The 71,762-nt window shown below is 40.1% G+C and overlaps 4 protein-coding genes across 8 annotated transcripts; 2 read left to right on the top strand and 2 right to left on the bottom strand.

The window, feature by feature from the left end:
* The first annotated feature begins 37,976 nt into the window (after window positions 1-37,976).
* On the top strand, window positions 37,977-40,735 carry LOC104248028 (pentatricopeptide repeat-containing protein At3g22690). Its single transcript, XM_009804207.2, has one exon. The coding sequence runs from the start codon at window positions 38,117-38,119 to the stop codon at window positions 40,628-40,630; it is 2,514 nt and encodes an 837-aa protein (XP_009802509.1). The 5' UTR covers window positions 37,977-38,116; the 3' UTR covers window positions 40,631-40,735.
* A 399-nt stretch (window positions 40,736-41,134) lies between these two features.
* On the bottom strand, window positions 41,135-47,345 carry LOC104248026 (protein RDM1-like). Of its 4 annotated transcripts, none has more exons than XM_070159501.1 (4): window positions 47,216-47,345; window positions 45,257-45,366; window positions 44,853-45,107; window positions 41,135-41,666 (listed from the first exon to the last, which is right to left on the bottom strand). In XM_070159501.1, exons 2-4 carry the CDS (start codon window positions 45,321-45,323, stop codon window positions 41,284-41,286), a joined length of 705 nt encoding a protein of 234 aa, XP_070015602.1. In that variant the 5' UTR covers window positions 45,324-45,366; window positions 47,216-47,345; the 3' UTR covers window positions 41,135-41,283. The 4 variants fall into 4 exon arrangements, with proteins under 4 accessions (XP_070015602.1, XP_070015610.1, XP_070015607.1 ...); XM_070159509.1 differs by having other exon boundaries at window positions 44,958-45,107; XM_070159506.1 differs by having other exon boundaries at window positions 45,326-45,366.
* A 1,869-nt stretch (window positions 47,346-49,214) lies between these two features.
* On the top strand, window positions 49,215-52,014 carry LOC104248025 (pentatricopeptide repeat-containing protein At3g22670, mitochondrial). 2 transcript variants are annotated; one of them, XM_009804200.2, is made up of 2 exons: window positions 49,215-49,283; window positions 50,053-52,014. In XM_009804200.2, exon 2 carries the CDS (start codon window positions 50,063-50,065, stop codon window positions 51,782-51,784), a length of 1,722 nt encoding a protein of 573 aa, XP_009802502.1. In that variant the 5' UTR covers window positions 49,215-49,283; window positions 50,053-50,062; the 3' UTR covers window positions 51,785-52,014. The 2 variants fall into 2 exon arrangements, with proteins under 2 accessions (XP_009802502.1, XP_009802503.1); XM_009804201.2 differs by lacking the exon at window positions 49,215-49,283 and adding an exon at window positions 49,347-49,433.
* An 87-nt stretch (window positions 52,015-52,101) lies between these two features.
* On the bottom strand, window positions 52,102-69,143 carry LOC104248024 (ATP-dependent RNA helicase SUV3, mitochondrial). The gene is made up of 16 exons (XM_070160841.1): window positions 68,897-69,143; window positions 66,559-66,682; window positions 66,202-66,323; window positions 65,918-66,108; window positions 57,816-57,956; window positions 56,972-57,094; window positions 56,344-56,421; window positions 55,771-55,939; window positions 54,984-55,096; window positions 54,716-54,796; window positions 54,345-54,410; window positions 54,133-54,197; window positions 53,813-53,858; window positions 53,610-53,726; window positions 52,554-52,645; window positions 52,102-52,471 (listed from the first exon to the last, which is right to left on the bottom strand). The coding sequence occupies exons 1-16, from the start codon at window positions 68,964-68,966 to the stop codon at window positions 52,351-52,353; spliced, it is 1,719 nt and encodes a 572-aa protein (XP_070016942.1). The 5' UTR covers window positions 68,967-69,143; the 3' UTR covers window positions 52,102-52,350.
* Window positions 69,144-71,762: the final 2,619 nt, after the last annotated feature.

Raw genomic sequence — 71,762 nt, 5'->3', positions numbered from 1 at the left:
TCAATCCCGGCCTCAGCGATAATTCGAAGGGAAGGAATTTCAACTTCTGCTGGTATTACTGCTTCGGTTCCGTATACCAACAAATAAGGAGTCGCACCTATTGAAGTACGAACAGTAGTGCGGTATCCTAACAACGCAAATGGTAGCTTTTCATGCCATTGTCTGGATCCTTCAATCATTTTCCTCAATATCTTCTTTATATTTTTGTTGGCTGCCTCAACTGCTCCATTCGCCTTGGGCCGATACGGAGTGGAATTACGGTGTGTAATCTTAAACTGTTCACATACTTCTCTCATCAAGTTGCTGTTAAGATTAGCACCATTGTCCGTGATTATTATATTTGGGATCCCAAATCTACAAATGATATGGGAATGGACGAAATCCACCACTGCCTTCTTGGTTACAGACTTAAAAGTTTTGGCTTCAACCCACTTAGTGAAATAATCGATGGCTACCAGAATGAACCTGTGACCGTTCGAAGCTGCCGGCTCGATAGGCCCAATGACATCCATGCCCCATGCTACAAATGGCCATGGTGCGGACATTGTGTGCAATTCCATTGGTGGAGAATGAATCAGATCTCCGTGTATCTGACACTGATGGCATTTTCGTACGAAACTGATACAATCATGCTCCATAGTGAGCCAATAATATCCCGCTCGCAGAATCTTCTTTGCCAACACATATCCGCTCATATGGGGCCCACAGACTCCAGCATGTACCTCTGTCATCACTATCGTGGCTTGACCTGCATCAATACATCTCAGCAATCCCAGATCTGGGGTTCTTTTGTACAACATTCCTCCACTGAGGAAAAATCCATTTGCCAGTCGTCGAATGGCCCTCTTTTGATCTCCGGTTGCCTGCTCCGGGTATATCCCCATCCTGAGGTATTCCTTGATATCATAAAACCATGGCTCGCCATCCATTTCTTCTTCTATTATGTTGCAGTAGGCATGCTGATCACGAACCTGAATATACAATGGGTCAACATGGATTTTGTCTGGATGGTGCAACATCGATGCTAAAGTGGCCAAAGCATCGGCAACCTCATTATGAACTCTCGGGATGTGTCTGAACTCCACTGATCGAAATCGCTTGCTCAAATCGTGCAAACATTGTCGGTATGGTATAAGCTTCAAATCCCGTGTTTCCCATTCACCCTGGATCTGATGTACTAGGAGGTCCGAGTCTCCCAAGACCAAGACGTCCTGAACATCCATGTCTGCAGCCAATCGTAGGCCCAAAATACATGCCTCATATTCAGCCATGTTGTTAGTACAATAGAAACGTAGCTGAGCTGTAACAGGATAGTGATGTCCTGTTTCTGAAATAAGTACTGCTCCTACTCCAACTCCTTTTGCATTAGCAGCCCCATCAAAGAAAAGCTTCCACCCTGGCTCCTCATTCAGTTCTAACTCCTCTATATGTATCACTTCTTCATCAGGAAAATACGTCCTCAAAGGCTCGTATTCTTCATCAATAGGATTCTCAGCTAAGTGATCGGCCAATGCTTGAGCTTTCATGGCCGTCCTCGTCACATAGACAATGTCGAACTCTGTGAGTAATATCTGCCATTTTGCCAATCTTCCTGTGGGCATAGGCTTCTGGAAAATATACTTTAATGGATCCAGACGTGAAATAAGGTATGTAGTATATGACGACAGATAATGCTTAAACTTCTGTGCTACCCAAGTTAGAGCACAACATGTTTTCTCAAGTTGAGTGTACTTATTCTCATAGACTGTAAACTTCTTGCTGAGATAATAAATGGCTTGCTCTTTTCTTCCTGTGATGTCGTGTTGACCCAACACGCAACCAAACGAATGATCCAGGACCGTTAGATAAAGGATTAATGGCCTCCCCGACTCAGGTGGAACCAATACAGGTGGATTAGATAAATAACCTTTGATCTGGTCAAATGCCTCCTGACATTCTGCCGTCCATTCTATCGCGGCATCTTTCCTCAACAATCGAAAGATGGGTTCACAAGTTGTTGTGAGCTGAGCGATGAATCTGCTGATATAGTTCAACCTTCCCAACAGACTCATTACTTCTGTTTTGTTCCTCGGTGGCGGCAATTCCTGGATGGATTTGATCTTTGACGGATCCAACTCAATGCCTCGCCGACTGACGATAAATCCTAACAGCTTTCCAGATGGAACACCAAATGCACATTTGGCTGGGTTGAGCTTAATGTCGTACCTTCGAAGTCTTTGGAAAAACTTCCTAAGGTCTGCTACGTGGTCTTCCTGACGCTTGGATTTGATGATCACATCATCTACGTACACTTCGATCTCTTTATGTATCATATCATGGAACACAGTAGTCATTGCTCTCATGTACGTTGCCCCAGCGTTCTTCAAACCGAATGGCATTACCCGATAACAATAAGTCCCCCATGGCGTAATGAAAGCTGTTTTCTCTGCATCTTCTTCATCCATCAAAATCTGATGATACCCAGCGTAGCAATCCACAAAGGAGCCGATTTCTTTCCCGGCGCAATTGTCGATCAAGATATGGATATTGGGCAATGGAAAGTTATCCTTTGGGCTTGCCCTGTTCAGATTACGGTAGTCGACGCATACCCTGATCTTCCCATCTTTCTTTGGTACTGGCACTACATTAGCCAACCAATCAGGATATCGAGAGACCCGAATAACCTTTGCTTGCAGCTGCTTGGTTACTTCTTCTTTAATCTTCACACTCATATCTGTTTTGAACTTCCTCAGTTTCTGCTTGACAGGAAGACAGGCCGGGTCAATGGGCAATTTGTGAACCACTAGCTTGGTGCTTAAACCCGGCATGTCGTCATATGACCATGCAAAAATATCTTTAAACTCAATGAGTGCTTTGATTAATTCTTCCCTGATGCCAGGCTCAATGTGGATGCTGATTTTGGTTTCTCGGACATTATCCGCATCCCCTAGATTTACAGCCTCGGTGTCATTCAGATTAGGCTTGGGTTTCTCTTCAAATTGGCATAGTTCTCGGTTTATTTCCTCGAAGGCTTTATCCTCATCATATTCAGACTCATAATCGATCTCTTGTATCATTAAATCAGAGTCAGATTGATTTATTAGACTAGGTCGAAGATCCGTCGTGCATGCCATGTCATTAGAACCAGTAAAAAGAGAACTGTTCAGAAAGAGAAAAGAATAAAACAAAATTAAAATGAGACAAGAAAAGAGTTTTATTAAAATGCGGGATAACAGGGTTCACACTTTTACAAGATAAAATGAGATTTGGATTACACCCTGAATAATCCGAAAAATAAAAAAGCAAAAATCAAAGCCTACTACCAGGACTCTCCCCGAGTAGGAAGAGGAGTAACCGTCCAATTGTTGGTTTTGGCTTCAGGCCCCATAAACTGTATGTCTGTTCCACTGGAACCCTCTCCGACTTCTACCATATTGACATTAGTGAACAATCTTTCGAAACTCTGATTCAGATCCCCGTCAATCCCAATCAATCGCCCGAGAACTTTCGGGACTGGTGACCCCTTGGCGCTTGCTCTAACAAAAGATCTTGAGAGACGTGGCACAGGTTTGGGAAGAAACCAAACTTTCTTCTTCATTTTCCGAGCTCGTTTTACATCTGCCGCAGTCGGTTTGAACCCCAACCCAAAGGTCTCCAAATTCTTGGGCAAGGAAACAGGTTGAACAATTCCCTGAAGTTCAGCTCCCAAGCCTTTTCCTGGCATAAACCCATTACCTAGCATTTCTGAAACCATCATAACCGTTGCGGAAGCTATCCTAGGATGCTGAATGATTTCACCCTCGGGGATCTTGTTTGCCGACACTGCATCAAAAATCTGGTAGACCCAGGGACCTTTGTCATCATTAGTCTCTATGAAGGGTACAATGGCGCCTCCTACGGTGCACGCAGTGTCCTCGCCGTGCAATACGACCTCTTGTCTATCCCACTCGAACTTGACCATCTGATGCAAGGTGGATGGCACTGCTTTGGCTGCATGGATCCACGGACGTCCCAACAGAAAGTTATAAGATACCGTAGCATCTAATACCTGGAATTCCATGGTAAACTGGACTGGACCGATGGTCAACTCAAGTATAATATCCCCCATGGTGGCTGTTCCATTTCCGTCAAATCCTCGGACGCAAATGCTATTCTTTTGGATTCTTCCGTGGTCGATCTTCAATTGGTTCAGGGTGGATAATGGACAAATATTGGCACTTGAGCCGTTATCCACTAATGCCCGAGTAACTGCCGAATCTTCACATTTGACAGTTAGGTAGAGAGCTTTATTATGCTCCGTGCCCTCCACTGGCAGATCATCATCTGAAAATGTTACCCTGTTCACCTCGAAAATTTTGTTGGCAATCGTTTCCAGGTGATTTACAGAAATCTCATTGGGCACATGAGCTTCATTCAGTATCTTCATCAGGGCCCGACGATGTTCATCCGAATGGATTAATAATGATAGCAGTGAGATCTGGGCCGGTGTTTTCTTCAACTGTTCGACCACGGAGTAATCCTGCACTTTCATCTTCTTTAAGAAATCCTCAGCTTCTTCTTCTGACACAGGTTTCTTTATTGCAGCTGGATTGGGTCTTCTCAACTCCGCCGGAGCAAAACACCGTCCTGATCGAGTCAGTCCCTGCGCCTCACAACTATTCTCCTCCACTTGTTGTCCCTTGTACATCACCACTGCCTTCTCATACTTCCAAGGCACAGCCTTGCTATCAATCATTGGTGTTTGGACTACTGGTTTTATGATGACCGGTTCCCTGCAGACCCCTTTCACAACAACCACGGGTGTAGATGATGCTCCCGTTATTACCAACTTGGCTGGTTCTGGTTTCCTTGTAGCGGCAGATGGATTCTTCCCCAATATCACCACTGGCTTGACATCTTCCCCCTTCAACTGTACCCCTTGCTTCCTCATTGATCGATTTTTCTTTTGGAGTGGCACGGATCATCATCACTGTCTGTGGGGGTTTCTTCGTCTCCCCTCCTTCGTGCACAAGCTCGATCATGTGGGCTTCAGGGTGCTTTGGCAATGGGTTCTGGTTAATGTTGGGTGCCTCCGGTGCCTGTACCTCGATCTTGTTGGTATCAATAAGATCTTGTATTGCATGTTTCAGCCTCCAACATTTCTCGGTATCATGTCCGGGAGCTCCCGAACAATATTCACATCTTACCGAGTGATCCATATTTTGGGGTAAGGGATTTGGTAATCTAGGCTCAACAGGATTTAATAAACCCAACTGCCTCAATTTGTGGAACAAGGCAATATAAGTTTCCCCCAACTCAGTAAAAGTTCTTTGCCTCTGCAATCTTTCATTTCTGGCGGCCGGATTTCCCCTGAAACCCATCCCTGGAGGGTTCCTGTAGGCTCTTGGTGGTGGATAGGTGTTTTGTGGTGGTGGGTATGTGTTATGTGGAGGTGGGTATGTACTGTGGGGAACCGGCGCGCGCCATTGTGGGCGAACCGGAGGTTGGGTGTATGTCTGGGCTTGATGGACGGTGAAATGTTGTTCTTGTGGTTGGTAGTAGGGTTGTGGAGGGTAATTTGGAATGTGTGGGTAGTTTAGACGATGGGGTCTGGGTTGGTAATGAGGGGAAGGACCTCTAGATCTGGACCAATTGTCGGCCTCTAATGTCGTGACCTCCTCTCTCCTTTTCTTCCCTAGCGCACCTCCCGTGCCGCTCTGAATGGCCTGAGTTGTTGCCTTAATTGCCGAATAACTCAGGATTTTATTGGACTTAAGTCCCTCTTCTATCATACCTCCCATTTTCACAACTTCATTAAATGATTTGCCAACTGACGTCACCAAGTGACCAAAGTAAGTTGGCTCGAGAGTTTGTAAGAAGTAATCCACCATTTCTCCTTCTCTCATTGGGGGATCAACTCTGGCTGCCTGTTCTCTCCATCGGAACCCAAATTCCCGGAAGCTCTCTCCGGGTTTCTTCTCGAGCTTTAGCAATGTGAGACGGTCTGGGACTATCTCAAGGTTGTATTGGAAATGTCCTGCGAAAGCCTGTGCCAAGTCATCCCAGGTGTACCACCTGCTCGGATCTTGTCTTGTATACCACTCTAACGCCGACCCGCTCAAACTCTGGCCAAAGTAAGCTATTAATAGCTCATCTTTGCCCCCTGCTCCCCTCATTTTGCTACAAAAACCTCGTAGATGTGCCATAGGATCACCATGCCCTTCGTATAAATCGAACTTGGGCATTTTGAACCCTGCTGGTAATTGAACGTCAGGGAAAGGGCATAGATCCTTGTAAGCCACGCTGACCTGGTTACCTAACCCGTGTATGTTCCTGAAGGATTGCTCCAGGCTTTTAAATTTCCGCATCACCTCGTCCTGCTCTGGGCTCTTAGCCGGCTTTTCAATCTCCGCCGGGACCTCAAAGTGGGGATTATAGGTATGTGGCTCGGGTGCTTTGAATGTGAGTTCAGGGGGGTAGTATTGTGTATCGTGAGCCTGAAACAGTGGCTCACTAGATGATCTGTGCAATGGGGCTGGGGGAGGTGCCACAAAGACGGGAACATTTGGTGGAGGAGGGTTTTGAGTGGGTGGTGGAGCTTGGGAATCATAAGCCTCTCTTCCCTGATAATAGTGATGGCTTGGGAAACTTGTTGAAGGACCGGGAGAAGGGTATTCCGGCGTGTGTGTTGGTTGGAGGGTAGGAGTAACGGGTAGTTCTTGCCCCTTCTGGGCTCTAGCTAAGGCTATCTGCATTTCATTCATTTCTAGCCTCATTTTTTCCATTTTCTCCAGGGCTTCCTTCAGCATCTGATTGGCCGTTTTTTCTGACTCAACGCTGTTGTCTGACCCAGTCATGCTTTCTGGTATAGGACCTTTTGATCTTGTCTGATAATGGTACGGTGCCAGTACGCTCTAACAACTAACTGATATTGATTGGAAAAACAACAAACTTGTCAGTGTTAGAGTCTTAACAGATATTGTAATTGCACGTTAGGGGAATGCAATGCTCCTAGGCAGTTAATCATTTCTAACATGCTTTTGCTCCGACCGTATGCATCATCCCGGCTTATTTTTGCTCTGACAAATATATATTCTTCCTTTTTTTTCTTTTTTTTTCTTTTTAATTACGGTCGAATCCTATAGAGATTGCCTACGTATCGTGACCCCGCACGAATCAGACCAAGCGTAGTTCGTGCCATAAGACCAAATATTTTTTTTTATTACTCAAAAATAATGCTATTACAAGCCATCACAGAAAAAACAAAAAATACAGACTTTATATATATATATATATATATATATATATATTTTTTTTTTTTTTTTTTTGAGAATGTTTGAAGAAAAGGAAAAAAACATATGGGTAGACAACAGACTCGAAAAACAAACAAGTGCAAGATTGAACTAGGGATACATTAAAGCTTTGAATTTTGGTGCCCGCGAGGCATCATTCGGCCTTTCCGCGGGCTTGGGGGCCAGGCTTCTTTGCAAGCTTTTTAGTTCCTCCATGATCTGATGGACATAGCCCATGATTGAGGCAAATAGGACATCACGAGGCATCTCTTCACATGTTAGGCACTTTGTGGTGATATAGCGCCCTATATCATTGATCCTACCCCTGATTCTATCCCTCTCTATGCACAGTTGTTCTATCCGTTGATTCTTTAGTCCCAATATTCGAGTATTGTCAATGAGCTGCTCTTGGAACCTCTCCATTTGTTCTTCCATCCGGGCTATCGACTCATGGTAGTGTTCTCTATATGTTCTAGCATCCTGGGCTTGTTTGAGGACCCGATTATTGAGAATGGTGTTTATCTCTCTCAATGTCGCAACACTCATTTCGTAGTCCCTTTTTACTTGCCATAGGTGCTCTCTCCGTGATGTTGTAACTGTAGCCCATCTGACCCGCATTCTTGTTATACAAGCCTGGGATCTCTCCAAGTCTTCTCGGCTTTGGCTGACTTGATTTCTCAATTCCGCTATCAACCTTTCATCAGATAGACGTTTCTGTCGGTCGCTATCACTCTTACTGACTCGGCGAATTCGGGCTTTCAGTGCCTGGTTTTCTTTGGCTAATTTGTTCTTCTCACCCTGCTCTGAGGCTACTTGAACGTTGTTTTCAAACATAAGCCTTTCAATTTGTCGCTTCAGCTGCCCGATTTCAACCCGGTAGCCTTCCTCTCTCACTAACCAGCCCCACTGTTCCTGCGAATCATCCGTAAATTGTTGGACGTGAGCTCTTTTGGCAGGCCTCTGACGAATCTGGAACCTTTTCCCGAACCAAACATCGTATTTTGGGTCTACCTCACCCTTAGCCAGCTCTCGAACCATAGTCTTGGGTTCAAGGAATCTACATTCGTGCCACAACTTTCTAATTTTTCCTTCGGGGAACACGACTCCTGGACTCAACTCAATGGCGTGCTTGCTTAGATCCTCATCAGTGGGAATTACCTGAAATCTTCCTAGTTGGCGCAGTACCCGATGAGGAGCATATGGTTGGATGCTACGAAGTCCCATTAAAAGAACATGACATTCCTCGGCCGCCATGTATATTACCTCAGTATCATTCAACCACCCAAATGCCCATTCAACTTGGTCGGCTGTTGTTGACCTCAATTGTGCAAGCCATGCTTCGACGCCTTCGGGAAATATGACGCCTGTCATTCGTTTCTCAAAGCCGCTAATGCAGTTTTTCTCAGTCAACCCGTGGTTCATGTATCCCACTCGGTGATGGAGGTGTTCTTGCATCCACAGCTGGAGTAACAGATTGCATCCCTGAAAGAACTTGCCTCCTTCTCGGCATATAGTTAAAGCTCGGTAGATTTCAGACAAAATCAAAGGAACCACAGTACTGTCGGTTCTTTTGATTGCAACATCGGCCATCCCTACAAGGCCTATCTCTATTTTTTTATCTTTGCGGGGACAGACCACAACTCCCAGAAATGCTGTGATAAATGCCAAAGTACGTCTTGCTTCCCACTTGATTCTGTTCCCAGTGTGAATTAATCCGAGGTTTGGTTCTTCCAAACCCTGAGGAATTCCGTACCGTTGATACAAGAATTGGAGAGTACAACATCCCTTCGACAAATCATCATTCTGTACCTTCCGACTAATGCTTAGCAAATCCAAGAACGCGTGCGGAGATACTGGTCTTGGTGAAAGTAAATACTGCCCTCTTAGTTTCCCATTCAACCCCGCATATCCGGCGACTTCCTCTAGTGTAGGTGAAAGTTCAAAGTCAGCAAAACGAAACACGTTGCGTGTTGGATCCCAGAACGGTATTAGAGCCTCGATGATATCTGTCCTTGGCTTGATATTCAACAGATCGACAAAACCTCCCAAAACTCTTTCCACTATCTTTATACTATCCTTTCCCATATCATTCCACCACATGTGGAGTTGCGAAGGGACCTCGCTACACACTGAGAATGGTTCATTTTGACTTGTGCTCATCCTGCACATTTATTATAGTGATTAAAGAAGGAAAAACTTTTATTTGACTTAAAAACTATCTATATTCTAAAGAAATATTTTTTGGATTTTAATAATTTTTTTTTCTTGAAAAAAAAAAAAACTTTTAAGGAGAAAGGAAATATTTTTGAACCAATATTCTGAATTTATGAAAGAAATACTACAGAAAAAAAATATTTTTGAATTTTATTTTGAATATCTTTTAAACAAATAATTGGGATTTTGAGATTAAAAGGAAATATATTTTTTTTTTTAAAAAAAAATTGAGGTCTAAAAGAAAAACTTTCTAAAGAAGTGAGTAATGTTAAATATTTTTGGATTTTTTTTTTTGAATATGGTGAGCCGAAACCACAGAGGTTTGTCTCTGATCTCACATCCGGTGAGAATCATACCCGCGTAGTTCAGGCTATAAACTAACTAATTTTTTTTTTTTTTTTTTTTTTTTGAAAACAAACAAATTTTCCTTTTCCTTTTATATCAAAAAAAACTATTTTCCTTTTTCATTTTTTTTTTATAAAGCAAATTAAAATAAAAGACTTATTCCTACACACTTTCTGCTTTCTAGGCAAACCAACAATTCTAAAAGTAAAAATATATATATGTTTTTTTTAAAAAAATTCGGCAGTACTTCGACAGTACTTGGACACTGATTTTTTTCTAAATTAATCAAATAACTTTTCACTTGCTATTTTTATTTTAATTTATTTTTTACACTCCCGAGACTCAGAAGCCGGTCAACATGCAAGACCGAGCAAATAAATGCACATAAAACAAATAAGATGCATCAGGATGGTCATTTTCATTTTTGGTGCACCTGTCCTAGACAGACCCAACCCCTGTGTTGAGCCTCCAAAGTCAGATGCACGTGATGCAAACAAACGTTCCTACTAGGGATCCGACATGTGGTTTTGTTATACTAGGTTCAGAACCTGGGTGTTTGTTCTAGACCTGGCTTACCCGAGCGGACAGCTCGAGCCGAGGGGGGGTAGCGTACCGGGAATACAGAAGCTTCACCGGCTTAGCAACTTGTCCGAACCTCGTTCTAAATTGGGATTTGACACTATACAGAAAAGAAGTCGTACGAAGTACACCCTTCTTCATGATTTAGAAGACTCAGAGAGGAGATGGGTTTCGGCACAGTTTATACACAGTTCACGTAATATCAAAGCGGTAAAAGCAGCATTTAGCACATTAGGCTCAATCATGTAAAAATCAGATAAAACCAAATATAACAATTTATATGAGCTCGAATTTCTAACCCTGAACCACTGGTTCTGGGTTAAGTCCCCAGCAGAGTCGCCAGAGCTGTCACACCTCCTTTTTCCGGCACCGCGAGGTGCGTAGGGAGTTTTTTCCAATTAAAGGACAGTCGAAACGGGATTGGTTTAATTATTTCAGAGTCGCCACTTGAGAGATTTAGGGTGTCCCAAGTCACCAATTTTAATCCCGAATCGAGGAAAAGAATGACTCTATATTACAGTCTGCGTACCAGAAATCCGGATAAGGAATTCTGTTAACCCGGGAGAAGGTGTTAGGCATTCCCGAGTTCCGTGGTTCTAGCACGGTCGCTCAACTGTTATATTCGGCTTATTTATCTGATTTTTAATACAATTATGAACCATGTGCAATTTTTATCTTTTACCGCTTTATTATTATAATTATTATTTTTTTTAGGAATGTGAACATCGCTTAAAACATATCTTTGGATTGTGTCACATGAAATGCACCCACAATACGAAACATATTTTATTTGATGTTTTAGGATTTAGATTTGGGTCGCATGAAATGCGCATCCGAGTTTAAGAAGGTAAAATTAATTAAATCGCGCCTAAAGAGTCTAACGCGTCATTATCTTTGGGGAAGGAAGTGAAATTCACTAAACAATCCATCCCAAATTCTAAGTAATTTTTTTTTAATAATTAAATAAATAAATGAGATTGGAGAATCCTATAAATTTTGTATTATTTACATCTATTTATTTTTAGCGATATCCTTTAATAATATCCTTTAATGACTACATTTTTATTATTACTAAGTTTTTATACATATAAAATCAATATCTACATTCTTGAAAATGACATATTAAATAGAAGAGAAAAACAAATATTAACAGAAAGTAATAAAATTATAATCATAAATACAACATGGAATTATCGAAAAGTAAAAAAATAAAAAAATAATTATCCCATAGTTGGATTAAAATTCAAATTATTAGTAAGACTTAAGCTTATTGAAACTAATTATTTACAAATACTGAAAATTGAAAGAAATAAAAATAAAAACTTGAGTACTAAATCATATTTCTGAAAATTTAAACAATTTAACATTAACTAACTTTGTTTTAATTCATCATGTCCTAATACTTGTTTGCAAACTAATTCATGTTATAACTGAAATTGACTACATGATTCGGATTAACTTATCGTTGACGAAAAACCTTCTGAATAAGGAACTTAGTTAATTTTTGCCAAACTGATTCAATAACGCCATTTTTACGTTATTTCTTCTATTTTTTTTATTAAACAGTTTTAATTAATAATCAGGCTTAAATATATTTCCTAATAATCTGGTAAAGGCGTTATTTAATATGTCGCTATAATATGCCTAGTTATGCCGATGACAGTGATTTACAGAATAATAATACATGAATAACCTAAATACAATACAAAAATTAAATTAAACTAAATTAAAAATTTAACACTCCATTCTTCATTTCAGCTTACAAAATGCCAAAATTACAGTTGTGTACCTGATATTGTCAATATAAGAAGAAGAAAGTCAGCAACGTAATACGTAACACAGCAACAGCAACAATAACCAGCAATAACCAGTCAACGAAAATCCCAGTGACAGCTTTGAAAAATTCAAAATAAAATCCAGGAATGCCGAAAATAATGGACAGAAACCAAAGGAAATTTTCAGATTTCTGAAAGGCTAGTTAATCTTCAATCCTTAATTTCTACACCTGTATACCAGAATATTTCTCAGGTGTGTAATACTTTCTCTTCTAATTTTCAAATTTTTTTTTTTTCTTTCTTTGTATGTTTTTTTCTTTTCTTGAGAGTTTCAATTTTTTTTTTTTTCGGAATAAATGTTCAGCTTTTTTTTCAATCTCTTTTTTTTCTGTCCCCCTTTCTTATGTTCAAGACTTCACATATATATATCCCATCTCATAAATCAATTAAAATCAATCCCTTTCTCTACCAAACCCATTATCTTCCCACTCATCCCCATTACATTAAATAAATATATCACACCACCCCATTATATTTTGTCCCCCATGCTTTATTTAAAATAATGCAAGATTCCCCTTTAATTTAAATCTTGTCCCCCCTTTATATTAAATAATCATATCACAACCCACCCCATTTCATTTTGTCCCCCATGCTTCAAATAAACAATTTCAAAATGTACAATTCCTAAACTACCCCTTCCAACCTTACTGAAATTACCAAACTACCCCTGATCGTATTACAAATTTACCAAACTACCCATCAGCTATAACACATCATTTAATCAAACATAACCAAAATATAGTCAATATGATCAATTTCTAACAATGTTCAAACAACAATATGAACATGGATGAACATCATAACAACAATATCACATGAACATGATTTTAACAACATTTCAACAACAAATCATATGAACATAAATTGAACAACCAAGAACAACCAAAATTTGATTGAACAATATTTTTGGCAACAACAAACCTATTTTTCGGATTTAAACAACAACAACAATCAAACAAGTATATTTAGATTCTTAAATTCAATAATATTGAACTTAACATCAACTCTAACAACATTACAACAAACAATTCTTATATTAAACTTTAAACAAGATTATGAGAACAATTCAAGCAATAATCATAAATGGTAAACAAGAAATCAAACTATATAAAATTCGGATTCAAGATCATCCAAACAAAGTAGGAACATGAATGAATCTACTTTAACAACAATAACAAACAAGCTTTATTCAACTTCGAATTAAACTTAAACAAAACAAATAAACATATTCAAATTACTAATCTTCAAATAATCAATTAATCTTTTTTAAATTAAATCCAACAAAATTATAACAAATATGCATGATCCAAAAATTAAAACCAAAACATAACTTCACATTAAATCACTGAATTAAAAACGAACTTCAAACAAGATGAAACACGAATTAAATCTATATTAACAACAATCAACGGATTTAAACGATTTAAGCTAACACTTTTCTATATTAAAACTAAATCTTCTCAAACTGAAAAAATAATTTAATTGAATCTTCAATTCAAATCTATCAACAATATAATTAAACTAACCATTTTTATCTAAAAATAAATATGAAAAATGAAACAAACTTATACTAATTTCAAATCTGAAAATATCAAACAAATTATGGATGAAAATAAACTTAGAACAACTAACCGTAAATGACCAATGACGAACATCGAACGAACTCTAAACGAAACCAACGAAACTTGGACATAAACGGACTTGAAGACGACGAAGCAACAAGCATCAGTGAAAGATGAAGAAAACGCAGCAGCGACGAGCAAGCTCGTCCATGGTCAGCCGCGATGGAGCAGCTGCGAAGAAGAAAACGGGCAGCAGTGGCAGCAGCAGCGGCAACACGGCATCGGCAGCAGCAATCCGGCAGCGAAGGCAGCAACACGTCGCGGACAGCCATGGACGACGACATGGTCGACGTCGAAGCTCGTCCATGGCTGTGTTCGTTTGGTCATTTGATTGAAACAGAAGCAGCAGCATCGGCAGCAGCACGATGGAGGGAGTAGCTGCGACAACCGGCGACGAAGAGAAGACGCAGTCGCGACAGCAGCCATGGCAACGAGCGGAGCTGTAGCGGCGACAAGGCATCGACTGCGTAGTTGTCCAGGAACTAAAGCACGGCCATGGCAATCACTGAAGCAGCAGATGTGTCGAGAAAAGGGTGCAGCAACAGTAAAAAACGACGCGACACGGCGAGAAGGATGAAGTCGCGTTGGTGGTTTTTGAGGTCGTTCATGGTTTCTGAGGTTGTTCATGGGAGGGCAGCTTGGAGACGACATGTGTGTGTGTGCAGTGAGGAGGATGGAAGGGAAGCCATTGATGCTAGGGAGAAACTTGGAGAAGAAGAAGCAAAGGTGGGGGGGGGGCGGATGACTTAGGTCTTTTAGGGTTTTTTCTTTCTTTTTTTTTTTGTTTTGTTTTTGTTTTGTAAAAATGAAAGACAAATGGGGTTTGAGTCTTTTGGGTTATGGACTGGGTCGACCCAGTTCGAAATGGACTGGGTCGTAGGGAAGATTGGGCCATTTTTTGGGCTTGTGGCTTGAAATTGAAGAAGAGGCCTAATTCCGACTTTCTTTATATTTTTGCTTTCTTTTCTTCTTTTATTTCTCTAAAACTAAATTATAAAAATACTTAAACTATTATTAAGAATTAAATTAAGTTATAAAAGCGCAAATTAACTCCCAATAACAATTAACGCACAATTAAGTATTAATTAAGCATAAAATTGTATATTTGGACATTAAATGCTAAAAATGCAAACGATGCTTATTTTTGTAATTTTTAAATTTTTGTAAAACAAATTTAATTACTAACAACTATAGAATTAAATCCTACATGCAAAATGCGACATATTTTTGTATTTTTTTATTAATTTATCAAATAAACACGCACAGACAAATACAAATAATTATTCAAAATGTCACAAAATATCACAAAATGGCACACCAAGAAAAATCATTTTATTTTTGAATTTTTTGGGAGTAATTCTCATATAGAGCAAAAATCACGTGCTTACAACAATATACCATATACATCCCTGAACCGGAAGGCAACACAAGAACTGGTGTTGTAGTCAAAGTTGTCTTGAACTTTTGAAAGCTCGCCTCACAATCATCAGACCAATGGAAAGTAGCACCTTTCTGGGTCAATCTAGTCAGAGGTGATGCAATAGATGAAAAACCCTACATAAATCGTCTGTAATAACCTGTTAACCCTAGGAAACTCCTGATCTCGGTCAATGAAGTAGGACATGGCCAACTCTGAACTGCCTCAATCTTCTTGGGATCCACCTTAATACCCTCTCCTGACACAATATGCCCCAAGAATGCCACTGACTCTAGCCAAAACTCACACTTGGAGAACTTACCATACAACTTCAGCTCCCGCAAGGCCTGAAGCACTACTCTCAAATGATGCTCGTGCTCCCCCAGGCTACGTGAGTATATCAAGATGTCGTCAATGAAGACGATGACGAAGGAATCAATATAAGGTCTGAACATCCTATTTATCAGGTCCATAAATGTTGTTGGGGCATTAGTCAAGCCAAAGGACATCACCAGAAACTCATAATGACCATATCTTGTATGGAAAGCAGTCTTCGGAACATCTGAGTCCCGAATCCTCAACTGATGTTACCCTGATCTCAAGTCGATCTTAGAGAACACCCTAGCACCTTGCAACTGGTCAAACAAATCAATGCGCGGCAACAGGTACTTGTTCTTGATGGTAACGTTGTTCAACTAGCGGTAATCAATGCACATCCGCATGGTCTTATCCTTTTTCTTTACAAACAACACTGGTGCACCCCAAGGTGACACGCTTGGTCTAAAAAAAAACCTTGCTAACAACTCCTCAAGCTGCTCATTCAACTCTTTCAACTCCTTCGGAGCCATACGGTATGGCGGAATAGATATAGGTTGGGTACCTAGAGCCAAATCAATATAGAAATCAATATCGCGATCCGGTGGCATGCCAGGAAGATCAGAAGGAAACATATTGGCAAACTCCCAAACTACTGGAACTGAATCAATCATCAGAGACTCGGCGGTGGTGTCCCGAACATAGGCCAGATAAGCTAAACACCCCTTCTCGACCATATGCCGAGCCTTCAGGAAAGAGATAACCCGACTAGATGTATCAACCGTGGAACCCTTCCACTCCAACCCTGGCAACCCTGGTATTGCTAATGTAATATTCATGGCATGACAATCAAGGATGGCGTGGTATGGGGATAACTAATCCATGCCTAAGATGACCTCAAAGTCGATCATATCAAGTAACAAGAGATCTGATCTAGTCTCGAAACCACAGAATGTGACCACACAGGACCGGTAGATTCGATCCACAACCACAAAACTGCCCACATGAGTGGACACATGAACAGGAGTGCCCAAAGGCTCAAGAGGAATAACCAAAAAACGAGCAAATAGAGATGATACATATGAATAGGTAGACCTTAGATCAAATAATACCGAAGCATATCTACCGCAGACTGATATAATACCTATGATGACGGCATCTGAGGCCAATGCATCTGGCCTGGCCGGAAAAGCATAGAATCTGGCTAGAGCGTCGGCTGGCTGGCCTCCAACTGACTGAACAGTAGCTAGCTGACCTCTCCCTATCTATCCTTCACCTCTAGGACGGCCCCTACTAGTCTGTCCCCCACCTCTAGATGGTTGGGCAACCGGTGCTGAAATCATAGGCTGTTGACCCTGCTGTATTGCCTTGCCCCAAAACCTGGGGCAGTATCTCCTCATGTGACTAAGGTCACCACACTCAAACAACTTTGCATCACGGCGACCTGTTGCCCTAATGGCTGACCCTTGTGGCCTATAGACCCACTAGAAGAAGACTGGATAGTCGGTGGACGGTAGGAACTCTCCGGCATAAAACTAAAATAGGAACTTGAATAACCCTGGGGACCTGAATACCCACTAGAGGAACCCTAAATAGCTGGCGGCCGATAAGAACTCTCTGGCATGGCACTGAAATAGGGGCGCACCGGAGCACCCCGAGTAGGTGGTGGTGCTGAATATGGGGGTCTACCGGGCTGACCCCTCGCAAACTGACCTCTACCCCTAGCTGGTGAACGAATGTTAGCCCTAATGCCAGAATGCCATTATCAATGCATGGCAGGATAACTCAGAAAACCTCACATCATAGTCGGTCACAGACATCTGACCCTGCTCAAGCTGCTCAAACTGATACCGCAGCTCTTCCCTCTTAGAGGGTGGAATATACTTGTCCAAGAATAACTATGTGAAGTGGCCCTAAGTGATGGGAGGAGAACCTGCAGGCCTGCCAAGAACATAGGACTACCACCATTTACGAGCCCTGCCCTCTAGCTGAAAAGTAGTGAAGTCAACCCCATGCGACTCCAATATCCTCATGCTGTGCAATCTGTCCCTGCATCTATCAATGAATTCCTGGGCATCCTCATAACGCTCACCCCCGAAGACAGGAGGGTGAAGTCTAGTCCATCTATCCAACAACTTCTGCAGGTCACCATCTGCAGCTGGTCTGGGCTCGGGCATCACTGCAGTAACTGGCTAAGCCCCATCCGCGGGTAGTGAACCCGGAGTCTAATACACTGCAGCTGCATGACCAGGAACCTGAGCAATAGGGGTCTGTGCTCCCCCTCCTGCCTGTGATGTAGCTGGATCTGCTGGAAATAAACCAACCTAAGTCATGGTGTCCATGAACTGCAGCATACAGCCCATGACCTCCTAGAAACCCGATGTTGTCATAAAGTCTGCTGGGGTAGGCTTAGCTGCGGGCACCTCGCCTTGCTCCTCAATGATAGGATCTCCTGCAGGATCCGTCGGTGGTGCTATAGGTACATCTCTGTGACGCCCTCGTCCCCTACCTCGCGTCGGTGCCCTCCTTTGGCCTCGGCCTCTAGCAATGGGGGGAGTAGCTCATCCTGGGTCTAGAATATCAGTCGTGTGTGTCCTCACCATCTGTGAGAGAATAGAAGAGGGAAATTTAGCATACCAACCACTGCACGATAGGAAATGAATAAAGAGTAGTTTCCTAACACCCTATAGCCTCTCAAAGATAAATATACACGTCTCTGTACTGATCCGCAAGACTCTATTAGGTTTGCCCATGACTTGTGAGACCTACGTGAACCTAGTGCTCTAATACCATGTTGTCACGACCCAATTTCATTAAAGGTCATGATGGCACCCAACACCATTGTCAGGCAAGCCAATGCAAAAATATTAATAAGTTCTCATTTTACTTTACCAAATCAAGTACAACAATTTCTTAAGTTGAAGGTAAAACAAGTGATAATCAGTAACGTACCAAAAATAATTATACAATCCCCAAAAGAATAGTCTACTAATGTGTGTGCCAAGATCTGGTGTCACAAGTATGTGGGCATCTAGTAGAATATACAAAAGAGTAAATCTATCCTACTGTATGAAATAGAATAGACAGCCAAAAGTAAAGAGAGATTCCATCAAGCTGCTGAACGGCATAGGAAGGGGGCAGCTCACCGTGAAAGTCTCGAACTATGATCAGGAATGCGCACCAGACTGGTAGCTAGATGTACCTACCTCAGATTCTGTACAATTAAGTATAGAAGTGTAGTATGAGTACATAAATAATATGTACCCAGTAAGTATCACGTCTAATCTCGAAGAAGTAGAGACGAGAGGTCGACTTGATACTTACTAGGGTCAATAATATAATAAAGTTGTTTACCATGAAAATGGTAATAACAATTGAATTTGATTATGGGATTTTAAAAAATACGTGATCTATTTTTATGCTAGTTTGTTAATTAGTTGATGCTATGTATGTGAGACTTAGAAATGAAACAAGAGTTAAAGATAGGGGATAATCAAACCGATAGGACAATTATCGGGGCCTTGAACTTGTTGATTTGGGGGCCTTGAGGTCGATTTCGGAGCTCGGTAGGGAGTTATCAAGGGGGTCGAAGTATGGCTAAAAGTTGGAGTAAAATTAACGGAGGCTCTTTATGGCCAATGATAAGCAATAAATGAAAAACAAATATGAAGATAATAAATGAAAGCAGTAATATCAAGAGAATGTGTTAGAGAGCAAAGAGAATGTTTCTTGTATATTTCGTGTGGAGAAGCTGGAGCAACAACCTCCTACAAAGTGACAGGGATCCCCTTTATATAGGATAGGAATCTCCTCATAGTACAACAAGCATTAATTACAAAGATACGGAGATGTGACAACTAGGTGACACCCTGATTTGGGTCTTAGAGTAGTCCACTAGGCTCTGTCAGTCCTAGCCGTGCGCCTAGGGAGCTTCCCATTTCTACCATTACCGAGGTCGTCGTTATCCTGAGTTCGAGTGTTGACGACCCTTGAGGGAGGGTACTCGGTCTGTGTTCTCGAGCCTTCAAGGTGATCTTTAGAGATTCCTTAACAACGAGAAATTGGCCCCACCGATTTTGCCGTATACAGATAGTCCCCACATTTCTTAGAGAGGAGTGACAAGAAATGATTTTGACATCTGCCTCTTCAGGCTCCCTATGATGGTGTTATACTGATGGTATCAACTTGTGACGTAAGCCTTTGCGATAACCGGTATGTCTCATGGACTTGTCTTTTCAGTGTCATTCAATGCGCTGCTGATTCCCATTCTTAAGAGCGATAGTACTACCGTTGACTCGGTTTCCAATAACACATTGATTGCGCCCATCAATCTGTCTTTCAAAGGCATTGATGGCACTGTTGGCCACATTATCATCCTCTATAAATGGGTGCCTTTCAATACTATCTTTTTATCCAAGTGCTTTTCATCATCTTTCCATCCCTTTCTTCTCATTATCCTTCTCTATTTTCCTCTTTTTCATCTTCGCCCTCGGAGATATTGCTCTGTGGGATTGAGATGAGAACCTAGAGGAGGTGGCAGTCGAAGATATCACCATCGAGGATGCATGCTCGAGGAGACGGTGCTCGAAGATGCTGCTGCCAAGGATGCACCTTCAAGAGTAGGTTAGGCTCTGGGCTTTTACCATATGTGTACCCTTTCGCTTCTTTGTTTCTGTGTAAGGACCCTTCATGGGCTTTTGTAATCAAATGTTTATGAATATAAAGATGTTTCCTCAACTTTTGTCTTTGATGCTTGCTATATTCTTTTACATTTGTGGAGACCCTGAATGCATGACTCTGTCAGCTATTGCCAATACCAATCCCAGATGCGAGTGTTTTCTTGACCTTTGATTGACTAATATGACCTTCCACAGAACCCTTCGCCATCCCTTGGATCGAGCTTGGATTGGACCAATAAGCTCGGGTCATCGGGCCCCTCACTTCGAGTCGAATAGAAGTAACGCTTTGACCCTTGAAATCGTGATTTATCACTTAGCCTTTGCGGTAGCTTTTGAGGAGAAATTTGCTCAAAGGCCCGTGGACAGGGACTGCCTTTGAACTTTCGAGGGAAGTCCCCGAGCGGAGGTTTGTTCAAATTCGGACCACCTAGAAACTTGCTTTGAACTTAGTGTAGATAGCCTTAGGGTGTTGTAGATAGATCCTGGAAGAGTGTTTATCCGAGCTTAGACGATGCCCCGGGGCCTAACCCTTTTCTAATGGAGGTCCTCGAGGTTGGGTACCACCTCGGGACTAGCGATGACATTATTGGCTTCTTATAGCCTAACCTTTTCCTGATGGAGGTCTTCGAGGTCGGGTACCACCTCGAGACTAGCAAAGGTGTTATTGGCTTCCTGGAGCCTAACCTTTTTCTGATGGAGGTCCTCGAGGTCCGGTACCACCTCGGGACTAGGGATGACGTTATTGGCTTCTTAGAGTCTAACTTTTTTCTGATGGAGGTCCTCGAGGTCGGGTACCACCTCGGGACTACCAAAGGTATTATTGGCTTCCTGGAACCTAACCTTTTCCTGATGGAGGTCCTCGAGGTCAGGTACCACCTCGAGACTAGTGAAGGTGTTATTGGCTTCCTGGAGCCTAACCTTTTTATAATGGAGGTCCTCAAGGTCGGGTACCACCTTGGGACTGGCGAAGGCGTTATTGGCTTCGAGACAAGCGGGTCATCGCCATTTTTTCCATACATATATATATATATGGATGTTTCTACTCTTTTGGAGATCCCACCATTTTGAGTTGTTACCCTTCTTTTTATGTGTTAAGACTTTCATTGCTTTAGTAATAACGTACTTGCCCAGATTCCTACTTTTAGTTCTCTAATTTTGCCATAGTCATGACCGCTACATCGGGATCTGTTCGGTAGAGAGGGGAGAGTTCCGCCTCCGGCATTAAGGACCAACGAGAGCATAACTTGCAGATTGCTTCTTTGATAGGAGAAGGGAACCTTGAGTTAGTGAGAAAAGACTATGGATAGGGGGAGAAAGTAGTGTTACAGACATTTTCCCTGGATGAAGGCATCACGGATCGTGCCGATGGCGTTTTGAATATGTACACGTATCCTTTCATACTGGGCCCCCTTGATAGGGTTGAGCTCGATTTCTTTTTGAAGTATCGAGTTACCTTGGCGCAGATCCACCCATTGTTTTGGAAAACAGTATTGATTATGAGATTTTTTTGCGGAGAAGGCGGGGCTAGAACTTACGCTAAGTCATCTTGTTAGGCTGTACCGACCCTTTCACCATCAAGGTCTGCTAACCTTGCAATGTCAATCAACCACGCCCTTCATTGTTGATGATGAGAAAGATGGATGGATAGATGGGTAGATTCATTCGAGTGCAGACCATTGATATTATCCCCATGGAGCTTATGCCATTCCCTAAGGAATGGAATTATACACGTAAGTAGTGCATTCCATGCCTTCTCAGTTTTGTCTATGGCGAAAGCTAGTTTCATAATCGTGCCTTCTTTTCTTTTTCTGCAGTGTTTCATGGGCGCCGAGTGACGTTCCTGATTTTCCGGATTTGGTTTGGAAGTTGACGACCCACTCGACCTGCGATGAGGATAAGTGGCGAGCTTTGTCCCAGGGCAGATGGGAAGTAGAACATCATGGTGCGTGTTGTGCTATTTTTTCTTTGCCCTTCCTTCATATGGAGAAGATTTTTCCCTTTATGCGTATTAATCTTGTTGTTGTAGGCATTGGAGAACCTTCCGAGGTGGGTCATGCTCCTTTGGAGAGGGAAAAGGGTTTCTAGCTGCCGGGCTAAAGAACAACAACAATAAGCGAGAGGTGCTTTTACAGGGCGATGGCGCTCAAAGCAAGGAAAAATGGGACCTGGGCTTCAGAGCGGAAGCATCGTCTGCCGCGTCCGTGGTTCCTAGTTCTAGAAAGAGGGTTTCTCCGTTGTTGTCCCCTTCTTTTTCTATCAATAGTACTTTGGGAGACACTAGGAACTTGGGGTCACATACACCGAGCGATCGTGCCTCGACTAGAGAGTTGCTTGACTGGAGTCGACTCTTTCAGACCTAAGGGAACTAGATTGGCAGGTGTGCGCTTGGCCTTCGAGGAAGCCTGGCGGCTTCATTTTGCGGTGAGTTTTGGCACAGGCCTTTCGAGCTTCGTGCCTTCCCTTTCTTATTGGGTTTCATTTTGTAGGCCTTCGACAAGCTTAAGTCCGGGTTGCTTTGTAATGAAGCCAGGTTGTGGAAAGCTCTAGATGAGGAGAGATCCCTTAGTCTTATCTATGATGAAAAGGAGGTCAAGTTGGTATACTTGCGGTATGAGGCAGGCCGGAGTTCGGATTATGAGAACCATTTGAAGGAGCAGGTGATTTTCTATCCCGGGTGAGTGTACATTTCGCCTACTGGCTTTTGAGGCTAACGCTTTGTTTATTTCAGTTGCAGAAAAAGACGAAGGCCTGGAGCACCTTCGGGATGAAGTTGGCCGGGCCAAGCGTGAGCATGATGAGCTAAAAGCTCAGGCGGAGGCTCAGGCTTTAGAGGGGAAGGATGCTCTGGCTAAAGTTCCCGCTTTTGATGCTCAACTTAGCTTAGCTCGCGATAACGCTTTGGTTTAGACAGAAATGATTACAAAACTTGAGTCTGAGCTTTCGAAGGTCAGGGCTGAGATCATTGATGCCCGGGCTGAAGCTGTAATGTGCCAAACTAGGGCTGATCAGGATATGGCGATCTATTCAAAGGATGTTGTCGATGCCCAAGCTGAGCTGAGAAGGATTCTCGACCACGAAGAGAGGGTTGGAGAATATGCTCGTTGCAAGTCTCGGAGAAAGACCCTCTAGGAGATATGTGCTAGGGGTTTCGCCCTCTCAAAAGAGTTGGCGCGAGCGAGGGTAGACGAGCGTGATGCTCGGTTTAATTTTGCCCAATGCTAAAGAAAGCAAAGATGAGGCCGGCAGGTCGTAGCCCACAGGGGGCGTAGATTTTGCCATTTGTATGTACCATTTTCAAAACATGTTTGTAGATGGAGATTGCATTTTCTTTGCATATGTGTGTAAAAGAAAATAGTGCAGCTTTATTTCTTTTGTATCCCTTTCTGTCTTGAATTTGGCCAAGTGAACTGGTCTTTGAGTTGGTATGAATCCTTAGAGTCGTAACACGGCCCTGGGGCTCATTAGGCTGGCCCGTAGGCTCTTACACGCTTGGTTGATGTGACCTTTTATGTGGGCTGGCGATAGTGGCTCTTACGCCTTGGGCTGATGCGGCCTTTTAGTGTGGGTTGGTGACAATGGCTCTTACGCCTTACTCTTAGGCATATTTAGCTAACTATTTTGGGTTCCGTCTCTGAATCGGGTTATGACTCGAGCTCATTTGACCCTCAAGTTTTGTATTTATGCGGGTTGGCGACAATAGATCTTACGCCTTGGGTCGAAGAGACCTTTTATGTGTGTGGCCTTGAGGCTTATTAGGTTGGCGTTAATGGCTCTTACGTGTTTGGTCGATGCGACCACTTATGTGGGCTTTATTTTTCCCTCGATAAGGATTTTGAAATAATGTTTGCCTGACTCTTCGACGGCTTAATAAAAAACTTTGATTGTGAGTCGTTATATGGCGATGATCGAGCACCTTGGGAGGTTTGGCTCGGCGGCTGAGTATCTCGAAGCTGATGTTTAGGAGTTGATGCGGTCGAAGCTCTTTTACCTATATCGAGGGTAGCCTGTTTAACCAGTTCTTTTTGAAGTAGATTCGAAGTAATTGAAGGCTTGTGATTTTGTAGCGACGGTCGGGCATCCCCGAGTTGTATTAGTTTGGTTGGAACAACCATATGACCGGAGTCATTTGTGTTTGGCCGGAGCCTTTGAATCTAGAGTGAAATAGTTTTGGCATCTATATCGAGGGTATACCTTTTTAAGGGTCTTACAAGTTCGATATATAGTTGAAGCTTTGAGATCGGGTTTATGCCTTTAGTAAGATCTTACAAGTTTTTCATGTCATTGAGGTCTTATAGTTTTGGATACTTGTTACAAGTATTGTTCATGACTTGCTTGAGGTCTTACAAGTATTGTCACTTGGTACAAGTGTGGTTCGTGCCTTTCTTGAGGTCTTACAGATATAGTTGTTGCCTTATGTAGGTCTTACGGGACCGAGTCTGCCCGCTCGGGGTCTTATGGCCTCGGGTTGTTTATTAACGAATGGCGTTTGGCGACAGTCCCCGAATCATCAAGGGTTTTTGGCTCAGAAGCCGTTACTTGTAAACTTTGTATTGCCTCATTGAGGGCTTACGATTTCGGAGATTCTGACCCTGAGGTCGTGCGTTTTGTTTGAGATTTTGACGTTAGTCCTCGAGTATTCGGGTCACTTTCGACCTTGGAGATGTTTCGTGATTTTCATGTTGCCTCATTGAGGGATTACAAGCTTGTAGTCCCACCCGGAGGTCATTTAGGTGTTGAATTGTAGACGCCAGTCCTCAAGTGTTCGGGAAGTTTTCGGCGGAGAAGTCATTTTTGCAGAGGTGCCAAGCTTCTTTTGGAGTGTGGGATGCTTTGATAAGAGATATTTTTCAGTTACTTGGTACAAGTGTACATGTTTTCGCCGTCGGGGGTCCGGCTATACGGACACGGTTCGTTCGACCGTTTGGCCCGGTACATCATTCTCCTATTGGGACCCCATTTGGCGTTTCTTAGCCTTTCCAAGTGGATGACCTTCCGGGGGGATTCCCCCCAGTGTTCGAGGTTGATTTCAAAAGAAGCCTTGAATACTTGTTGGATCTTCCTTAGGTAGTATATAGAGGTCGCCTTGTTAAAAACCTTGACGGTAAAACCCTACTCGGGATGAAACCTGTTCGAAGGAAAAGAGTGTACGCATGCTTTTGAAACCTAAGGCCTTCGGGCTAGGAAGAGCTTCGGTTGTTTCGGTCGGATACCTGCATTCCGGTTAGTATAAAATGCAACTAAAAAAGGGAAACAGTCATACCTTAGTGCAAATGGCGCTTCGGATCTCGGTGTGGCTCAATCGCTTATTATGAGGACTTGGTACGGTCCTTCGTTTCGTTAAGTCAGGCATAGCCGAGAATGTAACTTGTCATCACTATTTTACTGTTTTCTTATCCTTTGGCTCCTTCAGTGGTGAAGGTATTGGCGCTGGTGCTACGTCATGCACCGCGAACATTTCCTTTGTCGTATGCTGCTCCCCGTAAACAGTTTTTATCCCATCCTTTGTCAGGAATTTCATCATTTGATGAAGGGTGCATGGTATTGCTCTCATGTAGTGTATCCACGGCTTTCTGAGCAAGGCGTTGTATCTCATGTCTCCATCGATGAAATGGAATTTGGCATTCTGGGTTGTGCCGACCACGTTGACTAGGAGGGTGATTTCTCCTTTCGTTGTTTCACTTGCCATGTTGAATCCATTGAGGACTCGAGTGGCGGGCATTATTTGGTCAAGCAGTCCGAGCTGCTCTACCACCCTTGACCTGATAATGTTAGCCGAGCTACTTAGATCTACAAGTACACATTTAATTTGAAATGTATTTACAAGTAAAGAGATTACCAGTGCGTCGTTGTGAGGCTGAGACAAGGTCTTGATGTCCTTGTCGCTGAATGTGAGAGCATCCTCGGGTATGTAACCCCGAGTTCACTTTTCCCTGACGATAGATATTTTTGTTTTTCTCATCACGGGCTCCTGTGGGGCATCGATGCCTCCCAAGATCATGTGGATGACATGTTATGGCTCACTCGTCTCGTTCTTCTTGGCCTCCTCTCTTTCTCGGAACTGATTTTTGGCTCGGTCGCTGAGGAATTACCAGAGGTGACCTTTGTTAAGTAGTCGGGCTACCTCTTCTCGGACTTGGTGGCAATCCTCGGTCCTGTGGCCATGTGTGTTGTGAAATTCACATACTAAGTTATGATTTCTTTGCGAAGGATCTAATTGCATAGGCCTGGGCCATCTGGCATCTCTGATTTTGCTGATGGCGAACACGATATTCGATACATCGACATTGAATTTGTACTCCGATAAGCAAGGTGCCTCTGTCGGTCCTGCATTCCTATCGAACCAGACTCTATTGATGAGTCCCCGAGGATTCCGTCCTCAGTCTATCCTTCGATTATTATGAGGTGGGTTGAGCCTTGGGGCGTTCCTTCTATCTTCGGTGTATGGTTGATATATTTCTTTGTTTGGCTTTGGCTCCTTTGCCAAGACCCTTCTTGGGTATACTGAGCCCGAGGGGGCTCATAGCTGGTCGTCTTCGACCTTGATCTTTGACTGGTATCAGTTGTGGACGTTCGACCAAGTCACAGCGGGATACTCGACCAAATTTTGTTTCAACTGTTTTGAAGCCAACGAGCTTCGTTCATTCACACCTTGAGGGAATGCCTGAACTGCCCAGTCATCGGAGACCGGTGGTAGTTCCATTTGTTCCATTTGGAAGCGAGATACAAACTCTCGTAGCATTTTGTTCTCCCTCTGTTTGATCTTGAACACGTCAGATTTCCTTGTTGCCACTTTGATGGCACGGGCATGTGCCCTTATGAATGAGTCTGCCAGCATGGCAAATGAGTCTATGGAGTTAGGAGATAGGTTGTGATACCATATCATGGCCCCTTTTGAGAGTGTTTCCCCGAACATCTTTAACAAGACGGACTCAATCTCGTCATCCTTTATGTCGTTGCCTTTCACTGCGTAAGTGTAAGAAGTGACGTTCTCATTGGGGTCTGAGGTCCCATTGTATTTTGGGAGTTCTGGCATTCTGAACTTCCTTGGAATGGGTTTCGAGGCCGCTTCCTCTAGGAACGGCCTTTGCACGAACTTCTTCGAATCCACACCTTTCAGGACCGGGGGCGCTCCTGGAATTTGGTCGACCCTGGAGTTGTAAGTCTCGACCTTTTTGTCGTTGGCTTCTATCATTTTCTCACCCGATTCGATCCTTCTGGTTAGGTCCTCGAGCATTTTTACGATCGCGGGATCGGTCATCGACCCATTCTTGCTCGATCTCTCTGGTGCCTATTCGGCCGGGGAAGCTGTCCCCGGTGCTACCGTGCTAGGAGTTTTCTGGTGACTTTGCAGCTGAGCAATAGCCAGCTGTTGTGCATGCAACATTTCAAAAATAACATGAAGGCTAACCTCCTATTCTTCCCTAGTTGGGGTTTTCTGAGCTTCTTGTTGATCCTCTTGGTGCACGCTCCTGTCAGTGTGGGAGCTTATGTCGATGCACTGGGCGCCGCGTGAGACCGCATCCACGAGGACTGGTTCTGGTGCATTCCCAGGGTTTTGTGTTGGCACACCAACACCTTGAACAGCCACACTGTTTTCCTCGTGGTCCTCAAGATTGTTGTTTTCACCTCCATTTACCGAGTTAGACATTTCGACCTGAAATCGAAGATCTTGGATAAGAAAAAGCGTGAAAGATAACTTGTGTTATGTAGTAAAATAGCAAAAAAATAATCACTATTATTTTTAGCCCCACGGTGGGCACCAAAGTGTTTACCGTAAAAATGGTAATAACAATTAAATTTGATAATGGGATTCTAAAAATACGTGATCTATTTTTATGCTAGTTTGTTAAGCATTTGATGCTATGTATGTGAGACTTAGAAACGAAACGAGAGTTAAAGATAGGGGATAATCAAATTGATAGGACAATTATCGGGGCCTCTAGCTTGTCGATTTGGGGGCCTCGAGGTCGATTCCGGAGCTCGGTAGGGAGCTATCAAGGGGGGTCGAAGTATGACTAATAGTTGGAGTAAAATTAACGGAGGCTCTTTATGGCCAATGATAAGCAATAAATGAAGAACAAATATGAAGATAATAAATGAAAGCAGTAATATCAAGAGAATGTGTTAGAGAGCAAAGAGAATGTTTCTTGTATAGTTCGTGTGGAGAAGCTGGAGAAAAAACCTCCTACAAAGTGACAAGGATCCCCTTTATATAGGAGGGGAATCCCATCATAGTACAACACGCATTAATTACAAAGATACAGAGATGTGACAACTAGATGACACCTTGATTCGGGTCTTAGAGTAGTCCACTAGGCTCTGTCAGTCCTAGTCGTGCGCCTAGGGAGCTTCATATTTCTACCATTACCGAGGTCGTCGTTATCCAGAGTTTGAGTGTCGACGACCCTCGAGAGAGGGTACTCGATCCGTGGTCTAGAGTCTTCGAGGTGATCTTCTGAGATGCCTTAACAACGAGAAATTGGCCCCTCCGATTTTTCCGTATACAAAAGTTTTATGCTGAGCATGGATGTCACAGATAATATCAATTTATAGCAGGAAGTGATAAGTCATGCCTAGATAGTATCATAGTTAGCCATTTACAATTTAGAGCATTTAACAAATTAAGCCATGAATAAGATTTCACATAAATATCATGCGCACGTTATGCTGAGGTCGACGGCCCGGTCTAACAGAAAAGAAATTGTGCACTGCTAGAGGGTCGAATGGCATGAACCATAGATGCATCTATTTCTACCGAGGTGATCGGCCACAAATATCAATTATCATCAAGAAGGAGCATAAAGGCGCATTTATATTCAAATAATTCATACAAGTGTTCAAACAAGTGCATACGTTCACATAGGTTCATTTCCAAATTTTTAGCATATCTTAAGTGATCTCATTAGCATGAAAGGATATAAACATTTACAAATTTATCATGATACGGGTCCTAAACTACGCAGACAATTAACATAGTAGTAGTTACGTACGGACTCTCGTCACCTAGTGCGTACGTAGCCCCCACATTTAGTGGCAATTTATTCAATTATTATACCTATGTGGACAATTCCCTCTTACAAGGTTAGAAAGGAGACTTACCTCACTCCAAAGCGTACTTCCAATACCAAGAATGTGCTTAAACCCTCAATTTGGAGCCGAACGATCCAAAACTAATTAAACGAGGTAGGAACTAGTCAATACAAGCTCACAAGTTCGCATTCTAACTATTAAAGTAATTTCCCAACCCCAAACACAAGTTTCCTAAAATTCGACCCTGGGCTCACGCGCTCAGATTCTGAAATTTTTCGAAGAAAGTTGTTCTTCATAACCTAAGGATCAATAATATATGATTTCTACTTCATTTCATAACAAATTTCGTGGTTAAATCTAACTTTTATTAAAACCCTAGGTTTTGCTCTAATCCCATGATTTTCCTTAAATCTTTGTGTGTTAATCTACCCGAGGTTCAAGTATTAAATTAGAAATAAATAAGATGAACTTATCTCAAGATGCTAGGTGAAAGTCCTCTCTCAAGAGCTCCAAAATCTCCCAATAAATGAGTGAAAATGAGCAAAAGCGGCCTAGAGCCCGTAATAAATGAAGGTCACTACTTCAGTGATTTCCACATCTGCGGTCCTGGGCCGCACCTGCGCCCACTGCATCTACTGAAAGGTGTCTACTTCTGCGGAAATTCAGCTGGGCCACTGGGCTGCTTTTGCGGGAAGCAACCGCTTCTACGATTTCGCTTCTACGGAAGCTTAGCCGCTTTTGCGGCTTCTGGTTTGGCCTGCCTTGGCCGCTTCTGCGAGGGGACGACCGCTCCTGTGGTGTCGCACCTGCGGCTGACCAACCGCAGGTGCGGTTATGACAGGAACCTGGAGCTTCAGATCCTTCCCAAGTTTTCCAACTTCACTCGAGCCTGGCCTGATTGACGCTCGGGGCCCCCGCGCCCCGCCCGAACATACCGACAAGTTTGAAATCATAAAACAGACTCGCTCGAACCCTTGGAGTGCCCGAAACAATGCTAAATCTAAGAATCACCCCCTAAAACCAATTGAATCAAACTTATGAACTTCAAGTTCTTCAATTCACTTCTAACGTGCCGAAATGTACTTCTACTACTCGGATTGACACCAAATTTTGTGGGAAAGTCTTAAATGTTATATTGGACTTGTAACGGGCTCTGGAACCAACATACGAGCTCGATACCAATATGATCAAGCATTATTTAATTTCATTAAATCCTTAGAATTTTAGTTTAACAATTTCTAACAAAAATTCATTACTGGGGCTAGGGACCTCGGAATTCGATTCCAGGCATACACCCAGGTCTCATATTTTCTTACGGAACCTCCGGTACCGTCAAAACACAAGTCCGGGTCCATTTCTAAAAATGTTGACCAAAGTCAAACTTAGCCTTTTAAGAAAATCTTAGGGAATCAAGTGTGCCTATTATAACTAAAACTATTCCAAATCTCGAACCAACCATCCCCGCAGGTCGTAAATTAGTTAAAGCAAGCGTGAAAAGTTTTATTTAGGGGGACGAGGTTCTAAAAAGCAAAACGACCAGTCAGGTCGTTACAATCGTCCCATAGTCCGAATCTTAAATATGCAGGGGAATCTCCTATACCAATTCGTAGTCCCAAAGTAAATATCCAGTGCAGGGGGATCTCCCCGGATCTCGTCCTGTAGTCCCAATTATAAATGTGCAGGGGGATCTCCCGGAACACTGATTCGTAGTCCCAAAGTAAGCATGCAGGGGGATCTCCCGGAATACCGATCGGTAGTCCCAAAATAAATACACAACAGTCTTAAGAAGGAAATCTATAGTTCTAGTCGAGAATAACAGGAATTTCTACTCTAAACATGTTGCACAGAATCCAAGTAAGCAGTTAAAGCAGGTAAGACAATTAGGTCACATAAGCATGCTTTTCCTAAGCTAAACAGGAGGCTTCAAGTACAAGTATTGCTCAATTAAAAGAAAATATAGATATTTACTTAATGAAAATGGGGTTTTTCAACAATTAGCACGTGTACGCACTCCTCAACTCACGTACACGGCACTCATATAACAACAGTACCAAAATCCTAAGGGGAGTTCCCTCACACAATGTTAGGCAAGCCACTTACCTAGAACCAGCTCAAAATCAATCTGAAATCACGCTCTTGCTACGAGTATCCAATTCCGAGTGGCCCAAATCTAATCAAATCAATTTCATAATATAAATATAACTAACAACAACGAATTTAGCTAAAGAATCGAAACTAAGGTTAGAAAATAGAAAAATGCCCAAAATTCCTCCCCTGGACCACGTATCAGAATCGGGTAAAAGTTGCCAATTTAGAACATCCATTCAATCACGAGATCACTCGTCTAAAGATTATTCAATTCTGACACCTAAAACCCGATCAAAACCCAAAAACTCGATTGTGGAACTTTTCCCCCAAATTCCCATTTTCCACTCAAATTCCTTGATTATATTGAGAAAATTACTATGGATTGATGAAATATAAACGAAATAGGGTTAGGAATCGTTACCCACTAATTTCCTCTTCAAAATCCTCACAAAATCGCCTTCTTCTGAGCTAAAAATTGAATTTGGCGTTATGAACTTCAAACCCTCAAAATTTCCTTTTTCTGCCCAGCGATGGTCGCATCTGTGCTCCCAGGACTACACCTATGGTCCTGCTTCTGCGGCCAGGGCTCCTCATCTGCGGATTTTCATTAAATCCCCAAGCACCGCACCTGCACTCAACTCTTCGCAGATGCAGTTTCGCTTCTACGGTTCTTGAGTCGTATCTGCGACCATTGGTCTTCATGCCCCAGACCGCACCTACGACCTCCTTCCTCGCTTATGCGGGGCCACACCTGCGGGCTCCTTACCGCATGTGCAAATACCAGAAGCAGCCAACATTAGAATTTGCCTTAGTCCAAATTCATTTCCGTTAAGCATCCGGAACTCACCCGAGGCCCCCTAGACCTCAACCAAACATACCAACAAATCCTAAAATATCATACGAACTCTGTCGAACCCTCAAATCACATCAAACACTGCTAAAACCACGAATCACCGTCCAATCCAAGTCTAATGAACTTGAAATCTCAAGAATTCTACAACTGATATCGAAACCAACCAAACCATCTCCGATTGACCCCAAATTTTGCACACAAGTCACATTTCACACTACGGAGCTATTCCAACTTTCGAAATTGGATTCCGACCCAGATATCAAAATTTCACTATCAATCTGGAAACTTCAAAAATTCAACTTTCGGCATTTCAAGCCTAAATAAGCTACGGACCTTTAAAACACAATCCAAACATGCCCCTAAGCCCGAAATCACCCAACAGAGCTAACGGAATTGATAAAATTCTATTCTGAAGTCGTCTTCACACTGTTCCAACTATAGTCCAAATTATAAAGCTTAAGCTCTCATTTAGGGACTAAGTGTCCCAAAACACTCCAAAACTCAAAAATAAATCTTCCCGGCGAATCACAATAGCAGAAACAAACACAGGGAAAGCAATTAATAGGGGATCGGGGTGTAAATTCTCAAAACAACCGGTCAGGTCATTACAATTACCTTCTCCTTAGGAGAGGTGATAAGGGTCTTTGCAGTGATTGCAAGGTTATCTCGAGTGAGTGTCTGTCGATGCAACATAGGCTCTTGGTACTGGACTTGGAGGTCAAGAGAGCAAAGAAGTAGAGAGTGGTGTATGGCTAATCCAAGATTAAGTGCGGAGCCTTGACTAAGGAAAAAACTCAGGAGTTGGGGAGAAGCTATTGGCTATTGGGTCCTAGAAGAGTAGTGGGGACGCGAGTAGTATGTGGACCATGATAGCTAACTGCATTAGGGATGCTGCTAGAGAGGTTCTAGGGGTCACGAAGAGTTATTCAGGAGGCCATAAAGGGGACTCATGGTGGAATGAAGAGGTCCAAGGAAAAGCAGAAGCTAAAAACGGCATATCTGAAGCTAGTGGGGGAGCACGGACGAGGAGGAGAAGAGGACGTGTAAGGAGTGTTATACGAAGGCAAGGAAAGAGGCAAAATTAGTAGTCATCCCGGTTAAGACTGCAGTTTTTGAGCGGTATAAGAGGATGTTAGGGGGCAAAGGAGGTGATAGAAAGTTGTACAGGTTAGCCAAGATTAAGGAGAAGAAGGCTCAGACCTGGACCAAGTGAGGTGCATCAAAGACAAAGATGGTAAGGTATTGGTAGAGGAGGCGTGTATCAGGCGTAGATGACAAAAGTACTTTCATAACTCTTGAAAGAGGAAAGGTACAGGAACATCGTGCTAGGTGAGTTGGAGAACTCAGGGAGTCAAAGGAATTTTAGGTTTTGTATGCGTATTAAAAGCGGGGAGGTGGGGGCAACGCGGAAGATGAGTAGGGGTAAGGCGACTAGGACTGACGAGATCCTAGTGGAATTTTGGAAGGAAGTGACGTGGGCATGCTTGGAGTGGCTTACTGGTTTGTTTAATGTCATTATCAGGTTTAAGAAGATGCTTGAAGATTGACGGTGGAGTTTGATGATCCTGTTGTATAAAAACAAAGGTGATATCCAGAACTGCAATAACTATAGGGGTATTAAGCTGTTGAGTCATACTATGAAAGTTTGGGAGATGGTGGTGGAGAGGAGGGTGCAGAGAAGTGTAACTATTTTTGAGAATCAGTTTGGATCTTTGCTGGGACGTTCAACTGCATAAGCCATTCACCTTGTGTCACGTCCCGACTTCATGGAGCGTGACCGGTGCTCAACAAATATAACCCGGTCAAGCAAGCCTGCTAGATACATTCTACCCAAACTCACTCATGAATAAAGAGAAGATATATTTTCATTAGTTAGATAATAAGAAGATCATGAATACAATACCAATTCTTTACCATTAGTTTCCTTATTTTAAAGTCTCAAAATACACACATGTTCATAGTTTGAAGTGGAACAAGTGATTCAAACACAACATAACTTGTTTGACTTTCCCAGCACCAATATACAACTCACACTATATTTACGGAGCCTCTAATAGATACAAAAATGTATTATGATAGTACCGGCAACAAGGCCCCGGCTATACCTCAAACACAATACACAAGGAACAAAAGATACATGACCCCGAAATAAAGTGGGGCTCACCAAGTCTGCTGGGAAGAGGGTGTACCACTATCACTGATCAATGCCACCTATTGTGGAACTATCTGCATCTATTAAAGATGCATCGCCCCCGGCAAAAGGGATGTTAGTACATATGGAATAGTACTAGTATGTATGACTAAACATCCTCTCAATAGAATGAGTAATAATACAAAAGGGAAAAATCATAAAACCAATGGAAGCCTCAAATAATGTCAAACCATCAAGTTAAGAACAAGATAATCTTTCGAGTAAATTTCCATATTTTAGGTTGGGAGATCTTAGCACTGATATACCACCGTAATTCCAGCACGGAGTCTAATCACGGCCAGATCGGCTAGGCCATCTCACATAAAGACATAAACCACAATCACAAACATTATCTCAATCGCAATCATTGATTCAATGATAGTTTCAAGCACAATCACCACTATGTGTGCGGCATGGCGTCCGATCACGACCCGACCGGCTAGGCTGTCTCATCATAATGTCGTGTGGATCGACATCACCCTTTTTCCAGCAATCATCTCATCCCATTAAAAGGGATTATTCTCATCATATCAATCTCATCCCAAAAAAGGGTAATAATCACAATTCACTCCTACACCGGTATGTGTAGTTTCGGGGTTAGGTTATTTCTACCTACCCTTCCTTGGTGACTAACGATACTCCCATGTTGTTTATCAAATAAAGGACTTTCAGCTCATTTCATAATCTTTTACACATCTCTTTATTTCATTGGCACTAGTGGCCCCAAATGTAATATCATTCTCGCACGTTGACCATATTTCATATTTCATTCTCACATGTTTCACTTTCAAACATCATCATGGATTTTCAACAACAAGGAATTTCTATTCAAGACATCAGGTACACATGTGAGCAAATAAGAGTCTTAAACGCATTAAGGTTTCTTCCACAATTTAGCATAATAGCTTTCATGTGAAACACGACTTGAAGTTATAACATTTAGATATAAAATCTATACTTTGAACACATCCTCAAATTTTACAACAACATAACAAGAACAATTGAAAAACGTATTGAACATATATCTTTTGCCACAAAGCTTATTCGGAATAATCAATTTATGATGAACAACTCGGGACTTACAAGGACATTGTGGTGGGGTTCAATTATAAGAGAAGAGTTTAGCCAACATACCTCATTTGAGATTTCCTTAAATTACAACAGTGTTCCTAAAATCCTAGCAGCTTCAATCTATTTAGAGAGATAGCAAAATCGAACCATAATTAGGAAGATATTCATGGTTTCAGCTCATTTGAGCATTTTATCAAACACTAGGAGTGCATCTTGATTTTAAGGTTCTTCTATGGTGGATTCTTTCATCCGACAACCCAATATTTATCCATACTAATTCAATGACCTTTCCACAACCCTTGATAGTACATGCATAAATAAATAACACTCTTACACCCAAGAATCATACTCCCATTTAACCATCTTTTACCCAAACTCAAAATTGAAGACTAGGGTTAGAAACTTACCTCTTGAGTGAAGATCTTGTGATATTTTCTTGTTGGATTTAAAAGTTTAGACAAGATCTTGATGAACAACACACTTGGGCTTCCTCCTCTCTCTCTCTCTCTAGAACACACTCACTTCTCTCTAAAATGTTAGATTTTTGCCTTCAAAACGAGCTCCAAAAGGCTATATATGAAAATGGGGTCGTGTTATAAGAACCAGACATTGGACCCTCTGATTCCAACTCTACGATAGCAGAGTGACTGCATAACGGGTGTGCAGTCCACATAATGGACCGCAAAAATGACTCTCCAAAATCTAGTCTATTCTGGTCAGGTCTGTGGTCCGCGGACCGGTTCTGCGGTCGCATAATGTGCAGCAAAACCTCCTCCTAGAAAACTTAGCGCTGGCTCTGCGATGGGATCTGCAGTCACAAAAGTGATTATGCGACCGCATAATGGGTCGCATAGTGGCCCAAAATTGGGTCAACTCTCTACTTCACTTTGCGGCCGATATGTGACCCGCAAACTGGTTTTGCGATCGCATAGTGGACCACGAAATCTCGAGTTCTAGGTAAACAATTTTGGGGTCTTACACCTTGTGAGGATATTCGTATTGCAGTATAGGTAGAGGAAGACAGACTTGCATATGGTGTTCATTGACCTAGAGAAATCCTGTGATAAAGTACCGAAAAAGGTCTTATGGAGATGTGTGGAGGCTAGGGGTGTCCCGTAGCATACATTAGGGTGATTAAGGACATGTACGGGGGAGCGAGGTGAGGGTTGCGGGAGGAGACCTAGATCATTTTCTAGTGGAGATGAGGTTACATCAGGGATCGGCTCTTAGCCCATTTTTGTTTGCCCTAGCATTGGATGTGCTGACGCGACACATACAAGGGGAGGTGCCATGGTGTACGCTATTTGTTGATGACATAGTTCCGATTGACGAGACGTGAGGCGGAGTTAACGTTAGGTTGGAAGTTTGGAGATAATTGATGGGTCTAAAGGTTCTATGTTGAGTAGGTAGAAAATAGAGTAAGTGCAAATTTAGTGATGGCATGCATGAAATGAGGCTCGCTTCAGGGGTTTTATGTGATAATAATGTGCCACCTAGACTTAAGGGCATGTTCTACAGAGTGGTGGTTAGATTTACTGTGTTATATGGGGCTGAGTGTTGACCCGTCAAGAAGTTCCATGTCCAGAAGATAAAAGTAGAGAAATGGAGAATGTTGAGATGGATGTGTGGACATACCAAGAAAGAATAGATTAAGAATGAAGTTATTAGGGACAAGGTGACTCCAGCTTCTGTGGAGGACAAGTTGCGGGAATCGAGGTTGAGATGGTACAAGCATGTGAAAAGGAGAGATATAGATGCTCCGGTCAGGAGGTGAGAGAGGTTGACTATGGTGGGTCCGAGGAAGGGTAGGGGTAGGCCAAAGAAGTATTTGGGAAAGGTAATTAGGCAGGACATGTCATTGCTTTAGCTTACCGAGGATATGACATACGATAGGAAGGTGTGGAGGTCAAGGATTAGGGTTGAATGTTGATAGGTAACAGTGTGTTTCTTCTAGGCTTACAAGTAGTACTAAGAATATTTTTTGCATTTTCTTATTCATGGTTCTTTATTATTACATGATGTGTCATTCGCGTCCGTTAGTATATTACATTATTGTTATTATTGTTTGTTGCTTGGTTATTTTATCTTCACTATTCCTTGAGCCGAGGGTCTATCGGAAACAGCATCTCTATCTTTATAAGATAGGGGTATGGTCCACATACATACAAACCTCCTTAGACCCTACTTATGGGATTATACTAGATTTGTTGTTGTTGTAAAAGAATTATTCTTTGACTAAAATTTTTGCATATACCTTTTAAATATTTTAAATTATTAATTTTTGTGACTTGACGTATTTTTAAGTAGTTTTTAAATTTGTAAATTTTAATTTTAAAAAAGTAAAAATATTTATGTACACGATCAAAATTAAGAAGTTTGAACCTCAAAAAATAAAAAGTATCACATAAATTAAAATAGAATAAGTATTAAATACTTAAGACAATAAGTTTAAAAAATATTGTTAAGATAGAACTAGAATAAGAAACCGTACGATTATGCTTTCAGGTAAAATATTCCGCGCTGCATCTGTGACTTTGGGAAAATGGTGAAGTTGTAGTTTCTCATCAGATTCAAGCATGGAGTCAGCTGGGTGTAGTTGAAAACTGGAAGTAACACCTCAAACAACAATGACAGCAACCGTAAATCTATCTCTATCTCCTCTTCTCTCCACTCCCCAACAACCTCAATCAAATCGAAGTACAACAACCGACCTAATCAAATCATGCAAAAACCTTAACGAAATCAAACAGCTGCATGCCCGTTTCACTAAACAAGGGTTCAATCAAGATCCTGGTTTTCTTGGTAAACTCATTGCTAAATGCTCCGAAATAGGCTCATACGATAGCTTAAAATATGCACAAACAGCTTTTGACTATTTCTGTTATAGTGAAGAAGGTTTAAATAATACTTACAAGTTTAATTCTTTAATAAAAGGGTATTCTTTAGCTGGTTTGTTTTCTGATGCTGTGTTGATTTATGCAAGAATGGTTCTTGAAAATGTGGCGCCTGATGGTTACACTTTTCCTTTGGTTTTGAGTGCTTGTGCCAAGGATGGGAGGTTTTTTGAGGGAAGTGGAATTCAGGGTTTGGCTTTAAAATGGGGCTTTGGTGATGATGTGTTTGTGTTGAATTCTCTGATACATTTGTATAGTGAATGTGGGGAGGTTGATAAAGCGAGGAAGGTGTTCGATAAAATGCCTGACAGAAATTTGGTGTCTTGGACTTGTTTGATTTGCGGGTACTCGAGGAGGGAGAAGGCTGAAGAGGCGGTTCGTTTGTTTTTTGAGATGGTAGAGGAGGAGGGTATTATGCCGAATTCTGTGACGATGGTTTGTGTGATTTCGGCTTGTGGGGAGTTGGGGGGTTTGGGATTGGCGGAAAGAGTGTGTGGTTATATTGGAAAGGCTGGATTAAAGGTCAATACTGTTATGGTAAATGCTCTTGTAGATATGTATATGAAATGTGGATCCGTGGTTAAGGCGAAAAGGCTTTTTGAGGAATGTGTTGATCGTAATTTGGTACTTTATAACACGATTTTATCAAACTATGTACGCCATGGGATGGTGACAGAAGCACTTGATGTCTTGGGTGAAATGCTTTCTTGTGGAGGACCTCGTCCGGATAGAGTAACTTTGTTGTCTGCTATATCAGCCTCGACAGAGATGGCTGATGTTTTCTTAGGAAAGCAGTGTCACGCTTATATTTTGAGGAACGGGTTAGAGAATTGGGATTCCATTGGTAATGCCATCATCGATATGTACATGAAGTGTGGGTGTCAAGAATGGGCTTGCAGAGTTTTTGATCGGATGTCAAACAAGACAGTGGTATCATGGAATTCACTAATGGCAGGCTTTCTGAGAAATGGTGATGTGGAGGCAGCTTGCAGAACCTTTGATGAGATGCCGGAGAGTGATATTGTGTCATGGAACACCATCATTGGTGGTTTGGTACAACAGAGTATGTTTGAAGATGCAATTCATTTATTTCGTGTTATGCAGAATGAGGGGATTAAAGCAGATAGGGTGACAATGGTCAGTGTTGCATCTGCGTGTGGATACTTAGGTGCTAATGATATTGCTAAGTGGATATATAATTACATTGAGAAATACGAAATTCATCTAAATATGCAGCTAAGTACTGCGCTTATTGACATGTTTGCTAGGTGTGGCGATCCTGCAAATGCAATCAAAGTGTTCAATAAAATGAAGGAGAGGGATGTCTCTGCCTGGACTGCAGCGATAGGGGCTATGGCTATGGAAGGAAATGGTAAGCGGGCAGTCAAACTATTCTATGAGATGCTCCGGGAAGGGGTAGAACCTGACCAAGTTGTGTTTGTGGCTGTACTAACAGCATGTAGCCATGGGGGTTTAGTAGGAGAGGGAATGAAAATCTTCAGGACTATGAAAGAGATCCGTGGAATCTCACCACAGATAGTGCATTATGGGTGCATTGTTGATATGCTTGGTCGGGCTGGTTTATTGAAAGAAGCTATTGATATTATAAAAAATATGCCAATGAAGCCAAATGATGCAGTTTGGGGGGCTTTTCTAGCTGCTTGTAAAATGCATAAAAACGACGAGATGGCAACTTATGCAGCTGATATGATCTCTGAATCATCCCCAGATAAAGCTGGAATCCATGTGCTTCTGTCAAATATTTATGCTTCGGGAGGGAAGTGGACCGATGTTGCCAAGGTAAGGATGTCTATGAAGGAAAGAGGGATAAAGAAGAACCCCGGTTCAAGCTCAATCGAGGTGAATGGAACTGTTCACGAGTTTACTTCAGGTGATGAATCTCACCCGGAGCAGACTAGTATTTGTCTAATGCTAGAAGAAATGAAGTGCAGGGTTAGAGAGGCAGGTCATGTCCCTGATCTAACAAATGTTATGATGGATGTTGATGAGCAAGAGAAAGAATTCTTGCTTTATCGACATAGTGAGAAAATAGCCATGGCATTTGGACTCATCTCGACATCTCAGGGATATCCCATTCGGATCGTGAAAAACCTTCGAATGTGCTCTGATTGCCACTCATTTGCAAAACTGGTGTCAAGAGTATATGAACGGCATATTATTGTCAGAGATAACAACCGTTTCCATTTTTTCCAGAGAGGGTTGTGCTCTTGTGGTGATTATTGGTAGCTGCATTGTTGTATATGATTGTATGATAGGAGTACATAGTATTCGTACTTTCTCAAATTTAATTGTGTAACTTCACCAAATGCTTTGATTATAAATTCCATTTATTTGGCCTAATAAATAATTATAAAGCAAATTTAGCTTTGATCCGTTGGCAAAACCTGCGTCCAATAACCAAGAGGTTCTCTCCCAAAAAAAAAATGGAAATTCTTTGTACTTCTCCAAGAATGTAGATAAGTTATTCCACATATATACATGCCGTGTTCCATAACAGGGTGAACTCGCACCATCTCTCAAAAAGCCAGAGAGAGAGAGAGAGAGAGAGAACGATACTTTTGTTATAACAGCTTAAGACATCTCTGATCTCTTTATCTGGTATTTCTCAAGTCCATTATCGCGGTAGGTGAAGAAAAATTTGCAAATTTGATGCATATTTTCATCTCTCAAAAACATTATCATGACAGCTACTGTGGATAAAAAGTACTACATCAATATGAAAACATGAGATAAACTTAAAAGCAGCCATCTGACAAACACTTTTTAAAATATAAAATTTGTCTTGGGCTGGGTGATGGGGATAACGATTTTGTTTTTCTAACTAGAAATTCAGGATTATAGACAAAGTCCATCAGATGGATTGGTATTGCAGAAAGAATCTATTTGGATGGATTCTGCAACTTTGGGAAAATTGGATCAATATAAACATGATACATGGGATCAGCAAGCCAGAGTTTGGCAAGGTAATGAGGAGACGAAGTACGCCTGTGAACTTCTTCCATAAGCCAGATGCTTGATTCGGCTTTGGTCGGATGGATGAGCATCTCCAATGGATCAACTTCGTCATCGGCCCCAATCCTCATTTGATCCCGTTGCTTTATGCAGAGGTTGGTCAGGTAATGCAGTGGTTGCCCATATAACTTCTTAATTGATGCAGCCAACCCTGCCCAAGAGGTGCAAGGAATAGAGGAGTGAGTCTGTGTGGGGATAGGAACCAGCTGCATGTACTCTTGATACATTCTCGCTCTTCTGAGAAATGCATCTGCATTGCACACCACAGCCTGTTAGAGTCTAACAGTTAGACCAGTTATATAGATGTAACTCATCGAATAATGGTCAGGGACCTATATGATAGTTAAACCATGCACCTTTCAATTGACTGGAAACTAGTTGAATAAAAAATCTAAAATGGATTTCCTGACAAAGGAAAAGATCTCATTGCAGTATCAGTACCATCAATAAACAGATTCTCAACCTGCATATTCACTTTGTAAAGAAACTATTCTATGATCCTCTGTTTTATGGAAGATGTCTCAAAAAACCTCCAAATCTCCAATGTCACAGAATCAATGCGAACTTAACAAAGAACATTTTTTTGATCAGTCGGACTTAACAAGAATATAACAAAATAGAAGCAGACGATCCATATAAATGGTCTTTTTGGGTTATTAATGCTAAGTATGGTGCTTGACGAGATCTTTTCAGTCTAGTTAGAGAGCTGAGTGAGCATCAGTATAAGTGTGAGATATGGAGAAGTTCTAGACTTAGAGAACCCCTAGTTTCTCTAAAAAGACAAATTTACTTAGTATTGAAATGAAATGAGCTCAAAAAGAGAGAGACAAAAGAAAAAGAAAAAGAGCAGAACAGAAATTCATATTATTGACCCCAACAATATGGAATTAAGGTGTAGTTGATTGATTGACTAACAAGTAACAGAAACGAGATCCATGTATGAGCTTTTCCAGGAACATCTGGCTCTTTTGATAGTGCTACGCTCTTCTTCACTTTCGGGCACCCATTGGAGGGCAATCTTTCAGGGGCTTCTTAGGGACCGATTTATTCTGCATGCATTGACTAATGCAGGAAACCTTCCACTGGTGGGAAAAGCAAAGGGCAGAACAAATCTTTCTTTTATATGCTAATTCTTGTCTGACTTTCTCTTCCTATGCTCTATTTTTTATCAGTTTCTCTTCCTATCCTCTCATTCCTGGTCAATGTAAAATTCTTCCTGATAAAGAGTGAATCAGCCTGGTAACCTATGGCTAGAACGACCAGTAGATCAAAATTTCAAATTCTGGCTCCCAGACAAAAGGATAGGCTGAACCATCTCATCAGGTCTAGATCACATTTTTCTCCACTCAACCATCAAAACAAGGAACTGAAGGAAAAAAGATATAAACAAAACTCCCTTGCACGAGATAGCCAGATATTTCTTTTAATAGGTAAGTAGATAGCCAGATGAATTGATTTCATCAAGATAAATACAAGGCAGCACTCACTTAATGAAGTATAATTGTTAATACTCCTTCAGCCCAATAGCATTAATGTTTAGTGATCCATTTATTGGACGAGAAAAAGCAGAAAAGGGAAGAAAAAAAAATCTTGAGTGACTTCATAGCATTTTCTGTTTCTGTTTTAAAAGAAGAATTTTGTTCAAAGTTTCTTTCACATGTTTCCATTTTCAAAATTTACCAAAACTAGTTTAAAAGAGCAGCAAAGCTTTCCATGTCATGCATCCCCATAATAATGTTAATGCTCTACAATTTTAAGCCCACACAAATCCAAAATCAGAAAAACAGAAAAGTCAAAGCAAGCAGGAAACGGAAAGAATGGTAGAAAAGAATCAATACCCGATTCCTGATCTGCCATTAAAAGAAGAATGAGAAGAGGGAAAAAAAGCCGGAGGATCCAGAGAAGCTCAGGTCTTCTTCTGAATTTGTTCTTTGCATACACCGAACAGCGGGCTTCTCGTTTAGTAGCAGTGGTGTTCTGGAAAAATAGGTTGGAGAAATATAGGGGGAGAGCGACCAAGTGGTGAGTAACTGAGTATAATGTGACAGGAGAGACAAAAACTAGATCACATTTTCTGCATGTCCTATTTTGGAAGATTCCGGGGGAAATAATTACAAGGTAATTCATTAACACTTTCCATACCACAAGGAGAATGACCTTTCGCCTCTCGGCCTTTGGAAAATGCTTTTTTTTAAAGGAAAGCATCGTTTTCAGTAGAAATATGCATTTTTGCTTATTTGCTTTAGTTCCCAAGGGTATGCATGATGAACTTTAGATGACTTATTAGATCGAAAATGCTTGCTTCCCTAAATATAGCTAAAATCCATATCTCAGAATAATATTATGGCTAATCTGTTTATATTTTCAAGTAGCAGCAGAAATTACGTCTTTGTTGGCAGTTACATTTCTCATTGCTTTACTGGAACATAGAGTGTGACTGAACTTGATTAAAAAAAAAACAGAGTGTGATTGAACTTGATTAAAAAAACATAGAGTGTGATTGAAACTCAGATCCGAAATGGTACAGTACCCTCAAGAAACCTGAATCAGTCTTGGTTCCAAGCTGAAGAGTAACAAAAGAGACAAAATAAATCAAGTTCGCTGAAATGATTTATCTCTAAAGGATTATCTAGCGATTTGGTTATTGGCATTTTATGCTTGACACTGTTCTTGCCTAAAGGTTTTAACTTCACATGTTTTTGAAAAAAAAGTCAGTATGACCTTTGGCTGGCAAATACCAAGGTTTCATAAATCATGCTTTTCAACATATTACTTTTGAGCCACTTAGAATTTACAAAACAGATAGTGGACAGTTACAAATACTATTGGATGATTTATCTAAATGTGCATAAAGCTTCATGTCAACAGTGTCATGTGAAGATTCTACATTACGGAAAGACAATTCAGAATACCATGACTCAGTTGAATTTTACAGCTCCCTTCTATATATTTCGCTTCGTTTCTTTACTTATATTTAAACTGGCCGGTAGATGTAAGCAATGCATTACAGTATGTGCATAGATTCGCAAGCTTGACGCGAGTAAATTTTGCCCCCCGCTAACTCAAATTCCTAGTTTTGTCCTTGACTGTCCTAGTCCTCATATTGGAACAGGAGTTGCTATATTTAAACAAGGAGATGAACTTGACTCTCCTCAAATCAAACTAACATGAAGCACTGTGCCAAAGGGCTAACATATCCTAAAAACTTAGCCAAAAACAGAATAATTTCAACCTACAAAACTTCCCAGCTTAATCAAGAGAAGAAAATAAAATTTTCCGTGTAACAGCGACTAAAATCAATCACTGCTGAGGAATACCATATAACCGCTTGAATAGATGGAAGAACAAAAACTAATATCTATCAAAAAGAAAAAAAGATGAAAAGAGAACTTCTAAATGGAAGTACACCTGACCATGTATGAATGATGACAAATACCTTCAGAAACAAGTTCTTCAACATCTTGACCAATATTGAGATTGTCGCTCATATGCTCGCTTTCACACTTAACCATGTCTAAATGATCACAAATAGTTTTAGTACCTTCAGAAACAAGTTCTTCAACAACTTGGTTGACAGCAATGTTGTTGCTCATCTGCTCGCTTTCTGCTTTATGGTCATCCCCATCAGACGAAGATGATTCATCAGATGAGACATCTACTTGTTCACCAAATGGCATAGCCATCTTCATGGCTGAAAATGTGTACATTTAGAGAAAACAAAAACATTTAACAATCCTGCAAATGGAAACTCTCAGCTGTACTGAATCAAACTAGTTGACAATACAAAGGTCACAAGATAAACTTAGTTGGTAATAGGGGGGAGTGCGAAGAATTCAGAACTGGTTCCACTTGATTCCATTAGCAAAAACTTATCAATCAGTGAATCAGAAATTGGTCGGTAATTCATACAGCTTTGAATGACAACTATCTTTGAATTTCACAGCCGAAAGCTGCAAGTTTCAATAGCCAACAGTTAAGTTCACGCGAAATAGCAGATTCAACAAAGTTCAAGCACCACCAAGACTTCCCTTTTATATGCATATAACCTTTAATCTATTGTATTCACGAAGAAAAAGAAAAAACATTAATGCATTGCAAAATACAAGATAAAACTAAGAGTACTATGTATAACACAACAATAACTATACCTCAATACCAAACAAGTTAAGGTCGGTTATATGAATCCTAACTGGCCATATTTTTCCCCTTAATTTCATCTCACGCAAGAGTACTAAGTATTAAAAACCCACTCTTTTAGTGTATGTCAAGACAAATGAAGGACAACCCATACATTGATTAGAGATAGATAATTCATGAATTACTTCCATCCCAATTAGTAAAACGGCAAAGGGCTAAATATACCCCTCTACTTTCAAATATTGTTTACATATACCCTTCGTTATACTATTGGGCTATCCATACCCCTACCGTCATACTTTAGAACAAAAATACCCCTATTATCATACTTTGAAACAAAAATACCCCTATTTTGGATAGAGTGCCACGTGGCAACACCAGATTAAAACGACCCATTTCTTTTTTTACCCGATCCGTTTTTTAAAAAATCCACAACCCGGCCCCTATTTTCATTTTTTTCCAGTTTTTTTATTTATTTAAAATTTCAGTTTTTTAGAAAACGAAAATATTTTGTTAAAAACAAAAAAAAAATTCTGTTTTTACAAATTTGTTTTTACAGTTTTTACAAAACAAAATTCTTTTAAAAAAATGAAAAAAAAAATCAAAAACGAAAATATTTTGTTGAAAATAATGTTTTCAGTTTTTGAAAAAACGAAAATATTTTGTTAAAAAACAAAAAAAAAATATATATATTCTTACAAAAAGAAATCAGTTTATACAAATTTGTTTTGAAAAATGTTTGTTTTTCATTTTTTTCATTTTTTTTAAAGATTTTTCTTTTTGTAAAAACTGAAAAAACAAATTTGTACAAACTAAATTTTTTTTGTAAAAACAGAAAAAAAAATATATTTTCGCTTTTAACAAAAAAAATTTGTTTTTTAAAAACTGAAAACATTATTTTCAACAAAATATTTCGTTTTTGAAAAATATTTTTTTTTCATTTTTTCAGTTTTTTAAAAGAATTTTGTTTTGTAAAAACTGGAAAAACAAATTTGTAAAAACAGAAAAAAAAAATTGTTTTTAACAAAATATTTTCGGTTTTTAAAAACTGAAATTTTTAAAAAAAAAAAACTCGAAAAAAATGAAAATAGGGGTCGGGTTGTGGGTTTTTTTAAAAACGGATCGGGTAAAAAAAAGAAATGGATCGTTTTAATATGGTGTTGGCACGTGACACTCCAACCAAAATAGGGGTATTTTTGTTTCAAAGTATGACAATAGGGGTATTTTTCTTCCAAAGTATGACGGTAGGGGTATGGATAGCCCAATAGTATAACGAAGGGTATACGTAAACAATATTTGAAAGTAGAAGGGTATATTTAGCCCTTGCCGTTAGTAAAAACTACCAATGCCATGTAAAGCTTTCATTTTAATTTTTGGAATTTTTCGTTTTTCTCTTAGAATTTTTTTCTTTGTCAACTTTCCTTTATTTTTCTTCTTAAAAGTAATGTCGAGAGAATTACAAGGGGAATACTCAAAGGGAACTGAATAAAAAACAATGATCACAAAATTGGAGCTTTTTAGCATGGGAAAGAAATGGAGAAATCGAAAATTTTAATTTTGTCTTCATGCAACTTGAGCAGACACATAGCAACTCGCAAAAGAACTGGTATTATACATAAGAAAAAGGGAAAGAGGATTTTGTGGGGGAATAAGAGAACCTACAACTCAATTTCGCCGGAATAATGATCGGCAATGGATTCGCCGGAGCGGAGCAAGGTGGCAGACCAGGGCGATTTGGTCAGATTCTACACTTGGTTTTTTACTATAGTGTGGTCAAAGATATCATATAATTGGAGTACAAATGGACTAATTTGGATACATGCCTATTTGAAGCAAAAAAGTATTGGGGCATTTGCAAATCTATACCCGCTTTTCGTGTAACGTTTTAACTTGTGATCGCTTTGCAAAAAAATTGCAAGTTTACCCGCTTTTTCGCATAACTTGAGCATACGGGACTGAAGTAGCAAAGGCAATCACGCAAAACTTTAGCATTCTAGTAGACGGGCCTGAAGTTTTTGTTCTCTATTTGCATTGCTGAAGTTTTTGTTTTTGTAACCGGCGAAGTTTTTGTTTTGTAACTGGCAAACTTCAGATCTGAAGTTTTTGTTTTTATAACTGGCGAAGTTTTTGTTTTGTAACTGGCGAACTTGAAGTTTTTATTTTTGTAACTGGCTAACTTCAGCTCTAAAGCTGAAGATTTTGTTTTATAACTGGCGAACTTCAGTTCTTACTTCAAGAGGCCAACTGTTTAGAACTTCAGCTATCCTGGTTTTGAACTACAGCGTAACAATCAAAAGGACACCATCCCCGAACTTTCCTTTTCTGTTCACTTAATTGTTGAAGAAATTGATTATATCTCACAACAAATTCACCTTTATGATCCTAACGAGTGCATAATAGCCGAGCTATCAAAACTTAATTTATCACAATCTAATTTCAAAAATGTCGAAGATCCCACAGTCCTATTCAATTGTTCTGTTACTTTTGTACCGTATGATTACAGTCAGGGGCGGATTTAGGGGGGCGCAAGGGGGTTCACCCGAACCCCCTTCGCCGAAAAAATACACTGTATATATAAGGCAAAATCTGTTTTTTACCTCTATATATTAAGTTTTGAACCCTCTCTAACACAATCCAAAAGTGTAGTTTAGTGGTCAAGGGGGTTCAAAATCTACATAAGGTCATGAGTTCAATTTCCACTAAATACAATTTTTTTTTTGAACCCCCTTCGTGGAGATCCTACCTCCGCCACTGATTACAGTAACGTAGTTCCTTGTCTTGGTTCTTTTGGATACCAAATTCATGCTGTTTTTCCGACCATTCTCCTCGACCTATTCTTGACTGGGCCTTGTACAAAAATTCATCAGTACCCATATTCACAATCAACATTTCTTGAGAACAGGCTGCAGCTGAATTGGCTTGTACCACTCTGGGGAAACTGTGAGTCCAATGGAAGAAGAAGAAGAAGAAAACGAAGGAGGAGAGGAGGAGGAGAAAGAGGGCTGAAGTTATTTAAAAAGTGGGTACAAGTTAAAAGTTTAAAAAAATGGGTATAAGTTAAATGAGGGTGACCAAATAGGGCGCCCCGTGCAATTTTTACAAAAGTATTGCGAGATTTGTTGTAATCTAATGTGTAACCATCTCATCAATAACGCACCCCTTCGTATATAAACTTTTTTTTATGAGCCAAGCACGTGAAAATTCTTTTGTAAAAGTTCTTTTGATACAGAGTGGCGGTTAGACCCGAACCCAAGAGCCAAGATTTCTACCTGCTCTAATATCATGTTGAAGTGTGTAATCATCTCATCTAATAGTTTAAACACTTTTATTTACTTAATTATATCTCCAACCGCTAAATATTGGCCGCAAAATTATTTTTGCTAAACTTTTACAAATAGGTCTAAACTTAAACGGTTAGATCCTAGCACTGACTAGTTATTTTTTATTTTTCTAATTGAAAAATAACCATTGTTATGATATATATTAACCGGGATATTCATAAATTTTAGTACTCCTATGATCTTTAACTGTTAAAACTCCAAGAACAGTGGCTATTTGTGAAATTTTTCCCGCTAAAATCTTGACATTGGCCCAAGCCCATAGCTCTTCTGACGGCCCAGTATGAACAACAAATACCCAAATCCAAACCCGTTTTCCGCCTGAAATTGTCAGTGAAGCCGCCAACTTCTTCTCTCTTTCTGCAGCGAACTCCTCAGTTGTAAATCAAATTGTATGTTTCTCACATACTTTCACTTGTTTCTGTCTATTTATTTTTTCTCCGATTTTAATCAAATGGTAGATTACGAATATTAGTGAAAATGGACTGTGTTTGTGCCTATATCTTTAGTGGAAGCATTCTGTACTGAAATCAGTGAACTGGGTATGCTGAAAGTTAGAGTCTTGATATTACTATTATTGTTCTCTGTTTTGGTGATTAAAAGCTAAACTTGAACTTGTTTTGCTGGGTTGCTCTATTGAATTATACTTGGTAGGGCATAAAATTGAATTAGCTATTTGGGCGCACTTAGGGTTGTTTGGTTGACTGGTTAGTTCTAAATGCAGGGATTGTTATGCCGCGAATAATAATGATATAGGAATTGTTTAGACGATAATTTTACTAATTATTATACGTGTACAAATTTTAATTAAAATAAAAATCTTCCAACTAAATATTACTACTATTATGGTTTTTATTTTCATTATAGGGGAACTTTTGCAGGAGTATCTATTAAGTAAAGCTAAAACAAGATGTCTTAAGGGTATTGTTAATTCATGACATCGTGTATTGTTATTTCACATTGGGTCAATCCCAGAAAAATAAGTAGTATATAGATTTCTGCTGTATAACTTTTTGTGGAACAAAATTAGTAACCAACGGCTACAAAAAGGCTCAGAGTTTTATGTGATACTATTAGGTTTCTTTATGTGCAAAGCCAAATGAGCTTGCATTGGGTATCTTAAAGATGCTTCAGTGCTGATACTTCCTTTATCATTGCCAGGTAAGTTGAAATGATATCAAACTTGAAGCATTTCCCCTACTTCTGGTGTTTGAGAGCTCGAAGGCGTCTGAATGTGTGGAGAAGTTCTGTTTACTATGTTTCTGATGATATGTTGTGCAATAGATATTGTACTGTGACAGAGACAGTTAATACTGATCAGCAGCCAAAGATGACCGAGTCACCAGATCTTCCAGTTTGGGTTAAAATTGTAAAGAAAGAGGAAACAGTGGTTGACTTTGGAGATGATGATTTCTTACTTCCCTCGTTCTCAGAATGGGTAAAAAATGAGAAGCTTCGTGCAAGTGAAGTTGATGTGAGAGGTTTGGCAAGCGATATTGCAGACAGCGATGTTGATAAGATCAGCAAATTATTGAGGTTTCATTTCAAATCACCCGATGCTGTTGTAGATGCGTTGAATAACTGCACATTTGATGTTTCAGAGTGTTTAGTTGAGCAAATTTTGAAGAGGTTCAGTTGTGAGTGGATACCTTCTTACGGGTTCTTTAAATGGGCAAAAGTGCAAAAGGGTGTCATACTTTCCTCTGATTTGTATAATCTAATGGTTGACAACTTGGGAAAATCAAAGAAGTTTGATCTTACGAGGGAATTGATGGACGAAATGAGTCACTTGCAAGGGTATGTTTCATTGAATACTATGATTAAAATCATGAGAAGGCTTGCCAAGGCTGGTAAATATGAGGATGCAATAGAGGCATTTACAAGAATGCAGAAATTTGGCGTTCATAAGGATACAAATGGTATGAATGCATTAATCGATGCATTGGTGAAGGGAGGAAGTGTGGAGCATGCTCATAAAGTTTACCTAGATTTGAAGGATCATATAGCTCCAACGGTCCAAACATATAATATCTTAGTGCATGGTTGGTGCAAAGCTAGAAACATTGACAAAGCAAATGAAACTGTTAAAGATATGGAGGAGCGTGGTTTTAGTCCTGATATGGTTACATATACTTGCTTCATTGAAGCCTATTGTCGTGAAAAAGTCTTTCGCAAAGTTGATGCTATTTTCAAAGAGATGCAAATGAAGGGGTGCTCACCAACTGTGGTGACGTATACCATAAACATGAAAGCACTAGGGCACGCAAAGGAAGTGGACAAAGCCTTGGATGTATATGAGAAGATGAAACAAAATGGTTGTGTTCCTGATAATTCATTTTACAGCAGCTTGATCCACTTGTTAGGAGCAACTGGGAGACTGAAGGATTGTTATGATATATTTGAAGATATGCCAAAGCAAGGAGTTTCACCTGATACGTTCACATATAACACCATGATTACAATTGCTGTAAAGAACTCTAACGAGGAGGATGCTTTAAAATTTCTCCAGAAAATGGAGGAGAGTCAATGCAAGCCTGACATTTGTACTTACGCGCCATTATTTAAAATGTGCTGCAGAATGAGAAGAATGAAGGTGCTATCCTTTCTATTGAATCACATGTTCAAAAATGACGTGAGCATGGATCTTGGAACATATGCTCTTCTGGTTCGCGGTCTTTGTAGGAATAGGAATCCTGAGCGCGCTTGTGCTGTTTTTGAGCTAGCAGTGCTTCGAGGGTTCCTCCCTACGGATACCATGTATGATAATCTCGTCAAAGAACTTGAGGAAAGGGGTTTGAAGGAAGAAAAGAAACGTATCGAAGAACTGATGTTACAAGCTAAGCAGCAAGAATCAGGCACTTCATCCGAGAGACATTTAAAGATTGAAGAATGAATCTTTTCTTGTTTATAAGGGAAATGTTGTACACTTCTTTTTCGTGATATTAGTTGCAACTATTATGGAGCTGGTTCTATCATTCAGAGGCATATTTTAAAGCCCCATAACATTACATTCAGTGAAGTGTAAGTCAGATTTGGTCGACAATGCCATGGTTTCTGTAAATTCACCTTACTAATTAGCTGGTCCCAAATTTATGAGAACTTTCCTTTTCCATTGTTGATTAATTACATATCAGGCCTCATAATATTTCCTACTGGATCAAGGATTCTTTTCTTGTTTTAGGACATAAGATTCCTTTGCTTGAAAGAAAATTGGACAAAATGGAAAGACGTATTTTATTGTATTCAAATGAAAAGAAATACAGAGTACTGTAGAGTGTGTTGGAACATATGTTTGAGCATAATGTACAGTTAACACATCCAATTTGCTGGACCTAAAAAGGAGAAGTACAACAATTACTACCAATGCACGGGAAACCAGCCAAACTTCTTGACCAGAACCATTGTTAAACATGGGATAAGTGTTTTTGATTCAGAAGCTTCCATACTTGGAAAGTAACACTAAGAGTTAATATGCTGTCTCGCTTCCTGGGAGAACAGTGAATTCAATCTACTATGTTGAGTTAATCTCTTTGTCCTTGGCCTTTGCCATCCTAGTCTTTCCAAAAACTCCTCTATCAACCTGAAAATGAACGATTAAAGGGCATCGGAATATCAGAGTAAGGACACTATTGAAACAGAAAAAGGCTTTTAGTTATACTCACATGCTGCAAATAGCCTTCTGCGAGGAAGCCAGCTCTCGATCTGGAAAGCTCTCCTCCAAGCGATAACTCAACCAAACATACAGATCCAAAACCTTCAATTGAATTTCACAAGAAATAGATAATCAGTATAATCTATTTGAAATTCTACCCAGTGAAAACCTACATAAATTCATCAGCAAATAACAAATAAACACATTTCGCAACCATCTTGAAATGCAGTGGACATCAGTTTTCTTAAGTGTAAGATATGCTTATGCTTCTTTCTATAAAATCAAAGAGCAAGGGAACTTAAATCGATTTGTGTTGGTCAAAAATTTCGTCACCAAGTAACATCAGTTACAGCAGTCTAAACACATACATCAGAAAACAAGTTTGCGCCAAGTTAATATCTATGTTAAAGCAGTAACAGGAGGCAAGTGATTTTCAAATAAACAAGAAAACCGTTACACCCTCAATTTTTTTTCAAGCGTTATGACTTTGTTTGCACGTTTGATAGCATAGAGCAGGAAATGGTGCATATGAAACCAAAAAACCGGGTCAATCTCGCTCTTAACGCAAGTGATAAGGAGCTTGTGTACATGAAATTCTCAAGGAGTCTAGAAACAAAATGAAAACTTAACATACTTCAACAGAATTTACATAATCGGAATTTCATAAAAATTAGTGACTGACAATAACTATGCACAAAAACTGGAAAACTTTCATAGAATGGAAGAAGCCGAGATGGAGTGACGAGAACTTCTACACTACCTTAGCACAATAGGATTGTCTTAACCTCAATGCACAGAACTACTTCAGGTTGGCTACGTGAACCCTCTATATCCGTCCACTTTATTGGAGCCCCAGTTCATACTATTATTGTAACAATTTATCTTTCAAAACAAATTAGGGATTCTCTAAACTAGTTGAGCAAAATAAGTGCAATTATTATAATCACTAAGGCAATGACTACCAAAATGCTTTCATAAGCATAAAGCATTCAGAAATCAGTCTAAATACTTGAACTGCTTAACAAGTGTGGACAAAGTGTGAAGTAGCAAAATACGACATGCTAACCTTGTGAATTGATTCAAGCTCCTTAAGTGCAGTATGAGATTTTGGCACCTTAAGCGTCCCAGGAGTAAATATTTCGCGCAGCCGTACCAGGCCATTTTTAGAATAATTTGTTGCAAACTGATGCATCAAAGCAGAGTGATCATGTATATTCCTCATCCAAAACAATCATCCTTGAAATGCTATAAGGTGAAAAATCATCTTACTTGAGTGAGGCCTTGAGATGAAATGTCATCATCCATGTCAACTGGACTACATACGAGAAACAAAATGCGTCAATGATACTCTTCTGACATCGGATTATTATCTATCAGGAGCATATGCAAATAACATATATCCGTTTAAGAATTTATTGGGGTGTTTATATATACTAATAATTGTTGTGATAATTTCAAAGCTGATACAGTACTCTGGCTGCATTTGCTTGCATGCCTAAAATGTTCTCTGTTACTATTGTCAAGCTACAGAAAGCTATAAACATGTCACAACTTCCACTTATCTTCTTTGTAAGAGCCAAAGATGTTACCTTATACAGAAGAGATATTTATCGTGCAAACTGAGGGGTAGTGTATCAATAAGAGCAGCAACATTCTGTTCCAAGGTACAGTACAATCAATAATTAAAAAGAGCAGAAAGATCAGTAATCCAACAAAATGAATAACTGCAAGGACAGAACACAATCTAGAAAACAGTCCGCTACTAGAAGGAAAGGAAACAGATTGAGCAAGAATACCATACCAACATTTCTTCACAATTAGCAATGAAATAGTGCTCCGATAACTTGGCATTGTCCAGAAAATGCTCCTGCAAAGACAAAGGTAGAATAATTTTGAGCACTCAACTTGCAATCCTGCAGAAAGACAAAATGGTAATAAACCACTCAGTGTTTAACAGTTTCAGTGGCAAAAGCCATTGTACTAGAACACATCCATTGACATTTTATTTTTGCCATCCATAATTTTCTAGTAATGGCATTTGGATAAGACAGAAACACAACCGAGGATAGTTTGTTTGGAAGTTATGGTTAAATGATTACTGTAAAACTAGACTATGAGAATATATGTTGGGGAGAATATATATGTTGGGGAGAATCTGAGTTGGTAACTTACCAGTATCTCATGTAGGCCATGCTTTGGATGTAGACGAGAATACATGTATAAAAGGTCGAAGTTTGGAAAGAGGCCAGCTCGCTGCATTGTAAATTATTGCTCTTCAGTTACCATGATCTAATCTCATGATTAGAACATCCCACTAAACTTGGACCATTTTAAAGAATTTATTTTGTCAGGGAAGCTGCCTCCACTATAAAATGACAAGAAAAGCAAGTATGATATTCCATCATTTAGGGTGGCACTAATTCAGCAGTAAGTAAATTACCTTAAGTACAGGAGATGGAGAATCCAGCGAAGAATGAAGTAGTGGCAGATCATCTGCGTCCAAGCAAGTTACTTCACCAACAGAAAACTTGGATTTGTACCTGCCTGCTCTCCCTACAAGAAAGTATAATCATCGAAATAGTCATTTCAGAGAACATCGATACTTGAGATGCTAAATGCACAAGTGTTGGATGATGCTCAAGAGAGCTCCTGAAAATCATTCTAAGTGTCTATACCGTTTAGATTTGAAACTCACTCTATTCGGATTACATAGTAAAGCAGCTAAAACGGCTATCCAAAAAGCCCAAAGTCCAAGACACCAAGGAAGAATTTTTTGAAAACTCTTTACAAACAGATTTTTCCATCAATAATAGGACATTACAAATTGAGTAAATCAGAAATTAAGAAAACTTTGATTTGGGTAGTATCTTTTCTCATGACAATAACATTGTTCTGTTCCTATATATTTACACATTAAAAGAAAGGAGGTTAAGATGTGTCTCATCACAACATTAAGCTTTTATTTAACTTATCTCCTATAATTCAAATGTTAAAAGGAAGGAGGTTAACCTGCATCCAATCACAACAATAAGCTTTAGACTTTACGTATAAACAGAGTCACTGCATTTTTAATTAAGCAGAAACACTGTATAGAAAATTACTAAACCATTTCCGACCACCAGCAGTGTAAGTTAGAAGTTAAAGGATGATACGGCATCCCTCCAAAGATGAGTACTCAATCAGATCTGATCCACTATACCAAGTTGTGCTCCAGTAAAATAATATACCTGCTATCTGCTTTATCTCTGGCACAGTTAGGTCCCGCATTTCAACACCATCAAATTTCTTTAATGTTGAAAATATAATTCTAGAAATGTTAAGGTTGAGACCCATCCCAATAGCGTCACTCGCTACAAGAACATCAGAGTCGCTGCTTGCATCATTGAACAATGTTGCCTGCAATCTTACAGAATATATTTACTAACCAATTTGCCAGCACGATAATAGACATCAAAACAGATTGCAATTTAGGCAAGTCATCACAGATGGGAATGCCATTCAAGCTGTAACATAAACTAGGTATATCATAGCACACTGAAGGAAAAAAAAAAAAACTCTTGTAAGAAGAATAAGTATGGCCAGATGACAGGAAGGCCAGAGTAAAAAGTTGATGATTAAAGAGACTCATCTAGGATGATAATGTTGATAAAGTGAGTTATATCCTCAGCCTGAACAAAAACGGATTACAAATAACCAAGAAACAAATGCAGGGAACACAATTGTAGGAATACTTAGCAGATGACCGGACACGAACCAATCTTAACTCCAATGTAGACAAAAAGAAAGGATCAGAATTAAACCTGTCTAGTTCGAGTCTCTGGTGGCAATGAACCATAAACAACAGAGCAAAGATGCTTTCCCCCCGTTTCAATTAGCTTCTGTTAACATCAAGAGCAATAGTATGAATCAGGATAAACAGAAATCTAAAATCTAAATATCAGTTATATATCCTTTGAGCATAACAAGACAAGAAGTTCAATGGCTATTACAAAATCTAAACTTTGATCAGCAGGATTATCCGACGCAGAACTAGATTTTAACTCATAGCGGAACTTCATCAACTGAATGCTAGTTGATTTCAACTTGCTCCTATCAGGGCATACATTCTACATACCAATTCACTGCATGCCCCACCCAGTTGTGCTGTGATTATGACATGCCAAGCCAGTTACTCCAGTAATTTAAATTCACTTGATCTCAACTTCTCCTAACAGTTTAATCCTGCTATCTACCAATTTGCAAAAAGGCAGCATCAGATTACAACTAATGTCACCTGATTTCAACTACTTCTATCAGTATATACATGCTATACAACAAGTTACCCCCTAAAGGTAATTTCCTCTAATTTGTGTCACTCTTTATTTCTTTCTTTCTGTCCTACTGCACCGGAGTGTGGCTGTGACATTAGTGTGTAAAGTTGTTCCTCACCTTCATCCTGTATATCTCCGTACGCGAGAAGGTGACTACGCAGTCACCAGTCCTTATATTGGAGAAAGATCCTAAAGGAACCTTTAATGGGACAAGAGGTGAGAGCCTCTCATAGTATTGAACCTGGCAGCAAAGGGAAGCAAGAGAGTCAAATTATTTATAGAAGGCACACAAAAGAAATGAACAAAAAGTTACTAGCATAAATAAACTATGAAGCAATTACAAAGCAGCTTGAAGTAGCATAATTTTTTTTAATGACAAACTTGGAGTATCATAAAAATTGATAGGAGTGTTTGTTGGGTCTTGTGGGGAGAAAGCTTGGTGTTTTTAAGGGATGGTAACATATTTGTATATAAATAAATAAACTACACAAAAACTGTGTATTCACCCATATTTACAGTGCGAGTACAGGAAGAATTCCTAGTCCTTTGTCTTTCCTTTGGCACCGAACTAAGTAAGCTACGTCTCATGCAAACAAGCCCAAGCCCATTAAACTTAGGCACTAGACGTACTCATCAAGCTCAATGAGTATCGTATAAGACTATGGAATAAAAGGGGAAATTCATCAGAAATACGTCCTCAGCCTCAACTATGTTGTTCAAGATATGTTACTATGTTAGTCACCTAACTGGTCATATAAATGAGTATCTTCTTTAAAATCGTTAAAGGGTTATACAGCTTTCCTTATCCCTTAGCAGAGTTAGAAGATGGTATCTTCAATTACATTCTAAAAAGAACCAAGGATAAGTGGATAACAGATAATTCTAGACAAAAGAATTGAAATGGCCAGATTCCACATTAGTAATTTTTTCAAATTAAACACCAGAGAAGAAAAGCTCAGTACCTTGATGGTGTCTCCAGTCACTTTGAGGATTTCCTGAACAAGAGGAACAGCTGCTGCATCTCCACACAGATGCAACTCATTAGCAGCTAGTCCCAATAATGCACGTGTAAACGAAAAGCCCCTTGACCTACACCCTATCATCTGAAAAAGAATATGTCATACACAGTAAAATATCCAAGGACAGAAGAAAAGAGTAACAAAGAGAACTGGATCGCTGGGTAATCCTTTAATAGGCATTAGCAACGGAAACACATTTGGTTCAGAAAATGCGACGAGGCTTAAAGAAAAGACTGATGCCAAAGAGTCTCTCCCCCCCCCCCCCCAAAAAAAAAAAAAAGAAACTCTGTATGATTTTGATTACAAGATTGAAGGTCAATATTACCCCAATTTGTTTGGCATTGAGGCAAAGTAGTTGTTATAGTTATTTTATTGAAGGCCAATATTAAGTCAAAGTTTATTTTTGAGAATGGTAACAAATTTTATTCATCAGCAGTAGCACAAAGATTATGCTGGCAACAGTATTTACAAGGTACTATCCTTGTGAACTTTACAAGGCTTCCAAAAATTGTAGAATAGATTCTGCATCTCCTACAGAAAACTATTTACACCAAAAGTGAAAATTTAAAATACAATTCATTTTAACTACTTGTATGGAGCTACTCCTGTCTTCAAAACATCTGCTATTTCTTTCCTTCCATATGGTCCACCAGATGCAAGCTGGGATAATCCTCCACCATTTTTTCTGACTGACCATTTTATCGGCATAGTTCCAAGCTTTCAGTAGATCACATGTGTTTCCCGGCATTATCCATTTCAAATTTACCAGGGGCAAAAATAGATTCCATAGTTGGGAAGTGAAAGCACAATGGAGAAAGAGATGGCTATTGTTTTGAGATTCAGCTTTGCAGAGGAAGCATCTGGAGGTTAATTGCATACCCCTTCTCTGAAGAATATCCTGAGTTAGACAAGCCCTCCTTGCTACTAGCCATGTAAAGCAGTTAACCTTGTAAGGTATCTTCATCTTCCAAATTTGCTTCCAAGGCCAGTTGATGTTCTGTTGTCCATTATTGGAGAAATAAGTATATGCATCTCTTAGTGTGAATACCTTACTGCCCCTACCATTCCATACCATGGTATCCTCACTATCATTGGGTCTTCTCAATCCCTCCAAAGTTAGATAGAATGCAGTCACTGTCCCCATTTCACAATCATTTAATGCTCTACTGAAAGTGAGATTCCATCCATGTTGGCTCCATACTTCACTGATTGTTGACTTAGGCAGAAGTGGTAACCTAAATATTTCTGGAAACCTATCTCTTAAAGGTTCATGCCCTATCCATTTAAGTCAAAGTTTATTGTTTTCCAGTGCAACAAAATTTGAACTTTCTGAAGAAACTAGAAAGGCTACACAGCGTAATGGAAATCTAGGTAAGGAGACTAAGGAGAGTCTCTTCCTGATTTCACTTCTATGATGTTTTATCTCTCTCATTGAGAAAATTAAATTGAGTTAAACTTGTCGTTGCAGATGAACTATTAGAAGAAGACGCTATGATCAAATAGGATAAGGAGGTAAGCATGCTTTTCAAAGCTTTACTATTTGAAAGCTTCTGCCCTCGTCAAAACAACTCAAGGTGCATTCATGTAGTCCTTCCAGGTGACTCAATTAGCCCATTTCAGTAATAGAAATTTTGTTGCCTTAGTATTTTGGGGAAGGATGTACCAGTTACTAAGGCTAGTCGGGAAATGCATCCCGCTACAGCATATGATGTGCCCTCTTTGTCTCTCTATTATCAGAACGGATATCACCCACAGGTTCTCTCTGTCAATGTTCAACTTTCCTTACCATCAAAAAAAAAACCCAAAAGAAGCTCAAAAAGAAGGAGTTCAACCGGAACAGTCAGGAAAGAGTGTTAGCTTCCCTTCAAAATGATTTATACAGAGGTAGCCAATCCCAAAAGCAACCTGTCAGGATGCTACTAGAAAGGAAGCTGCCTTCACACTCTAAGGTGCCAACTCTGCCCAAACACGTTCTTTGACCTTCAGAGCTGTTACCAGATTCAAAAGTGCTAAGTCAACGGTAAACTAGTTGATATGATCCTGGATAGTTCGGGCAAAATGGAGAATATTGAGAATGACCCCAATTGACCCGCTCCATGTCCAAGAACGTCCCAGGGATGAACGCTAAGGAGCTGCATGATCTTCAACAATTGACTAGAAGATGTTTGTGAGAGGTACTTGGAGGATTCATGCAAAGAATACCATGTTTGGAGTCTTGAGAATTGAAGAATCAAGACCCAAGTCAAACCGTGTGACACAGTTTCACCAACCGTTGGCTATGGTTCAAGAGGGGCCTGAAGAGCTGAAGAAAATAGGGTTCTGGAATTCTCACGGTTCAGCTGTATCTTAAGGTTGGGGCTACGGCTTGGCCTGGTGAGATATTTTGGGAAATTAATTGAAAGTGTTGGTTTATGTTTAGTCAACAATGGCATGCCAATTGGAAGAGTTGGTGGAAAGAGTTGGTGTGGATGCTAGGAGGAAGCTTCCTCCTTTGATGTCACCCATGATATCAAGAGGAGGTAGTTTGATGTCACCAATGACATCAAGAGGAGGTCTTTACCTCTATAAATAGATGTACTCCTTCATTTGTAGAAACCATCCCAAAAATAATATAATACATTGTACTGAGTAGAGAGTTAAGAGAGAAATTCTCTTAAGTGTAATTGGGAACTCTCCCCTTCCTTTGTTAATAATAAAAAGGCAACTGTTCTCTGGTGGACATAGGATTATTTTGATCCGAACCACGTTAAATCTTGTGTTCTTTCTTTTACATTTCCGCTAACAATTGGTATCAGAGCAACAGGATTCTTTAACGATCCAAGGAGGAAGAACAAGCAAAGATGAGTTCCATGAAGTTTGAAATTGATAGATTCAGTGGACGCAACAACTTCAATATCTGGAAGATCCAGATGATGGCGTTACTGCGGAGGAAGGTTCAATCCATGCTATTGACGGAAAGTATCCTAAGGATATATCAGCTCCCGACAAGGAGAAGATTGAAGGGGATGCATTGAGTGCAATCCAACTATCCCTTGCACCTAACGTGCTTTGTGAAGTGAGTACGGGTACCGAAGAGACGGCCAAACAGTTATGGGAAAAGCTAGAAGGGCTATACCAAGACCGATCAGTGACAACAAGGATGTTGTTACAACGGCGTCTTCACACATTTAAGATGGGGTCAGGTACTTCGTTACAAGATCATTTAGATGCGTTCAATAAACTTGTCATGGACTTACAGATTGCAGGAATTAAAAAGGGAGGAGGAGACGCTTGCATGTGCTTTGCTATTTTCATTGACTTCAGGATATCGTGATATTGAGAATTCAATGATGTATAGCAAGGAGCCTATCAAGCTTGAGCAAGTGCGGCAGGCACTTAACTCTAGTGATGTGCGGAGGCACATTGAAGGAGATAGAGATGACCAGGCAAGTGGCCTCTTTGTAAGAGGCCGGACTAGCCAACAGGGAAAGAGCAAATCAAAGCACAGATCAAAGTCTCGTGTGAACAAGAAGAATACAGAGTGTTGGGGTTGTGGCAATAAGGGGCACTTTGAACGAGATTGCCCAATGTCAAAGTCCAAGGAAAAGGCGAGTGCATCTACAGTTGAACAGGTACATGATTTTGATAATGATTATGTACTAACAACATCGTGTAATAATAATAGTAGTTATGGAAACAAATGGGTGTTAGACTCTGCTTGTACTCTGCATATGACGTTCCGAAAAGACTGGTTTAGCAGCTATGAGAAAAGTGGAGGAACCGTAGTAATGGGCAATACTGCAACTTGTGCAATAGTTGGCATTGGCTCAGTTCGGGTTCGCTGCCATGATAGAGTCGTGAGGACTATGACACAAATCCGTCATGTTCCTGATCTGAAGAAGAATTTGATGTCCCTGAGTACTTTGGATGAACAAGGCTACAGGTACATGAGCGAAGTAGGAACTATAAAGGTGACTAAAGGTTCTTTAGTCATGCTAAAAGGCAAGCTGGAGAACGGCCTTTACACATTGGCCGGAAGCACCATTGTTGGCTCTGCAAATGCATCTACAGTGCAATTATCTAATGATGACAAGGCAAGACTATGGCATATGAGACTATGTCATATGAGCGCACGTGGACGGGAGATATTGAGCAATCGTAACCTTTTGGAAGGTGAGAAGATCAGCACACTTGACTTCTGTGAGCACTGCGTTCTAGGGAAGCAGAAGAAGGTTAGCTTCAGCACTGGCAAACACAAGACAAGAGGAGTGCTAGACTACATCCATTCAGATTTATGGGGTCCCTCTAAACTTCCATCGAAGGGCAGAAAGAGGTATCTTTTCACTTTTATTGATGATTTCTCATGAAAGGTTTGGGTGCATTTTTTGAAGGCAAAAAGTGATGCTTTTGAAGCATTTAAAGAGTGGAAGATTTTGGTTGAAAATAAAATGGAAAGGAAAATCAAGTATCTTCGCACAGACAATAGCTTGGAGTTTTGCAATGAAGAGTTTAATGAATTCTGCAAGGTTCATGGGATCTCAAGACACAGGACTGTCAGGTATACCCCACAGCAGAATGGAGTTGCCGAGAGAATGAACAGAACTCTTCTTGAAAAGGCTCGTTGTATGCTCTTACAAGCCAAAATGTCCAAAGTATTTTGGGCTGAATACTGTCAATCGATCTCCAGCATCAGCAATTGACTTTAAGACTCCGAATGAGGTATGGTCAGGTGAACTCTCTAACTATTCATACTTACGAGTATTTGGGTGTCCAGCTTATTATCGGCAATTGACTTTAAGACTCCGAATGAGGTATGGTCAGGTGAATCATCTAACTATTCATACTTACGAGTATTTGGGTGTCCAGCTTATTATCACGTTAATGAAGGAAAGCTTGAACCAAGGGCTACGAAGGCCATATTCGTAGGGTACGTGGATGGAGTAAAAGGGTACAAACTTTGGTGTTTGTCTTTACTCAAATTTACAGTTAGTAGAGATGTCACCTTCGATGAATCCTCCATACTTGATCCCCGTAAAATTTCCGTGGAGTTTTCAGGAAACAAGAACGACGAGCAGGTGGAGCTTCCGGTGGAGTTTGCCAAGGAAAAGGATCAAGAGACTCAGGTTAAAGATGAGTCAGAAGATGTAGACCTTGAAGAACTTGCTGTCAATGAACCATACACAATTGCGAAGGGGAGGGAGAAGAGGCAGACACGAGAACCGGAACGCCTTATAGATCAAGCAAACTTGATTGCATATGCGTTCGCAGCTGCACAAGAAGAGATTAAGGATCCAGAGCCCTCCTCGTATATTGAAGCAACTTCTTGCAAGGATATTGTACAATGGCGGTTAGCCATGACTGAAGAGATGGAGTCTCTTCACAAGAATCAGACATGGGTCTTAGTGAAAAGACAAAAGGGGAAGGAGGACAGTTGGATGCAAGTGGGTCTACCGAAAGAAAGAGGGAATTCCTGAAGTGGAAGATGCTAGGTTCAAGGCGAGATTGGTTGCAAAAGGTTTCAGTCAGAAGGAGGGAATTGACTACAATGAGATTTTCTCTCCAGTCGTGAAGCATAGCTCAATTCGCGTGCTACTAGCATTGGTTGCCCAATTTGACTTGGAGCTTCAACAGCTTGATGTCAAAACTGCTTTCTTACACGGTGATCTAGAAGAGACAATCTATATGGATCAGCCTGAAGGTTTCCTAGCTGAGGGAAAAGAAGATCACGTATGCCAACTAAAGAAGTCTTTGTATGGTTTGAAGCAATCCCCTAGACAGTGGTACAAGAGGTTTGATGCATTCATGACTACACATGAATTCTCAAGGAGTGCATTTGATAGCTGTGTGTATCACAAGAAGATGTCTGGTAACTCAATGATTTATTTACTGTTGTATGTTGATGATATGCTTATTGCTGCTAACAACATTACAGAGATAAATGCTTTGAAGAAACTGTTGAGTAAGGAATTTGACATGAAGGATTTAGGAGCTGCAAAGAAAATCCTTGGTATGGAGATTTCAAGAGAAGACGGTGTTGTACATCTTTCTCAGAAGAGGTATATTGAAAGGGTTCTCAAGAGATTCAATATGCATACGTGCAAGCCTGTAAGTACACCATTAGCTCCTCATTTTAAACTTTCAGAGTTACAAATGCCTCAGTCCGAGGATGAGGTGGAGCATATGTCAAAGATTCCTTATGCCAGTGCAGTTGGTAGCATTATGTATGCTATGGTATGCACACGTCCAGATATTGCTCAATCTGTAAGTGTGGTAAGTAGATACATGTCCAGCCCAGGAAAGAGGCATTGGGAAGCTGTCAAGTGGATATTGAGATATCTCAAAGGAGCTTCTGGTGTTGGTCTGACCTTTCGAAAAAGTGGTGGAGGTATTTCAATTCTCGGTTATGTAGATTCTGACTATGCAGGAGATCTTGACAGAAGAAGGTCCACAACTGGATACATCTTTACCCTCGTTGGCAGTGCCGTTAGTTGGAAGTCGACTCTGCAGTCGATTGTCGCTTTGTCTACGACAGAAGCAGAATACATGGCAGCAGCGGAGGCGGTGAAGGAAGCTATTTGGTTGAAAGGTTTAGTAGCAGAATTGAGTTTGGTTAAGCTGGAATCAACTCTTAGATGTGATAGTCAGAGTGCTATTCATCTAATGAAAAATCAGAGATTTCATGTGCGCACTAAACACATTGATGTCAGATTTCATTTTATTCGAGATGTTGTTGAAGAGGGAACTATCAAGGTCGTGAAGGTTATCACAGACGATAATGCTGCAGACATGTTGACCAAGATAGTCCCGTTCGCTAAGTTTGCACACTGCAAGGACTTGGCGGGGGTGTGCATCAACTGATGCAACTCCGAAGAGAACCGTTGTTAGGTGGAGGTGGTATGTTCAACAATGGTTTGATTCTTCTTGTTTCTTACAACGGGGTTGCCCGGTAAGCTTAGAAGTTTTGGCCAGAGTTGTTCACACGCACGCTCGAAATGCAAACCAAGGTGGAGATTGAAAGTGTTGGTTTATGTTTAGTCAACAATGGCATGCCAATTGGAAGAGTTGGTGGAAAGAGTTGGTGTGGATGCTAGGAGGAAGCTTCCTCCTTTTGATGTCACCCATGACATCAAGAGGAGGTCTTTACCTCTATAAATTGATGCACTCCTTCATTTGTAGAAACCATCCCAAAAATAATACAATACATTGTAGTGAGTAGAGAGTTAAGAGAGAAATTCTCTTAAGTGTAATGGGGAACTCTCCCCTTCCTTTGTTAATAATAAAAAGGCAACTGTTCTCTGGTGGACATAGGATTATTTTGATCCGAACCACGTTAAATCTTGTGTTCTTTCTTTTACGTTTCCGCTAACATTAACTTTGAAACTTTTCCTATTTTACCCATTGGGTATTTATAACAGCCTAGGGTTATTTCATTGGGAATTTAACATATTTTTGACATAAAAAAACTCTTGAGAGAGATTTGGAACCTCTTGGTTCGAGTTCGACTTTGGATAACCTGTTTTCAAGACTTGGGTTCTTGAGAGTAATCTTCTTCTCCTTTCTCTATATCTAGGGTTCTAATTGTCGTTCTTGGGAGGCGATCAGATAGTTTTTAGATTGTTGCTTGAGACGTTCACTTAGGGTTCTAGATTTTCTTCTAAATTTCCTTATTATGACTACTTTTGATTATCTTAATCAAACCTATCATTTGTTTTACTTTAATTATTATTATTTTCATATTCCGCTGCTTTGTTTATCTCAGATCGTATCACTAGTTGCAAGTGGCATCAGCTAATCCCTATAAAGCTACACTCTAGTCATTGAGGTCAGCCTAAAAATAGATCCAGCTAGAAAAATCAGCAACAGGTTGGCACCATGAATCTATAAGACAGATTATTAGAAGAAGGCAGATTAGTTTCTTAAAGAGAAAGGTCACATCTCAGTCTATGAGATGACTTGGCTTTGAGAGACATGAGTATATGTGGGAGATGGTTCGCTCATATTTTTAGAGTGTAAACACACACACATATAAAACACAAAAATGATGACGTTATCAGTTAAAGGCACACCTGAATTTCATCAATAATCGCACAGTCATAGTCAGATGCAACATCAGCCATCTCTACTGTAACAGCCTTATGTCTTGCACCATCAACTTCCTCCCTCTCTTGTCCAGTAATAAGGTCACAAGGAACTTTTGACTTGTTCAACCTTTTAGCAACCTCCCATGCTAATAACCTCAAAGGCCCACAGTAAACACCTGAATATCAGATTTGACTATTAAGGTAATTCCATTAATTGGAACAGACTAGTTAAACTCAGAACATTTCAGGGTATTAGTATTACAGTTTACCAGAAGAACTCGACTCGAGCTGTTTTAGGGCATAATATGTTTTGCCGCTGTTTGTTGGGCCCACATGTAAAAAGACATTCCTGCTTTTCTTTCGAGCATGTGGGTACCATGAATGCGGATGGCTGAAATTAGAAATGGATCACAGAGATCAAAATGGACTTCCACAAAAATCACAGTACAACAGTAGATGATCTAGTTCTCCTTTTTTATCAGGTAATACAACTTGTATTAATATGCATCCAGTGGATGAAGAATAGGTATAAACAAAAAGGTTACTATATAAAATTCAAGGAACCAACAAACACAATAGATGATCTCCTTTCATGCAGTAAATAAGAAATGAGATACAATTCTTACGTAAGGTCTGTAAAATCGACTTTTCTAGCAGCAGTGGAATTGCTGAATTGCCTTAGGCAATTACAAATAGCAAAAGAAGCTTCTGTTCCCATATTCCATGGGAGCCAATACAACTCCCCGCCACCTGTCCAACAAGGAAGTGCTAAAATCGTTAATAATTGGTTGGCTGCAATAGAAATGCAAGCGCTCCAGCTAAAACTCACAGTTCTAGAAATGACCAAATAGAAAAGGTCTACAACTCCATGTTTGGTTAGCTTAACTGTGTGGAAAAATAATTTCCTTATGAACCCATTTTCTTAAAATTTCAGGAAAATAACTTCCCTGCCAAGAGGTGAGAAAACATATTCCGAAACTCTCCAATTGAAGGTTTCATCCTTCCCCACCCCCACCCCCATCCCCAATCTACCACGCCACCCTGCTGCCGCCCACCGACCCAACACCCCTCCCACTCCACACCCAGCCCACACCCGACCGCCAACCTCGACCCCCACCCTTGACCCACAAACACCCCCATCCCCTATAATGTTTGCATAAATAAATATAAATGCTCTTGGGACAATATATATCCTATTTGGCCAAGCTTCATTTTGGCCATAAGTGTTTTTTTTTTCCTTTCTGAAAGTACCTTCTCCCAAAGTTAAGGTGTTTGGCCAAGCTTTTAGAAGGAAAAAAAAAGTGTCTTTGAATAAAAGCAGAAGCACTTTTTGAGAAGCAGGAAAAAGTAGCTTTTTCTCAAAAGCACATTTTGTGAAAAGTACTTTTGAGAAAAAATACACTTAGAAGTACTTTTTAAAAGGTTGGTCAAACACTAATTGCTACTCAAAAGTGCTTTTCAAGTTAATTAGCCAAACATAAACTGTTTCTCACCAAAAGTATTTTTTTGAAAAGCAATTTTGAGAAAAGCATTTTTCAAAATAAGTTGATTTTAGAAGCTTGGCCAAACAGGCTAATATTCTGCTTGCTTACCAAACACTAGAAAAACCACTTATTTTCAGGGAAAACATTTCCCCTTCGTACCAAACACACACTTATTATAATCTGCAAGGAGAATCACTAAAGCACAGAGACATAAGCACACTGTCAATCTATGCCTGCACACATAGCAATAGCACAAAAAGAGCAAGAACTATCCAAATGCCCTACATAGACTGAGCACAAATCATTCAGATTGTCATCTCAGTATAAATAGAAAATTGATATGAGCAATCGTCTTATCTCAAGTAATCATACCAGTTCTCTACAAGACCGCATGAACACATTAATAACATAAAGACAAAGGAGGTCAAGGAACTAGGCAGGTCTTGACGTCTCAATCAACGTCAGTACCCCCCTCCCCCTTACCATGTTACGATGAACTTCACATTTCTTGAGATGTAACATTGACATCGCATGTGCTGATTCATGAGTAAGATTTGGATAGACTACTAGTAGACAATATCACCTCTTGCATCAAATTATGAAGGACAAACAAGTATTAACACCATATTGGGGGAAACTAATCTTTATATTTTTCTGTTGACGACTTGCCGGAGAAACCAAAAATCAAAGATGCGAAGATAATATAAATAACAACAAGATTTTCTGCTCAAAGATGATATAAATAACAAGTTTTTCTGCTCAGAACAAACCAACTCTTCGTAGCTAGATGTCAATGCGCTTGTGCTTATGTACAATACAAAAGGCTACAATTATTGTATTTCAATACTAAACAAGTTGGCGTCGACTATATGAACCATTTTTGCTTAAGTTGGGCCTGTTTCTTTTCTGAACAATATAAAAAACTAATTCTCAATCTTAATCATAAATAAAATACAAAATTCTCATTTCCTACAAGGAGCTCTAGATTCACACTTTCGACTCGATGAAAGTCAAAGCGCAAAAGCCATAGCTTTCTCTACAAACATTCCTTCAATACAGCAAATGAACTTTAAAATCCAAAAATATCCCACATTTAGCTATCAATTGAAACATTATTAAAACCATTATATCTGCATACAGATTAGCAGTTGCTCTATTATATATTTTGACAATTCAGATAAGATTCAACATCAAAGTTTAAGCAAATAAGTTCACTACCATTCTATAAAATACTGAAACAAAATTTTTTTTTTAAAAAAAGTTTTATTTAAGAAAAAGAAATCCACTTTTTACCTCCAGATTTATCATTCTCCACTAGTCTATGCAATTATCAATCATTTTCTTTAACCCAACAAAGAAAAAGAAACTAACTTTCAAGAATTTAAAAAGGAACACTATTTTGCTTCTATGTCTTATCTTTTGAGAAAACTATAAGAACTATTGAGAACTACCCAGAATAAAGTAAAGTTGAAAAATTTACCATGTGATATAAGACTCTTACGCGGAATGCTCACCGGTGATAGTCTCCGGCCGAAGAGCAAAGCTACCATTTTTTTTCCTTTTTTTCTTTTAATTTATACAAAAGAATAAGGAAAGTATATACACAGTTTTTTTTCTTTTCTTTGGAATATTGCTAGAGATGGGTGTTTACACGTCTTATGTTAAATTGAGAAGAAGTAGAAGAAATCATGGGAGGAGAAAGGTGCTGAGAAAATTGTTGCGTGTACTCCGACCGCTGCCTTCGGTTCTCAACAGTTAATTCTTTATTAATTTTTCCGAAACACTAATTATTTTGCGTCGACAATGTTTTATTAAATTTAAGAAAGAAACAAGATACTTCTAAAATTGCGATTTAAATTAAGCCGGCGTTTAGACATAAGAATTGTAAAATTTCAAAATAGGGGAAAAAAACATTTAAAGTGAAAATGTTATTTCAAATTTAGAGTTGTGTTTGGACTTGAATATAATTTTGGGTTGTTTTTGAAGTTTTGTGAGTGATTTGAGTGAAAATTTTGAAAAATAGCTTTTTGGAGATTTTCAAATTTTCAAAATGCATCTTCAAGTGAAAATTAGAAATTTTACGAACAAACACTGATTTCGAAATAAATTGAAATTGTTTTGAAAAAAAAAAAAATTCTTATGTCCAAACGGGCTCTAAATACTTCTGTAAATTATTAAAATAAGAAATTTAAAGTTAACTTATTTTAAAATATACAAATACATTATTTTTTCTTAAAAATATTAGAAAATATAATGTCACAAATTTTATTTTATTTTTGGTAATAAAAATATAAAATATTACCATACAAAAAAATGAATACACCTAAATAGCAGTTTATCCTTGGCAATATTCAGGAAGGGTAGACTTTCTTAATGAAAGCAATATATGATTGCAGGAAAAGAGAGAGAAAACCATACTCTGTTCACTCTCTAACCAAATACCATTGACATGGCCACATCCCCACCCCCACAGAGGATCCATCCTCCAAAATATCACTGGAACCACTGGATCCCCTTACTTTGCCTCCCAAATTGAGATGGATGAGGATACCCCTCAAAAAAATTCTTCCAAAGAGATCCTGCTGGAAAAGAATTTAATGTCCACCACTTTATATGAACTAACTCACTCCACTCCCCTATTCGAACTAAATGTGGGGAATATCCATATCCCTTTGTCAAAGGAGGACGAGAACAGACTATACTTACCCTGGAGATACTCCCTAATAGTAAAATTATTTGGGAGGAAAATTCTCCATCAGCTACTGTGAGCAAAGCTCGCACATCTTTGGAAGCCCATTGAACCCCTAACGCTAATCGACCTGGGTTATGACTTCTTCATCATCAAATTTAACTTAGAAGCTAGCATGAACAAAGTCTTGAGAGAGGGACCCTGGTTTGTCAGGAGCGACTTCCTTTCTATACGGAAATGAGAACCAAACATTGTCCTAGCTGAATCCAAATTTGATATTACAGCAATTTGGATCAGACCCCCATAGCTCCCAACAGAGTTCTATGACAGAGTGATCCTCGAGCAAGTGGGCAATAGGGTGGGCAAACTACTAAATAGATACATGTACCTCCTCCACCCTTAGGAGGAGATATGCTAGGATTTGTGTCCAAGTTCCATTAGACATTCCAGTCACCACCACAATTATCATCAGAATCCACAACAAACCCATCCTATATGAGGGGGAAGGGATTCTCTGCAAGGGATGTGGGAGAATTAGCCATATACTTCGCCACTATCCATTCATACCCAAGGTCAATAAAGCCAACAATCCAACTAATCTAAACCCTACATCTACAACTACAGGTACAACTCCTACCAAAGACTCTCTGTGGCAAATGGTTCCATTCAAACGGAACAAAAAAGGAACTCACAAAGGAAATCACTTGCCTAGGCCATTCGGAGCATCACCGGAGCAACCCATGATCCAGGTAAGGTGGTACAGAGAAGCTACAAGTATGTTCCTTTACCTCAATGCCACCACTAGTGGCGGCGACAACCCTAAAACACACGAACATCTGAATCTAGGGGAACATTTGGGCCATATGGGATGGGCTACGGAGATCCAACAAGACTCTAAGTCTTTAAGGCCCAACTCTGATAAAGGCTCATCTTCACAAGGGGGCCTTATCAAAACAAGTGAAGCCCCACAAGCAAAGTGGACTGGGCTGAAAAGGCATCTGCACAAGTCAGACACAAACACAAAAGATGCCACTCTAAGGAATATCTCCATTCCCAAAAATCCAAATGCAATCTACAAATATGGGATCCCAAATCGGGTACTCTGACACAATTAGAGAGATCTCGTTTTTGGAAAAGGATCCCTTGTCAACACAATCCTATCCTAATTTGGCCCACTCACTCACGAAAGGCCACTCTAACGCGCCTGCACCTGCGCAAAACACTACACATTCCCTCTTCTCCCCTGACTTTGCCTTTTTCAGTGAAGGTAATGAATTACCTATTACAAATCCAAGAACCGATACTAGCTTTGAGGTGACACCCCCTGTCAATCCCTTAAGATATTGCAAAAGGAAAATCGTCTCACACGAAACCCAAAGAGGAGATGGACTATAATGTGTCTCCCTCATCCTCTCCTTCATTCACTCCTAGTCACACCCCCAGCCCCATTCACTCTATCCTTTCTGATGGAAAACAACAACCTCATTCCCAAACACAGACCACAACTCTGCTAACCATCTCCACCATTCCAATGCCTCCAGAGCTCATGCCAGAGTCATGGTTGGAAATGGCACTCCAAGGACACTCCCAGAACCTCCAAATGATGGTTGGGTTGGTCCCAATGGAAATAACCATCCAAAATCCCAGGTACCTAGCT

The sequence above is a fragment of the Nicotiana sylvestris genome, chromosome 1 (genome assembly GCF_000393655.2).
Source record: "Nicotiana sylvestris chromosome 1, ASM39365v2, whole genome shotgun sequence".
Taxonomy (NCBI): domain Eukaryota; kingdom Viridiplantae; phylum Streptophyta; class Magnoliopsida; order Solanales; family Solanaceae; genus Nicotiana; species Nicotiana sylvestris.
This window is presented reverse-complemented; position numbering and strand designations above follow the sequence as displayed.

What these genes read in the sequence shown, in the direction of transcription:
- LOC104248028 (XM_009804207.2), top strand. Translation starts at nt 38,117, where the DNA reads ATGACAGCAACCGTAAATCTATCTCTATCTCCTCTTCTCTCCACTCCC.
- LOC104248026 (XM_070159501.1), bottom strand. Translation starts at nt 45,323, where the DNA reads ATGAATTACCGACCAATTTCTGATTCACTGATTGATAAGTTTTTGCTA. An exon ending in AATGGAATCAAGTGGAACCA is followed by an intron (nt 45,108 to 45,256) that starts GTTCTGAATTCT and finishes ACACATTTTCAG; the next exon opens with CCATGAAGATGGCTATGCCA. An exon ending in TGAAGAACTTGTTTCTGAAG is followed by an intron (nt 41,667 to 44,852) that starts GTATTTGTCATC and finishes TGTGCAATGCAG; the next exon opens with ATGCATTTCTCAGAAGAGCG.
- LOC104248025 (XM_009804200.2), top strand. Translation starts at nt 50,063, where the DNA reads ATGATATCAAACTTGAAGCATTTCCCCTACTTCTGGTGTTTGAGAGCT.
- LOC104248024 (XM_070160841.1), bottom strand. Translation starts at nt 68,966, where the DNA reads ATGGTAGCTTTGCTCTTCGGCCGGAGACTATCACCGGTGAGCATTCCG. An exon ending in TAAGAGTCTTATATCACATG is followed by an intron (nt 66,683 to 68,896) that starts GTAAATTTTTCA and finishes CTTGTTGGACAG; the next exon opens with GTGGCGGGGAGTTGTATTGG. An exon ending in CATCTCAAGGCCTCACTCAA is followed by an intron (nt 53,727 to 53,812) that starts GTAAGATGATTT and finishes TTGATGCATCAG; the next exon opens with TTTGCAACAAATTATTCTAA.